Source organism: Lactuca sativa, chromosome 8 (genome assembly GCF_002870075.4).
Source record: "Lactuca sativa cultivar Salinas chromosome 8, Lsat_Salinas_v11, whole genome shotgun sequence".
Taxonomy (NCBI): domain Eukaryota; kingdom Viridiplantae; phylum Streptophyta; class Magnoliopsida; order Asterales; family Asteraceae; genus Lactuca; species Lactuca sativa.
In genome coordinates, this window is record NC_056630.2 from 104,477,480 (window position 1) to 104,549,568 (window position 72,089).

Below are 72,089 nucleotides of genomic sequence, written 5' to 3' on the forward strand. Positions count from 1 at the left end.
ATCATTTTAGGATTTTATTTGTAGCCTATAAATAGATTGCTAGTGGTAAACCGTAGATTTGTCAATCCCCTCACAAAATTTGTCCATACCCTGCCTTTTTCTCTCCTTGACTGAATTTAAAACCTCTCTCCTAAGTGTTGGTGATTTTCGTAAAAACCCTAGTATGGGTTTAATCCTTTTGCTTTTGGTGTTGTGGGTCAGATTCCATTAGAGGGGTGCTATGTTGGATCATTTATCATTACAACGAGTTTGCATGTACGAAATCACAAACAAGCATACCAGAGGTTATTAGTTCATTCTTTTGGTGATTTTTAAAGTATATTGTTATAACTAGTAAAACCTAGATTCTAGGATGCATGTACACTTAGGTAAATCTTTTGATTATTTCCACTACCTTTAGATAGTGTACTTGATGCTAATAATCCCCAACAGTATCAACAATGGGGAAAACGTGGATTTAATTTATAAATCAATTGTGGGTGAGTATTTCTAAGCTCGTGATGGTTAAAACGAAAACACATAAATGCTTTGTTGTCTTTTTATTTTCTAAAGGAAACCCAAAATCAATAAAATTGTTGCAATAGCTTCAAATAGTGTCATGTTAAATTTGATTTTCTTAGTAATTTCATATTTTTGTGAATTATAGCATCCTAGTTTTGTTTTTTTCTATTATAGCATGTTACTATAAATATTATGTTGCTTTTCTTTTTGAGTGAAACCCAAATGTTATAGGATATTAGATTTGTTTGTTTGGGAATGTTTGTTTATCTAATTAAGTCGTTAAAATTCCTGGCTTATCTAATTAAGTCACAAAACACATCATATCATAATATCAAATAATAACCCAAACACATCATAGCATCAGGCATATCATAGCACAAATGCATTAAGTCTTTCACTATTAAGTCATAACAAAAAAAAACACTTTAGGGCTTATCTCATTAATCCATTACAATATAATTAACTCAATACAATCCCTAAATGCATCATATCATAATAGCATCAAACACATCGCAGCATAAATACATTAATTCCTTAATAATTGAGTCATAACCAATGCCTAGACATATCATATGAGTAGCATATACACAAAATCAATAGCACACACAAGAAATAAGTCAAAATCAGTCAAACAACGAAATTAGGGTTCTATAATTGCAAAATAAAGAGGCAAAATCTATTGAAAAAGTAGAACAATGAAGAGAGTACCTGATTGGGTGGAGAAGAAGGCTGGTGGATGTGGTGTTTTCCGGCAGAAAACAACATAAACACAGAGAGGAAAAGCGTCGTTTGATGAACAAACAAAAATGACACATTTTTTTTCGTGGTTAATTCTTATAGAAATTAAAGCCATGCATTAAAATTTTGTTTGGCAGATCGATTATGCTATTGTTACAAAACCTATGTACGAAAAATGCAAACCTAATATGTTAAAGATGAGACCATTAAGGATGAGAGGATTGTGTAAAGAATTATTGTTTTATACTTTTATCATCAGTTTTGGGCCTCATCGTCGTTGAACAATCGTTGGTGGTGGTGGATTCTGGTTGTCGCTGTGATATGTTGGCAAAATTGGGCCCAAAGCACTCAAATGGGCCCACTTTTTCTTCCAAAACCATACATGTAAAAAGTATGTCTACCTTTATCACAACTACAAAGGAGAAACGACACTAGTAACTATCAAATATCAAGTCATCAACAAGTTGCTAAGAAATTATAACCATTATGGTTTTACCCTGGTGAAAATTACTAGATTAAATAACTTCCACTCGTTTTTAACCGGAAATAAATACAAATGGAACAAGAAAATATTTATATAGCTAAAATTCACCCCATTAGACTATCTTTATCTTGGCCATTGCTAAGCTAAAAACATCGTAATAATCATCAAAAGATTACATGCCCCCCTACTTGCATCAAACTAAAAGAATCATGATCGGATCACTGTAAATTTGGACATTTGATCCGATATAACCAATGAAAGTTCCCATCATGTGATGTTATGTTTTCACACAAAATGGTCCCCAAAATACCCTTGCACAAAACCTATCATGCAAAAAAAAAAATGAAACTAAAAAAATATAAGTATGTTTCTATTTTGGGTTAAAAATAAATTGCATTGCTTCTATTGGTAAAAGGATTTAAAGTACATTGCTATTTCCTGCAGTTTGCGCGTTAGACAAATAATCACAAGAAATTTCATTGCGTCACGTAACTCTTTTTGTTAATTAATATTATAGAGAAAATTTGTCAAAAAGAAGATCATTGTTTATGGCAAATGGCTAATAACTTTATGGTCTTTTTGTAATCATTATATACTAAAGTTACAAGAGAAAAACAAGTGTGCAACAGCTTACCTAGTAAACAAAGTTAAACACTTTGTGTTTTGCTTGGCATATCTTTAGCTTTTGTGTCACCTTTCTCCTGAGGTTGATAACGTTCCACAAGAATCAAATATCAATAATGAGAAATAATAATAATAATGTACTTTTTTTTTATAACGAAAGATGGCACATTATTTTTGGCGTAAAGATAAGGTTATTTGCATGCAATGGTGGACCCACCCCACCAACATTAAATAAGAAAGGCACACTTATGAGTGATTCATAAATTTGGCATAAAAAGTAGAAATTTGTACAAGAAAAAGAAAAAGAAAATTAAAAATGGAAAAATAAACATACCATGTTCTCGTTTTCATAATAATCATCCAAAGCCCACTGATATTTTGATTGATTTAGCCCAAACCAATGTGCAAGATAGTCATCCATACTTGTATGAACTGTAACAGAAAGGATTAACATGAACAACCATTGACGTATCACCTGGATTTACATAATTGATCTTCATATCAAAAGATTTCATCACACTAGCAGACAATAATACAAAATTTTCGCATTAATCTTATCTTCCTTTTATGGTATGGAATTGAAGTTGTGGAACCCACTAGGCACTAGATGTTTCCGATCTAAATGTGTTTAATAGAGATGGTTTCAGAGATTGGATTAATAAATGTTGTTAGCAAGTACTTGATCTTAAACTTTGTTATCCCTCATTTGTTCTAAGAGGATGAAATTAGATGCGAGAAAAAGTTACTCATAGAAAAGACAAAAAGCAACAAAAGTTCATCAATGATTAGGTATCAAACAATAAAGAAGAAGAAGAAGAGGAAGAAGAAGAAGAAAGTTAAGCAACTAAACAACAAATCTGAGCTATATTTTGGTAAACGACAAGATATCCGCAACAATTTCGATGTTCAGTTTCACTCTAAATCTGATAATATCAAATCGAAAGATATAAGAACGATACCATTCTGTAGTTTGGCGATGGCGTCCCAGAAGAAACCGAAGTTTGCGCCGTATGACGAAGCTGTCTTCTCGTAGTGAACCGGCGGCGGCTGAACGGGAGAAAAGCTCGTTTTCTTCTGAGAGTTGGAATCCGGTTCAGATGAGGATTTAGGAGTAGGAGTAACGAATACGGTGTAATAGCCTATCTTTCCGATCACCGGCGGAGGAATTGGTTGTTCTTTTTCCATCGGCATTATCTTTAAGTTCAAGAAGAAAGGGGGGATTTTTGGGAAAGTTTGATTGAACTTTTGAGATGAAAGAGTGGGAAAAGGGGGTCGATTTCTTTGTGTATTGGATTCAATTTGATATCGAGAATATTTGATCTGTAAGCAAGGGGAGCTCAAAACTCAAACGATCGTTGGTGTGCTGCAAGAGCTTCACACAGATGCTTTGAGTATCACTATGGATAGATATACAAGAATGTTTCATTCAAGTTGTAACTTATTTTTCTCTCTTTTAGGTTAATAATACAAATAAACGTTAAGATTGTTTTATAATTCTCTTTTACTGATTTGTGGAGAAATATTCTTTTATCTATTTGGTAATAACCATTTTTTTGTGAGTTTTTTTAAAGATATAACCTATTTTTCTTTTTCAAAATAACCACATTCTTCGGAATGGGTTGTTCCGTAATGTATTTTGAACTTGTTTTCGGGTGCACCGGCCCATTTCTTTCTTTCCGGAATGCCCATTTCGTTCTTTCCGAAATGCCCATTTCGGAGTTTCCATATGTTTTCTAGGTAAGATCTTTGAATTTCAAAATCTGGAATATATTTTGAAAACATCCGGACCCTCGACTTCATTCTAGATCTTGCTCCGACTTTCCGACACACGATTATGATTCTAATTCCGATATCCGACACATAACTCTCACATGGAAGATGACCACTACGACTTGATTATTTACGGGTACGTTCTTCACTCCCAACCCTAGTTTGCTTCTTTGTATAACGTGATTATTTGTAACGCGCGTAGATCACGGCTAGTCAATTTAGAGACGATAAACATCAAAAATGACTTTTTGATGGAAGATTATTTAGAATGATTAATCTTAACCAAGTTGTAGTATATTTCACAAGGTTTCTGTGCATATAAAGAACGTCAAAATCCGAGTTATAACGAAGAATTTATGACTTGTCGAAGTTCGCGACAGAACCGCACGACCCAGCGCGACGTAAATAGTGAATTTAAGGTAGATAGATATCTATCCTTAGTGATCTAAACGAGAGTCGAAGATGTCTTCGATAGTAGTCCAACGATAAAAAGACAGACGAAAACGAACGTCAGACGAAGGAGTTATGAGTTTATAATGGAGTTTTCCTGTCACGACCTACTAAAAATAATATATAAGTAATATAATTATAATATATTAAAAATAAAGTCAAAATTAGCCAATGGAGTCTAAACGAGAGTTGTAGAGCATATTAAAAATAAAGTCAAAATTAGCCAATGGAGTTCGTATGCGAAAGTTATGAATTTTTGAAGTTCGGGGCGCGAAACCCCAAAACTGTCAGATACCACGACGTGGCAAGCAGTGCCACGACGTGGAAAGTCTTCTGACACCTCCGGGAGTCCCCCAGATGCAACTTGCGATGACGCATGCAGTGACGACCAAGCCCACGACGTGGAAAAAGGTGTCACGACGTGGCAAGGGCCAATTTTGCCCTATAAATAGATTTGAAGGGCCAGCCGAGTTTGGTTGCTCATTCTCTCATCTCTCACCCATATTACCTTGATTTACGTGCAAAGAAGTACCCCCTAAGCCCCGGTATCAACCCCGAGACCCGAAGCAAGTCCTGAAGCCCAAAGATCCCGAGAAGAAAAGAGTTTCCGAGTCGAAGCTCTGCCCGCGAGAAGCCCGGTGTGCGAAGTGATCCCGGTTTCACCAAAGAGTACTACTCTTAGAGCTGTAGTGTTGTCCGAGCATCGTCTAACCAAGTGAGTGTGTGGTTACTTTCTTCTAACGCATAAATACGAAGTATTTTATAAGAAATATGTGTTATGTGTATATTTTGTTGTTATATGTGTGAATGTATATTCAATTTCTTCTACCGCATAGATATGAAGTATTTGCTATGAAGTACGTGCTAGGTGTTTATACATTGTTTGTTTACTTGAGATAGATGTTGAAATAATGTTTTATACATGTTTTAAAAGATTTAAACTATATATGTGTTTGCATCTACAAATATGTTGGGTAGAACATGGGTAGATGAAATAGTTGATGTGAGACGAAATAATAAGTATTTTTGAACTCAATGTGTTCATTAGGTATTTTTGAACTCTATGTGTTCACTTGGTGTTTGAACTCAATGTGTTCATTAGGTATTTTTGAACTCTATGTGTTCACTTGGTGTTTGAACTCAATGTGTTCATTAGGTATTTCCGAACTCTATGTGTTCACTTGGTATTTTTGGACTCAATGTGTTCATTAAGTATTTTTGAACTAGATGTGTTCACTTGGTGTTGTTGAACTGAGTGTGTTCACTAAGTGTTTTAGAACTAAGTATTCACCAGATGTTTTGAATTAATTGTTCACTAGGAGTGTTAGAACTAGGTGTTTGTTAAGTATGTTGAACTAAGTGTTTACCAGTCGTAATTTGTGGACCTTGGCAATGGTGGACTTTGTGTCAATTCCTTAGGTCAATCCTTAGGAATAAATGGATAAAGGATAGTTGATTCTTAGGGTAAATCCTTAAGAAATAAAGGATATAATGGGAATGGGTATTTGGGTTGATTGTTTGATAATTGAATATAATAAATGTATTATTGTGGGACGAAAACCCTATATGCTCACTAGACTCCCAAGCCTGACCCACTCAGTTTTCTTTGCATTACAGGTAATGACACAAGAGTATAAATTGGTGGACTTGACGAGAGATTTTGGATTATAGATTAGTAGTTACAAATAACTGTTGTAAGGTCTATTTTATATTGTTTATTCTTTTTGTCTGTATCGGAAGATGACATCCCGAGGTTTTATTATTTAATGAAAATACGTTCTTTTTTAGAAACGTTTTGATAAATTTTATCATATTTTGTTTTGAGAACAAATTCCGCAACTCTTTTAATCAAAAGGATTTACTCTGATTTTATAAAACAAAGCATAAACAAATCGGTCTTTTCTGGCCGTGAAATTGGGGATGTCACATTATTCACCGAGAACTACTGTTCCGGAATGTGTAGAACACCTCCAGAATGAACTGAAAACATTCTGAAGCTTTTAATTAAAGATGCAATTGCAGTAGGACCAACCTAAAAGTGGTATAGATGTTTAGGTATTGTTAGTTTACATCGAAATATAGTGTTTCGGAACATAGAATTTCATTCTAGAACACTCCATAATGCAAAAAAATTGGTCCGGAACACGACGAATTGGTCAGAAACACGAGGAATTGGTCTAGGATAGTGGCCAATTTCCGTTCTGAAGTTAGGTTATAACAACTTTTTTATTTGTGCAACACGACAAGGTTTTGGATGCATCCATTACACTGTTCTGTAAACCCAAAATTAGTGTGACAATTCTTGTGGCATTGAGAGACATACCAACATACGAGACTATGTTTCATAATACATGTTTTGGAAGATGGTTAGACAATCATAATGTAGATGGAAATTCTTTGCTTCTATATTATGTTTATTGCCACGAAGTTATCACGGCCCCCGACGCGAAGCAGAGGAAATTGTTTTTGAGAGTGGGGATTATGAGCTATCTTTTTGGGAAGAAAGAATTTTGTCTTTTTACCAGCTTCCGTTTTGGAGATTATTTTCATGTGTCTGGTTCCGACGCCGCCTTTCGTTCCCGTGCGTTTCCTATGGTCGCAAGGAATGTCACCGTCAAATTAGAGGATGTGAAGAATGTGTTTGAGCATTCGCTTAATAACTTATCGGACGAGGGTGTGGTCGGTGTATGTCTCTTATATCTATTAGAGAAAGGGTTCAATGGGTGGTTGGCTAAACAACATGAGTATTTGGCTTTGGTATCCGACTTTGATGAATTCAAAATGTTTCTTGTAGTTAATTTATTACAGATTATAATTAATGTTAATTAATTATCATTAGTAATATTTTTTAGAAATTTAATTGAAAGTTTTTTTATGTCACAAATATCCATAGGAGAGGGTAATTTGGGATCAACTGTACTCACAACTAATTAGTATATTCAATAAGGTTGAGAAGCATATACATCTAATGGAATCGAAAGAGAAACAACCTCAAAAAAAACGATCTACACCCTAATGGGTTTATATGCTTTCAAGGTAATTACATGATTAACAATTTATTAGTTTTTTTGTTTGCTAACATTCTAATAAATGATTTTTTTTTCATATATGGATTCTTGAAACTTTTCCTGTGAGCAGTTTGTTTGGTACCCGACAAGAGAATGTGATCCCTACGATTGTTGCATGACGAGGCCTTCACAAAAGACTCGATGTAACCAGTTTGTAACAATTGATAACATATGGTAACTTATATATTTTAAGATTTTCTTTTATATCTATAATTTATTTTTTATTTATAGTTTTATAATTTTGTTAACAGGATAACAGACTTGTACAGAAGTTGTAGCCGACAGAAGCTGATGGTCATGTTGAATGGTGGATAGTTAGCTCAGCATGGATTGATCGCCATGATATTCTCAACATAGAAGTTCACATGACACCTTCCCTAACACCATCACCCAAAGGCTACCCTACCATTAGCCTCGACTAAAAAGGGCACATATAGATATTCAATCTCACCCGCTACCACCACCACCGCAGGTCTCTGAACAATCAATTGATATGGACCGAACTATTACTAACTTGCAAAATGAGGTTCATCAATTGCAAAATGAACTCAGTGAATGTGGTAAGCATATGATGTCACATGATAAGCGTTTAGCGGAGCATGACGCTACTTTAACCATGCTTCTAAACTTATCAATAAGACTCCCGAAGACGATGTTGGTACCTTGAAGGGGATGGAGGTATATTGTTAATTATTTCACTCACATATCGTTTTTATTTAACTTTATGGTCCTTATGTTTTTGTATGTTTTTAATTAAAAACTATGGAACCGCATAGGCACTTATCATGCAACATGTTGGCACTACATAGTACAATGACATGTGGGAGCATGATTATGGGTCAGACACACTCAAACAACCACTGAATAACGTCCTTGAGCAGTCGTCTCCACATATTCAATCGTCTGATGTTTTATGCGCCAAAACGTTATGTCCATATGGTATAATTATCTCACGGATACAAATAAAGAGGAAATGTGTTGCACGACAACAACCAGCACCATTAGATAATATTTTAGAACATGTCGTACATAGTCTATATAAAAAATGGGATACTTTGTTGTTGTTTGCTCACCGTTATTTGATAGGTATTCCGACGATTGAGTTTTGGACGCGGTTATATGCAGATAGTCACGCAAGCTAGTTAGAATGTGATGTAAGTTATATAATTGTGTGCTCATTACGTACTACGCTTCTAATAACAATACTTATTTTACTACACATTTTTTGCTTGGCAACATATCATTTTGTGGATCTCATTATTGATAGAGCGTAGACGGAATGATGCTTGGTGGACGATTGTGCCATCAACTTTCAACACTGATGTATTTAATTGAAGTGGTATGGTTGATGGATTCGTTTACCTAGCATGGACAGATTGTGATACGATATAATTGTGTTTGGATTACATTACCTACGTAACAGTAATTTATAAAATAATGTTATTTGTTGATTAATTATTTCTAACATTTTATGTAGCTTTACATCCTAATCAATATACCAATTGCTCGCTGGTTTTTAGGTGCTTTGGATTTGAAGACATTAAAAATTATTATATACGATAGTCATTTGAGGAGCGACTACTTTTCAAAAGAAGAGGAATGGATTATAGATATGAGAGTCTGCATCCACAAACTACTAGTGGGTATCAACTACTATGGTACCGAACCAACCGATGCAATCCCACTTGAGAGTTTCAACACGACCCTCGAAATATCCCCAGATATAGCACAACAGATTGACAATAGAGGGGATTTTTGGGGTGTTTCGTGTTGGTTCCTAGAGATGTTGATCATCGGGAAATCATATTTTATAGAGGGTAAAAATGGTCCATGGAAAATGTCATATAGTAAACGACTGGCTGATATTTTTTGGGATACAAGGATAAAGACCATTCGAACATTGTAATATTACTTTAAACAAATCCTTTAAATTTATGTATTTATTAGTTTTTTTTGTTGATTTTTAAGATTACATTTGCAATGTAGATATTATAAGAACAAAACTTATATAAACATGACCAAACACATTTTATACACACACACACACGACAAAAAAAAAAAAAAAAAAAAAAAAAAAAACCTTATTCCGGAACGACTGTTCGAAATACTACTTCATTGTTCCGAAGACCTTTCCTGAAATTTATTGGTCATTTTTTGCAAATAGTTCATTTATAAGGGTTAGATTACTTAATTTTCCTGAAATTTATCTACGATAAACTTAAGAGATTTACAATTTTAAAAAAATAACTATGTTGTTTAATTTGCTAAAATAAATTTTAAAAAAAATCATATAATGTTATTTAAATTGCTATCTAGGAGGATGATCAATTAAACCCTATGAGGATAATGAAATCGTCCAGTATAAATGGAGGAAGAGAATTGATGAGTTTGTCAAGTCAAGATGCAAGGAATTATGAGATCCCTAGAGTTCAATTTATAGTCTTATTTATATTTCTTAGTTTCATCTCTTATCTCATGTGGGATGGAGATGACATCGAAATTACTATCATTTTAAGGATTCTGGAATATTTCAGTTAGTTAATATTTAACTAATTAATATTCAACCATTTTAATAATTAAAACTATTTAATTAATTCCCAAAATAATTTTCAAAATAGTTTTTAATTAATTATTACACCATAATAACTAATAAAGTAAATTCTCATTTATTTAGTCTGCTCAATTTGGGTCATTATGGCAATTCAATAGGACACTGCTATTATTAAAAATATTACCAATAGTTGATTGCTTTGGACACTCTTCACACAATATTTTATTCAAATATTCGAATAAGCTATGAAGTATTGTTACTATATTAGTTTCATAGATTTCATAACTTTCTTCTAAACATGTTAAACATTTAAATAGTCAGAACAATCTCACGAAACATTGTATAAACACTTTGAATTATAAGACCATAGACTAAACATTTGGGGATAAAGAGTTGGCTTATGATCCTATGAATAGTAACAATGGCTCATTATTCATGATCAAATTATCTTCTCCATGTTTTAGTCTTCTTACTTCATTTCAGTCACTACACATTCTTGAAAATGCTAGTATTCATGATCAAATTATGAATTCATGTATCTGATTTAAGACTAAACATTTGGGAGAAACGAGTTGTCTTTTTGATCCTATAGATGGTAGCATGGGATCGTCAAGATCAAAGTATCTTTTCCATGTTTCAGTCTTTTACTTTAGATTCATATTGCGCATGTATGCTTTCCTGATCCTTTTTTTGTAATGAAAACAAAAACATATTTGAACATGCCTCAGAATAAGTAATTCTTTGTCCTTGGTATTCGGGGCCAGGCATACCAACACTAACCGTATTTTAACCCATGGGTAACTGAATTTGCTCTTCTTGACACTTCCATTCATGATAGTGAATATGGGAGCATTTAAAGTTGGAGTTTTTATGATTGCTCATGTTAGTTCCAAAAGGTCCCTCAACATGACACTCAACTCCTTCATGGAAATTTCAAAGTTGTTCATACTAAAAATTAGAATGAACCGATTATATGTACATGTTAGCTAGTTAATTGTGATAACCACAACCAATTCCTAACTTAATGAAATTCCATTTTACTTCAATATGTCAATATACAACACACAGTTGACGACTGCCTTTAGAATGTAGTGGTTGGAGGAACCTCAAAAAGAGCTTTGTCTAAGGCATGATCTTTCTTTTGCGTTTATGAGAAGTGCTCCCAAACTACGAATTTAACAAAATTGATCATCTTATCATCTTATCATTTAAGTGGTTTTATAGCAGTAAATTTTAGTGGATAAAAAATATAGATTTAATATTAATATTCATTCTAGTTTGTTTTATTAATCCTTAGAAAATAGTTATCCAATTCAAAATTATTTAACAAGGTTGGGATCCATATTTGGCTCTATGATGTGTAAAGGGATGTCGTAAACACACTGCAAAATTATTTAGGTAGGAAAAACCCTTTGCCAATTTCATTATCTATGAAATTTTTAGATCTTTGAGATTCATTGACTACCAATGACATGTTAATCTCAGATTATACTCATCTTAATTCTATGACTAGGATGTCATGGATCATAGAACAAATGATGAATTAACCATGCAAAACCTTGTGGTCCTCGACTCAAATTACTCTCACATTGACGTGCCGATTAACCACGCACACTTCGTCAACAAAGTTAATTTTTTAGAGTACCACATCAGTTTCAACTTATACTCTCACATTGACATATCGGTTAACCACACATGCTTCATTAACAAAATATAAAGAAAATGTGCATTTTCATGGGTAACATACGATTCACGTTTTGATTATATAAAATAGGATTTTCTTTTAATACTTTTAACTTGAACATTTTCCTATCAAACGCTTTCAGTAACTCCACTCTCAAAATGCAAAGAAGCGGTGAGGGTGGTAATCAATAAGCCTTTAGAAAACGAACTAATTAAGAATAGAAAAGACCTCCTTAAACCTCTTTTATAACATTAGAGTGGGTGAACCTAGTCATGATAAGAGTTTTATAACATTTCTTACCTAACTCAAGATTCGTACGTGTTATATACGTACTAAGAAATTCCATCCATATAACAACATCAAGATCCATTAGCATAATATGAATTACTTCATATATTTTTTCTAAATGCTCAACTCATCCATGATTTTCAAGTTACGGCTTAACCTTTCATTTTATTCTCTTTAGATCAAAATAATCGTCACCATGTTGAGTCAATCCATAATGGCTTCAAACTGTCAAAGTTCCAACAAAGTGATTTCATATGGCAAAATATTGTCGAATTTCATCTTTGCAAAAGTTGAAACCACATCCATAGCAAGAGTGTTCATTGTTAGACATCAACCATGACATTATAAGCTCTAAAATATAAATAGAAACATCATCATGTTTCATGCTTTCGAAAAATTCTTTTGTTGTTTCAATTTAACTGCACTTTTAGTACATGTGTATAACTTGGAATAAAATATAATTTGATTATTTTTTCAGTTATCAAAAAATGTATCCATTTGCTTGTTCAAGAGCTCCAATGAGCTCATGCAATGAAGATTAATAAAAATGTAAACTTATGTGACTATATGTTTGAACTCAACGTTTTTTGAACAACCTAAATGCCTTTTGAAAGCATTTGTTTCTAATAAAATATCATATCATTGAGTTCAAGGATATTAAATTACGTGTGGGCATTTTACAGAACATTTTCTTGTCAATATCGATATCTCTTTTAACACCCGATTCAAGGTACTTTCATTTTTTACCCTTGGTGTGTATATTGGTTGCAGATTTGGTCCCAAGGGGGCATTATTTCCATTTTCGGAAAAGTTGTGGTACGTTGGGTGTACTCCTCGTACGCTGGGTGTACGTACCCAGGAGACAAACCCTAATTTTTAGGGTTTGGACCATATTTAAGCAACATTATAACCCATGATCCCCTCATTTCTGAGGCTTCATTACCCTTTGAGCCTCATTTCGAAACCTTAGCCCCTTTAGAGAAGAATTAACCCTATTTGTGTGTGTTTTAGTGTGTTTTGGTGAGATTTGATGAAGAAGAGCATTGAAGAATGAGCTTTGATAAAGGGAGAGCTTGTAGATCTAGATTCCACTCATCATTTCCAGCTTCATTGACGTATAAAGCTTAGAACTTGCTCATTGTATGTTTAGATCTAATCTTTTTGGAGTTTTGGTAACTTTCGGTCCCATGAATGAGATCTAGTGGGAATTCCTCCACTACAGAAGTTGGGAGTTGTTTCTCTTGTTGTTTCCAAGGTCCTTAGTCCATAAAGTTAACATCTTGATGGTTGTGGATCAACCATGCATGTGTTTATGTCCATTTGGTGAAAATAGAATGCTAAATATGGGGTTTGAGTTCGTTTGAGTTCATTTGAGCCATGCAAAGGCTCCAAGTTAATGAGTTTATGAATTAAGACATTCCACAAGGCTTAGATCTGAAGTTTAGACGTCTGGTTACAAGCATTAAGTGCTTAATAGGCGTGTACACAAGCGTATGTTGCACGTACACGTTCGAGTCATCGATCAAGCAAGCGACCTAGTACGTCGTACCAGGCCTGGTCTTGGGCTTTGTCGTTTTGGGCCATATTTAGACTATTAGGGTTATAAGCCTTGTTGGGCCACTAGCCTTTCTGACTTTGGGCCATTGTTAGGCTTTGGTCCTTTGAGATTTGGGCTCATATTAGGCTCTGGGCAACCTTTAGGAAATTAGGCCACTTTTGGGATTTTAGTTCCATTGAGTTTGGGCCTCGAATATTAGGTCAGGTGAGGAAAGTGTAAAATGGTCTTTTACCCTAGGTGTTGGACCAATAATCTAGATTTCTGGTTATGGATTATGACCCAATTATTAGTTGGGATTTTATTTGATTGGCTAGAGCGGGGATTCTCCGGTTCAGCAACCCGAGCATCTATTGACTAACGGCAGACTGAGGTGAGTTTGCTCACTATATTGTAGGACACTAAGGATTATATGTGCTTATAGTCTTTGTAACTCATGTCGTATGTGTTGTATGCATGTGTGCCTGTTTGCTATATGTATGTGGGGTGAAATAGACTCGGTACAACTTAGTGCTAACATATGAGTTGAAAAAGACTCATGGGTGAAATAGACCAGGGGGTGAAATAGACCCGATATGGCTTTGGGCCGACTCATGAGTGGAAATAGACTCGGGGGTGAAATAGACCCGGCACAGCCTTGAGCTGACATATATGTATGGTATACAGTATTTTAGGGAACTCACTAAGCTTCGTGCTTACGGTTTCTAGTTTATGTTTTAGGCACTTCCGAATTGAAGGGGAAGAGCTCGGGGTGCTCGCATCACACACACCATGATTTTTCACTTATTTGACTCTGATGTGTTTTTGATGATTATTAAAACATTATGATTGCTCTCTTGGTTTTATTAAACATGTTTGGTTGATGTTTTAATTAATATGAAAATAATTGGTTTTGAATTTTGGGATGTTATATCTCCCATCTTCATAATGTTTTGTTTCTTGAAAATCAGTATATTATAATCTTTCTAATCAATTCAAACAAAATTTTGTCTACCACATAAGAGATTGAAATACTTACTTGATGGATAATCAATCTTAGAATGGTTGTTTCATCATGACATCTAAAATGATGGAAGAATTCATAAGGAAGTGATTAGCGTTCTTGCGGGTTCCTCTTCTGGAAACAATGTGAGGGATAAAGAAATCCCGCTTCCTTTTTTTGTGCGTACATATTGATGTCTAAAATAAAAACATATTACCCTTTTATATATATATATATATATATATATATATATATATATATATATATATATATATATAATACATGTACTTCCATCAAGTAAAGTTATGAAAGTTGGGGTATCAGTTAACTTATGTTATAATGGCATAGTTACTATGACATTTAGTAAATATAGTAACAGAAAAATAATTATTACAAAAATGGTCCTAAGGCCACATGAATCGAAATATTCCAAACACATAAAACTTGCAATGAAAGAATCAAAAGAAACCACATGTCCACATTCAACATGTAATAAAGTGTTGTATTAGGTGTCTAAGTCAATAACTGAATTAGCGTTTACTTGAATTATTAACAAAGTCCTTTTGGGTTGCCCTCAAATCTAGTAATTGAATAAGATGACTTTTAGAGAGAGATACTGATTTATTGATTTATTATATGATCAATAAATAGCAATAAATGAATTTATTAATATGTTATGGAAATAATATATTAATTAGAAATAGTATTATTTAATTAATAGTTAATCAGAAATTAATTAGAATTAATTAGATTAATTAAAAGTACAGGGTCTAACTGTGATTATTCAGTAGTTGAACAAGAGGTTCCAGAACCTTCCTCCTTTAGGTGGACGGTTTCTGGAGGGAATATTATAGGGTTTCAAGAATATTCCTTATAGATAATTAGGGAGTAGATAATTACCTAATTTGAAGTATTAATATAATATTCAAATTAGGGTTATCTAGGATTTCCTGTTTTAACTATAAATAGACCCTAAGAGCTACAATTTTCGGCCACTTGTTTATTCCAAGAGATCGTCGAAATTCCTCCATCCCCTCTCCCCTCTTTTTAAGCCTCCTTGTTGATAGGGTTGGATGTGAACCATCAGAGGCACGAGAATTCTAGTGCTAGCTTCCAAGTGACTACAAGAAGGATTACGATTGATTATCTGCTAGTACAAATCAATGCCAAAGATTAATTTTTTTTCCAAAGACTGAAATTACAAATATTGTCTATTTATATTAAAAGTTTTACACAGACGTAGTGGGTAAATGAACAACAAGTTATGTTGTAACTCCTTTTTGAATGATAAAACTTATTCTTTTAAAAACAACATAAATCTTAGGGTCATAACATTACTATGTATGACCCATTGGACTCTATTGAACTTCTGACGTAAGGAAACCGATAGTATCAAATGAAAAATGTTTAAATCTGTGTTGATTTTTCATGCATGATTTCTTATGTTATACCACTTTGCATGATGCAATTTTTAAAACAGTTTGTCCCACAGTAAAAATCCCACTCTCCAAGTCCAAAAGAAGGGAAACCCCATTTAGATTCATACATATATGTTTCCCTCCAACCCATCTAAAAACTTAAACATGTTGGCTTAAGTGTTGATCTTCTTTCCAATGGATAAGTCATTCAACCCATATAAAAACTAAACAATCAGTTGATCTAAGTGTTGATCTTCTTTCCAATAGATAAGTCATAAAGTTCACATATGCCTCCTTCCAAAACGTCAATTTGGTTGTTAAAAAATGTAATTTCCATCTAGAACTCATGTACCCAAATGCAATGTTTGTACCCAGGCCAGCTTCATAGTCTAAGTTCATTCATCATAAAGAGGCATTTTGGTCTATAGGTTTCTACATGACACGAGTACTGTTAGTGTCATTTTGAAAAATAGGACTGAAACCGCAAATATTACTAAATCACAGTTTTCATTTCTGTAATTCAGTCTTCATAGAACCATGTGCGAACAATAAGTATATATTATCTGATTAAAAGTATGATTTTGATATGTTAACCCATCGTTAAAATATACAGATTTATTTAGATAGTGCAGACTGCACAGGCTTGACTTTTGTGAAAGAACACAAATTAATGTCGGGCCAAGATGACCAAAGACCTCAAAGACTTTGAACCATTTCACACTCAAAAACTGAAACCATAAACATATATAAACAATGTGGGCAGAAAGGTTCACATTTTATCATTAAGCATCCAAAAAAAAAATCACATTATTATAACGTTATAATCGCAATAAAATGTAGAAATAGGCGTCAAGTACAAACCTAACATATTTCTGACTTCTTATTATATACACCAATTACAACAACCTTTTATTTCATTGTTACATTTTTTATTCTTTTTCATGATTTAAATACACGACAAAATGTTATATTACATGGTCAAACCTACTGTTACCCTAAAAGATGCAGTGATGATCCAAAATAGGTACCACAGAACACTCCTGCACAAATCATCTGACAAAAATTGTACCTTATTTGAATTTCCACTCATTCCACCTTCATTTTTCTTTTTTCTTTTTTGTATTTTTTTTAAATAACATAACTCGCTAATGACAACTCTTGAAGCTCACTCAACATCCACTCTTCACCCGTTTGTCCTCCAAGAACAATCGCACGTGTCCCTCCAACAACACATGTACTATGCCCCCAAGCAAACCTAGGCGGCCGACCCGGTACATTCAAAATCCGCCATGTCGGCTTCTCTTCTGTCGGGTCAAGTATATACAACCGTGAAGCCGAATGAAGCCCCGCAACCGACCCACCAAAAACAAGTATCCGCCCACCGGGCAGACTGACCGCCACATGGTCAAGCCGGGGCGGGGGAGCTACCCCGCCCGGATTCCCCGCCCCGGGCATCCCACTACCCGTAACACATCTCCAACACGGCTCGTCTTCACTCAAATCCATAGTAAACACATCACTTGATCGAAACCTAAGGGGCCCACTTTTCGCCAGCCCACCAAACATCAAAATCTTCCTCCCACCATACACGGATAACGTATGCCCGAGTCGACTCGGTGGGGTCCACGACACCGGAATTTCCCTCCAAATCGGTTTTTCAAGCGACAGATCGAGAAGAAACGTATCGCTTAAAAGAACACCGGAATCCGCACATCCACCCGACACAATTAATTTAGTTCCATCGAGGGTACACGAACTATGCCACGACCTCGGAATCGGAGGGGCTAAACCGGAAATTTCGCGCCATGTTGGATGTTTAGCGTCCAAATCCAACAAAAAAACATCATTCAACAACCCTTGTCGACCACATCCGCCAAACAAAACAAGATTCGAACCATTGACACACGAAAGCGTGTGGCCCCAACGTCCAGGTGGCGGGGACCCCACTTTTATATGTTGCCACTCGGGTTTACTTGAGTTTAAGTCAAGGACAAAAGTGTCATTCATTGGTTGCATGTTGACACCTTCACCACCGAATAGAACCACCCGGTTTCCAACCGCACACGAGCTGAAGTTGCAGCGGGAGGGTTCGACCGCACCGCCGACGGTTAGCTTCCGCCATGCAGCCGCTTCGAGGGTGGTTAGCTCTCGGGCTAACCGGCCCCACCCTAAGCGTTTAGCCCCGGGGACGGTTTCTAGAACCCTAGTGGTTTCACTCCCCCACGCGTTCTGACACACCATTCTCCATAAATCTTCGTTTTTTGTGATTTCATAAAACCGGGAGCAAACCGATCCAAAGGACGCGATGTCTCGTGGGGTTAACAGTGAGAGAATCTTGAGGGAGATTACTTCGTCGGTCAATTGGAGAATCCCGGGAGTGGAATTGCGGGTTGTAGAGGCGGAATTGGAAAGAAGAGCGGAACGGAATAGGTTGTAGGGTTGTAGGGTGGATTTTGTTGTGGACCCCGGGAGTGGGCCCAGGTCGATGTTGGTTTCTGTGAAGAATTGGATTCCGATGATGTGGGTTATTTCATCGTCATCGCCGTATATGGAGGTCATTCGGAGTCTGTTCATAATTGGGGTGCCATCTTTTCTGAAATTTAGGAGTTCTCCTTGGAATTCAATTCCGTTGTTGATGCATCTTCTGATTTCTGAAACTACTGAAGAGTCTACTAATGGATGCCTTCTTTTTGCGTATGGACCTCTGCATTGTAAGAATCGGCTGCAAATATAGATGAAGTGGTATTATAGTAAATAGCAATAATACAATGTATATATTATGAAAGAAAGATGCATCAAGCAATTTTTGGTAATAATGTATTTATTATGCTCTTAATACTCCTAATGGCATTCACCATACTATGCTAGATGCTTAAAAAACACAAACAGGTCTTTTGTGCTCATCATCAAAGATAACATGACCTGAATAATACAATAATTCCATGTGATCTATCAGGATGATTAATGCTTCCCATGTACAATCCAAAAGAAGTTTATTGGTAAGCACATGCATGTCAACATATTATCTAATTAGAATCCTTGACCCCTAAATGACAACATTAGTGCAGAGGGTATATCATGATCTTGTTAAGCTTTATTAACTGTTCAGAATAATTATACCAAGCATATCGAGTAATAATTATTGTACATTGATTATTCTGGATTTCTCATTACTATTAAAACAATTATTAGGTTTGTTTATCCATGCTTGGTGTTATGAAACAAACTCACGGGAATTCAGGGGATTATTTAGATTTACATTATCTTATGTGCAACGCAATTCCTGGTGTTTTTTTTGAAGGTTATTGATGTACTAAAGTGCTAGATTTGAAGGTTATCTATGGTGCATATGTTTCAAAAGAACAAAATTAAGCAAAAACCTACGATATCAAGAACGAGAATATTTCAAAACCCCAAAACACAGTAACCCTAAACAACAAGATCATTTTATAAAAACGAATGGCTCAATTGAGCTAATTTCAATTAGGTGGATTAAAACAGTACTCACCAATTATGACCAAGGACTTCTTCAGCGCGATACCCAGTAACCATCTCGAAAACCGAATTGACGTAGATAATCGGTTGATCAGGCTCTAACGCATCCGTAACCACAAAACCACACGGCGCCGGTTGAAGCAGGCTATCGACGGGGTACGGCAAGGGGCCGCCATCGTTCAATAAAAACCCTTCTTCCTCGTCACCACTCAGATCAGAACTGCTACTGTCCCACTCCATAAAAAGCAAAGCAAATATCGAATAACTGGCGCTTCACCCCATAAGATACACCTCAAATTGAAACAGAAAAAAAAAAAAAAAAAAAAAAAAAAAAAAAAAAAAAACAAATAGAGTGGTAGACAGATGAGTCACTGAAGAAGAAGAAGAAGTAAAAACCCTAATAGAAACAACTATTCCTAGTAAAATCTAGACGAACCTCTGATGAAATAGGGTTTTGTGTGGCTTAATTTCGAGTTATTGGGTTGTGTAAATGAGTGGTGCGTATGAATTTTGCAAATGAGCTCGTACAGAGAGAGAGAGCAACACAGAAGGGGGATGAAGAGGTGATATCGAAATATCTCCACGGCTCTCCTGACTCCACAAAGAATTTGGAAATTTGTATGTTTCCACTCCCCAAAACTGTTTTATCTTTTTTAGTAATAGTGGCCCTTGACTTCTTTCATTTTTTGTTAATTGACTTAATTAATTATGTGAAAAACTAAATATATTAAAGTTACTCATATAAGTGTGGTGTGTATTATACGACTATTTTTTCGAAATTTAAAAAATATCGTAAGAATTTCTTTTATGGATATGTTTTTTTGTTGATAAATATTAGTAACCCTTGAAATAGCAACTTATATCATTCACTAGGTATTAATATTATCGGTCAACCATTAATTATGTCATCTTAAAAACCTTCCATTTAGGCTCACGGATTGTATTTTGTATTCATGGTAGATTAATATTATTATATTCCTCATCCAGCTATTATGAATTTCATATTAAAAGAAATTTTTATAGACTTGTGGCATGCACATGTTATTTGCGAGGATCAAACAAGCCTCTATTTAAGAGAAGTGCAATGATAATAAACATGTTATAACTAACTAAAAATGGTGAATAAGTTTGCGACAACTAAGATTCCTACTAATGTGGGTATAAGTTCATTAGTGATTCAAGTAATTTAATGGCTAGGAAATTATGTATAATCGTGTACATAAATCATCACATGAAATAAGAAACCAAATAACATGAAATAAGCAACCAAAAGCAAAAAAATGACATAAAAGGGATGACCGAAAAAATTAGTGGAAATTATGAAGTGCAAGCAACACATAAGCGTGAATTCCACAAGGATCACACTAAATAATGGCCTATTATATATACACAACTTTTAAAAACATATAATTTTCCAATCTTGGGTTGACTTAACAAAAAAAGTGGACGTGAATTATTATTTATTTAAAAAAAATAAAATAAATTAAATTAAAGGTAATCAGAGGGATAGGGCTCGTGTTTGTGGTAGTTAAGGGGTTATCAGAGCAAGGTTCTAAAAGTTTCGGACTGTGGAATAAATGCACAGATGGAGAAGGGTACCTAAGTAATATAAAATAAAGTGTAAATATAAAATATAAATATATTAATTTCTTTTTCATTTTATACATGCCAAAGTTTCATATTTAAATAAAACTCCCTCTTCTTACTTCTCTCTCTGTTGGTTCATATTGCTTATCATGGCGTTCTTTAGAATTTTGATCCAGATCGAGTGTTGTGTATGTCTACTAAATTCATTTGATGATTGTAAGTATTTCCTTTTGTTTATCAATCGAAAACATATAGTATAATATAGTTTCATATGGTTAAAAACATCCGAAACTATATTTTAATTCCTCTCTGCGATTAGATTTATACATTTTTATCATGCTTATATATAATTAATACAATCATAGCAAAAAATTGGATAGATCATAGATGTAATTCAATTGCTTTGTTCTGTATTCAGATCTAAGCCTCAAACTCCATATGTTTATAACGAGACTATATACATCCTCTAACAGCCATTTGGATTTCAATCTCCAACAACAATCTTTGGGCTACTTCGTTGAAATCACAAGGTAACCAATTTAAACAGAGCACGTCTAGTGTATGGAATTTGTCAAGAATTGTCTCCATAGAAATTATGTTTACCAAGTTTATGAATAAAGATGAAGAATAAAAAGGAGTAATGATGAGGTTTGTAACAATGGAAATGGAAAGGAGCAAAAGATGGAAGATAAAGCTGGCCTAATTGTTACGATGCTTCACTCAGAAGAGTTGGGAGCTTGTAAAGATGAGAAGGAGGTTAAAGCGTCAAGAATTGAAAACCTCGATTGGGGCGAGTAATGACTAATTAAACGGACATTGTTTGTTATTTCATGATTAAACGGTGCACTTTTACCATTCCTACAGGTGTACAAAAAGTTAAATATATGGTGTCCCTTATAAGCATTTACTTAGAGTATTTTGGATTTAGATTATTTCAAAAAGGATGGGTTGTAATCTTCTCTTAAGATCCTATATGTGAAAAACAATCTCAAAAACACTAAGACCTCTATTTAGATTCTTAAGATCTCAACTAGGATAGCTTATATCGATCTAATCTTACATCATTAGTTTTTATTATGTCTTTAAGTCTTTAGTTTTCTAAACCCAAGGGAATTCATCATTTCTATTAACCTAAAAAAATGTCTATTCAGTCTGAAGTAAAGTTTTAAAAATCCGTTCATTCAAATTGAAATCGAGCATCACATATCACGGACAACCTCATAGAACATCACATGATAAAATGGTTTGTTTCTTTGTGTTTTTAGTTGTACACAGTGTTCTAAAAGGCGCGCCATGGCGTGAGGCGGGCCGTCGCTGTTACGAAAAGTTTCATAACGTTGCTGTTAGGCGTGGCGCGTGGTAAGGCGTGTCATGGCGCGTTATTGCGTGTTATGGCGCGTGTTTTTTCGTTTGAGACATTTTTTTTGCTCTTTTTTATACATTTTCTAATCGGACATACAAGTATTGTGTTTTTTATTAACTTTCTGTTATTAGTTGTTGATATAACACTTCTAAAAACTAGGTATATTTCATATAAATTTATATTTATGCGGTAATATAATTATAAATTAATACAAAATCGCCGCCTTACATCACGCCGTGAAAAACGTCATGGCTCGCCATAACTCGTTAAGCTTGAGGTTTGGTCTTGCCGCCACGCCACGCCTCACGCCTTTTAGAACCTTGGTTGTACATGATTACAATGATTTTGTTTCTTTAAATACGTAGGAGATTCTCTTCCGTTTGTATTTACAAGAATTATGGGTACTACATAAGAAGTTGAAGTTTCTTTTGGTAGGATCTGCATTTCTCGAAACACTCTTGACAACCAGGTCTTTAGGATTATTTGTGTTTTGAGTTGATTATAAAATTTATACAGACATTGATAAATTCCTAAAGAACAACTATTGTTCTTGAGTGTGTCACTCTATTCACAAAATCGTGGTTATAAAAACGGTACAACAAAACTAATATGTTTGGAAGGTACACCCATTAATTCGTTGTTGGGGTGACATTAATTAGAGTAAACTGTAAAATTGGTCTAGTTAACAAAAAAAATTGTTTGTGATTAAAAAAAAAAAAAAAAAAAAAAAAAACTTTTCAACTTTTATAGGGTTCAATAGTTAAAACCTTTGATCCACTAAAAACTTGAAATGATTGTTTGGTTTAAAGCATCCACAATGGTGAGTTCAATAGGAGAGTTGAATGAGGTGGCAAGTCCATGTGTCATTCAATGAATGAAATTCTACCATTGTGAGATACCACCTTGGCAATCAATGTATTTGGAGTTCAATGGCCATTAAGGAAAGTTTTAATTCTTAAATATGTACTATAAATTACATTTTATAACATTCTATTAAACTTTGTAGAGTTTAATGCATTGTAGAGAAAAATATAATAGAGTTGTATGGATTGTAGAACGATGATGTGGCAATCTAGTGAACTCTATGAAGTTCAATGCATTGTGGATGCCTTTAGTGGGCCCACACACTTACTATATCAAACCGATTGATTACCTACCATTTTAGGCTTTTATAGTTCAAAAAAGTAAATAAATAAATATGAACCCATTGACTATTGAGTAATTTGACGGAATCGGTATGTTTGGATAGGATATAAATGCGATTTATAGCAAATTTGTCATGTATTATTAATTAGGTGTGACATTTATGTATTGCATGAGTTTATTTAAAAAAAAAATTAAAAATGAAATTTTAACAATTTGAAAAGTTTGAATTTATAAGAAAATGAGAAAAAATTTGAATTATTAAAATTAATGAGGTTTTAATGTATTGAATATACATTACATATATAAACTCTTTCTAATAAATACTTACATATATATTACCTTACATATTAAATGTGAAATTTTAATTTAATAAAATGAAAAATACAATAAAATGACAAGTGGAAAATAGAAAATTAAAAAATTCTAGAAAAATATCATGTGTCCAATTGAAGGAGAAAATGACATGTGGCAAAAAAATCTTTATTTATTAGGGAGGGCTAGCGAATACTCATGTGTTCTACATAATACAAGACTATATATGAGATCTTTATAAGTGTATATTTTTTAAATATATCAATTGCGTGGTTGTTAGCTCTTAGATAATAAATCTTATAATAAGTTGATATGAACATTCTTTGTTTTTGATTTATATGATAATGTAGACATCTTTTAAAACTATATAATCTCAATTGTCTTAATGGCCTCTACCTACGGGTTACTCATGAATAAAATTAAATATAATATATGGTTTAATGATATTTATAGTTATTGTTATGATTAATTAATTTTAAAAAGTTTATTTGCTTAAGATTTTAATTTCTATCATTGTAATTATTTAAAACATTAAACATTATTTTTGCTTTTAAAGGTAACAATATAATTTTTGTATATAATGTAACTTTTAACTATTGTTATTATAAGTTATTTAAAATAAAGCATTTGGAAACTCTTAATTATTTTAATTTTGTTTCAAAAATTTAACTTCTTTAAAATTTATTTGATGAATATTGTTAGTTTATTTGATTGTAATTATTTAAAACAACAAACATTGTTTTTGTTTTTAAAGATAACATTATAATTTTTATATAATATTAATTTTAACTATTCATATTGTAAGTTATTTTTAAGCTGCTTATCTGAAAATTCTTAATGATTATAAAAAATAGTTTCATGGTTTTTTTTTTGTTAATTTATGTTTAACACTATAATTTATAAATTTAACTATTTATAAAATAGTGTTTCGATTTTTTTCAAGTTTACCTGAATTTTTGATTTAAGTTAACCGTTTAACATTATATTGAAATTAATAATTTAACTATTTTGCATAAAATCATAAGTTATATAAAAGTTGTGACTTTAAAATGATAATTGCTCAAATACAACAACATATCTAAACTAATAAGTTAACTATAATATGTTAAAAAGTTAAAGTCATAATTTTATAAATAAAAGCAAAACATTATATCTTAATATTGTGGTTTAGTTAATTTATGATTAAAATTTAGTTTTTTGCATTAACTTAACATTATTAACCAACTTATAATAATTATTAGAAAGAAATTGAAAAATCATGAAGATTTCAAATGCATATGGTGCAAATAAAAATATCTCTTTTATAAATATATATAGATTCGTTATAACATAATATCATTTAAGTAAATAAGATAATATTATTCAATTATATAAAATAGTTAGCATAGTTTATATAAAACTTCTAATAAATAATTTAATTGAAAGTTTGTTAGCTAAAGTTAATGGGCTTGAATCAAAGTTGAACAAAAGTATTAAGTATTAACCATGATTTTAAATAACGTAAGGTGTAACTTGGCACCAGTGTCAAGCCTCAAGCTTTTTCGAGTCGTGACGAGCCACGTCGTTTATAAAGCGTGACTTTAGGCGACAATTTTGTATATAATTAGTTATTTTTTATATATTTTCTACTATTATTCATTGTTATATACACATGTAACTTAAGGCGTCATTTTATCAAAGCTTGACGTCAAATACAAACCTTGGAGTCATGGCAGAGCCATGACAAGCGTTTTTAAACATTGGTATTAATTATCAAGAAATCCCTAGGAGGCTAGACTAATTTCGAACCAAAACCCTATTAAGTGTTAACAATTACTGTACTAGGTCACGACCCTACTTTGTTAAAGTTCTCTACGAAAATTATGTACGATTGATTTTGTTTATATGTCTTTTTACTATATATGGGAATATTCAGAGCAATGAGAAATTTCCAATAAAGCTTTAAAATTTTGGTCCAATTTAAGTTTTAGTCATAAATTAATTTTTGTTTACGAAAAAGTCCTAAAAACCGGCAAAAACTTGCATTTTGATCCTTTTGACCGGTTGAAACCATTAACAAATTAATATGAGACTATTTTGTAAACCGAACTTGAGACTTTTCTTCAAACAAAAACCTTATAATAATAATAATAATAATAATAATAATAATAATAATAATAATAATATAATAATAATAATAATAATAATAATAATAATAATAAGATTTTTGTATGCAGAAAAGTCTTAATATATTGGTTCAATTTACGAAATAGTACCAACTTAATTTGTTATCGGTCGCAACCGGTTAAAAAGAGTCAAAATACAAACTTTTGCTGGTTTTTAAGACTTTTTCATAAACAAAATTTAAATTAGGACTAAAATGTAAATTATGCCAAAATTTTAGAACTTTATTAGTGATTTCTCTTAGAGCAATTATTGAAAACAATAAAATTGCAAATTTGTTAATTAATCCAAAAAGTGTTAGCAAAAACAATCATTTAAGAATTGAGATTACATCACTAATGTTTAACCAAAAAGAACTAAAGAAGTACTAAATATTATTCCAAAAGAGTTCTTAAACACTTAAAAAACTATATAAAAAATGTTAGAAAAAAATAATACTAGAGATATTATAAAATCAAATGTTCCAAAAATCACAAACTCATTACATATGATTGGATATGTTGCTGCTTCATGTTGCATGCATAGGATATTATTTGTAACATATATCTTAAAGTCATGGCTTTGTTTGTTTTAAATTATTTATTTTGAAGATACATAAGTTGTTTATAACTTTATATAGCTGCTAAAATGGGCAGATAGAACAAATTGAGTTATGACCCATCTATCATTTTTATCTTTCTTTTAGTTTTATAGATAATTAATAATTTAACGAAAACAAACTTATCATTAAGCACTCAAAAACTATAATTGTCCTGGATATAATAACGATAAAGACCTTTTTTTTATTCGTCCTGACTTTTAAGGATATTTATTTTTTTAGGACCTGGCTGGATATAAGGGTCGCAACATTACTATGTATAACCTTTTAGACTCTATTAAGGAGCTCCACGTTATCTCGCATGTAAAGTAACCAAAAGTATCATATACCAAATGTATAAATATATGTTGTTTTTCATGCACGATTCATGTCTTCCCAAAACTAAGAAAAGGAAAACCTTGTAAGATGCATTCCTTAAAATAACATTCATAATTTCATATCTCCCCATGGCCTCCGAAATGGACTTTCATATTGCAAAATGGACCCCCATATCATATATGATTTTTTTTTTGTTTTTCTGTAAAATTTCTCAATCTAATATTTATATTTAGTAATATAAAGCTCTATTTTCCTAGAAAAATGATGTTATAAAATCTATATCATAAAAAAAAATTGAAAAAAATATTCTTTTACAAGAAATCATGATATTCACAAAAAATGTGAATTTTTTTAGGTTATGTTTGGCGTACTACAACTAGCTAATAAGCTATCTTATTTTTCAAGCTTTTTTAAATTGTTAAGTTTAGCAAGCTAAAAAGTAACTTATAAACTAGTTTTTTTATGAGTTTTTCTTAAAAATTTTCAAATATAACCCTTAATTAATTATATAAACACATTTTTTAAATGCCATTTTATGTCTTTCCGTTAGTTTACCAAACATCATTTTTTATCAGCTAACTTTCAGTTATTAACTACTTTTTTTATTTATCAACTAGTTTTTTCAGCTAGTATGTTAAACATAGTCTTACATCCCGTTCCCGAGTTCAACTTAACGGGAGAAAAGAAAGGAAATAGATGGAAATGAGAAGAAAATAAAAGAAATTGGTATTCCTGAGTTTCATTAAAAGAGGGAAGTGGAAGGAAGTGGAGGGAAATGGGAGGATCACTTTCCCTCCTAACTTTCCTTCCGATTTAGGAGGATTTGGAAAGAAAGAACAAAATGATTCATTTTCCTTCTACTTCTCTCGAACTCGGGAACACAAGAAAATTTTGTTTTCGTTTCCTTTCTCTTCTTTTCTCTCATAACTTTCTTTTCTTTTCTCTTATCTTCTTTTGTTAAACTCGGAAACAACGTGTTAGTGTGCAAAGTGAATTTTGAAGTACTATTTTTCTATTTCTTAGTGAATAGTAGTATTTTTTGGTATGTTTTTTCCAATAAAAAAATTGAAATGATATAGGTTTAGGTATTTCATACTAGTTCATAACCCGTGGGAACCACGGTTAGAAAATTAATTAAACTTTCTAAGTAAAAACTCAAAACTATTAATTAATAATTTTAAATTAAGAGATATTATGTTAGTTATATATAAAATTATAATCGTTGATTCAAATAAATACGTAAAATATATTATCTTATAATTTGTATAAATTTTATTTTTTATAGTTTGTTTAATTTTATTTTATTTTTATTCTAATGTTATTAATTTAATGTAATTAAAATGAGATTTAAATTTTGAAATTTGAAATTTGAAATGGATAATCAATAGATTGACAAGTATCATGATATTAATTACAATGTCTAATATGGTGACACTTGACAAAAGAACTACTCTTTTATTAGTATATGGAGATTTGTCCATTTCTATTTCGAAGTGGATACTAAAGAAACGACGATTGTACATGGAAATTTCTTATTTATGTTAATTTTTTGAAAAAGGTTAACAATTTATTGATTTAATCTATTATTGTCTTTTAAAAAACCAAAACAAAATATTGCACTAATAAGTATGTTTTAAGATATATTTACATCCTATTTGATCCTTTTTGGGATAGATTAGTTGTTTGCTTCTTTATTTTTTGTATTTTACTATCAGATAAATATTTATTGGCCACATATTACTATTTTAAACTTAAATAAAACAATAATAATGATGCAATGTATATAGTCTACCACTGCAAATGATATCTAGTCTAACTGGGTTGATGCATCGGGTTTTATATTTATATGGAGCTTGAGGTTAGGACATTGATTCTCTTAAACTACCTCATGTGGTGCCACATGTAAGGAATTTTTCCCTGGAAATCCGTATGGGGGTTGGGTTTGTCGTGTAAAGGAGCTTGAATCCGGGGTGTTCACCGAAATATTGTGAGTAGGCTTCCACTTAATTCGTTTGTCATTTCCAAAAAAACAGTTTGTCTCTTTTTCACCAACTCAATGTGTCTCCAACATATCGTCTCTGATGAGCGAGAAGCTCTATGCAAATGTTTGGAAAAAATCAAATCGGGTGAGGGTGAAGTGGTGGTCATTGGATGTAAAACAATGGTCGCCTAGATGGAGTTTAAATAAAGTAGGTTCAATGGAATAAATGTTAACAGCGGTCTAAGGTGGTGGTTTATGGTTTTTTTTAGTTTCCCCCATTAGAGAACACAAAGATGAAGAGAAATAAGTCAACTAAAGAAGAGTGATGTGAGTGGGTGAGGTTTTAAGCAAGGACATTTTAATTCTAATAAACTATAAATAATAAACAATAAATAAGTTAATTAAAAAAATTATTAAGGATATAATAGTCTTTCTATGTCTGATAGAGACCAACGACGCAATAAAAATATATTTTAATGACTATCCAACTTAAAAATAGACAAAACTGCATAAATGGTCCATGTGGTTAGCTGAAAATCGTCACTTTGGTCCAAAAAAGTTTGGACTAGCACCAGAGGTCCAAACTTTTCATTTTGTTGCGATTTTGGTCCAACTTTTATTGATCTTTTTTATAATGACGATTTTGCCCTTACCTTTTTCTTTTTCAGTTTAGTGATTTGCTAAAAATACTTTTCCAATTAAAAAAAAGAAAGAAATTCTCCTCTCTCTCTCTCTCTCTCGTCTTCTTCCTAAAAAAACACACACAATTGAAAATCGGTTTTGTAACTCAAGAACTCAAGACCAAAAGCATCAGATGCACACCTATATTTCGTTTTTGAAATCGATTTTGTATTTCATTTATGAAACTGATTTTGTATTTCCTTTGTTGGGTTTCTGGAACTTGCTTTCAAAAATTAAAACACACACGCACAAACAGATATGTTCCCTTTCCTCTGTTCCTCACCAAAAAAACCAATCGATGGTCTCTAATTTCAATTGACAAAGGTGATAAAGAAAGCTTCAAGCAAAACGGGACTAAAATCAATTTTGGATAACAAACGATTCAAATTGAATAATTGATTTTGATCTGGTTTGACTTTCGGATAGTCAAAAATTGATATCTGATTATTGAAGGTTTGATTTAGAAGTGGATTGAATAATGAAGGAGATGAAACAACGAAGGTGTTTCCCCTTGCTCATCCACGAACCAGCAGCCCCGAAATCACAGCCGCTCGCTGCTTCTTCCCACCTGCGTCGCTTAACTCTCATCGACCCGGAGATTTCTCCCTCCTCACGATCTGCAATCGTTGATACCTCCCTCGGTCCCCTTTCTGGCCTGCGACGAGCAAGGAACCAAGGATCGAACCCTCCAAAATCGAACTTGGTGTTCGATTTCTCTTCTACTTGCAATGACGCTTCCTGTTTTCTTGTTGTACGGCGATGAACGAAGGAAGGGAATGGTGTTGAGTTGGGTTTGATCGGTGAAGGCAGCGAGCCAACGAGTGGTGGCAGCGGTGATGTTGTGGTGGAGCAAGGTGGTCCTCGGTGGTGTTAGGGTAATGGTGGCTGCTGCCTTCTTTTGGGTCTTAAAAAAACACGAATGGTCATTTATAGGGGGGGAGAGAGTGAGAGAGAGAGAGAGAGTGTGTGTGTGTGTGTGTGTGAGAGAGAGAGAGAGAGAATTATTTTCTTTTTATTTTTTTAATTATGAAAATATTTAAGTAAATAAAAAAACTGAAAAAAACAAGAAAGAAGGGTGAAATCATCATCACAAATTTTTTTAAAGTAAGTTGGACCAAACTCGCAACGAAATGAAAACTTTGGACCTGTGGTGCTAGTTCAAAACTTTTTGGACCAAAGTGACAATTTTCAGCAAACCACAGGGACCATTTTTGCAGTTTTTTCTTAAAAATAATAGAAACCAAACACACAAATTACCCAAATAATAAAGACTAATATATATATATATATATATATATATATATATATATATATATATATATATATATATACACACACACACACACACACACACACACACACTAACTAGACGTGTGTCGGCGCAAAGCGGCGACGGCAAATAGTGTTCGGACAGTGATTAATTTATTTCGGTGGATAGTTTCATTACGGCTATCATATCAAACCATAAAAACCTTTAAGTATAACCAAGTTACAATATTGATAATTTTTTTCGTTTTTACAATCCTCAAACATTAAAAAATCCATTTATATGTCACTTCTTTGTAAATTGCAAATAATCACTCATTCATAATGTTAACTTCTAATTACCGTAACACTTAACTTGTTTCACAACTTTGACCGGTTTGCTAGGTTGTAAATTCAATCCGTTTTTTTTCAATCTATTTTAAGTTGTTTTTTGTAGTCCAAAAACCATTTTAATTTATAAATTTAACACAAATGTTTATCTATTTATTTGTTTATTATAGCATTTTACTTTTATTTTTTAACAATGTATTTTTCAAATTTTTTTTATCATTACCTCTCCAGAAAATCCTATGGTGTGAAAAAGAACCATCGGAACGTATCTCACCCGTATTTAAGATTTCCAACCTACTAAATATACAAACACCATGATATAATGGTTATACATTTGATACCAATTAAGATTTTCAACCTACAAAATATACAAATGTAATATAAATATACAAATGTAATATGTGTATTGAATGGTAAGCATAAGTTGATTGTACATGATGCAATAGGTTTGGTACCTTTTAAATTTCAAGAAACGTCTAAAATATTTTATATAATAGTTAATATATATATATATATATATATATATATATATATATATATATATATATATATATATACACACACACACACACACACACACTAGCCGTTTATCCGCGCCAAACGACGGGTGCGAATATTTTCTTTCGACATTTAGTTTCTTTTCTGCGGAAAATGATTATTTTTAATTCAGCAATTAGTTTGTTTTAGGAAACATGTCATCTTAAAACAAAGACACAATGTATTGGCAAGTATGAATAAGCATTCGTTTCGATTCAATGATTCGTTTTGCCTTGTACCATCTCTATACCATTATTTCTCCTTCGAGTCATTTCCTTATAACGTGGTTTCATTGAATTGTCGATGGTATCTAAAATGGCATCTCTTTTGCTCATTCTTCATCCAATGACACTCACTGTTTAAGCTACCACAATGACCAACTTGTGTCATTGTTTTGTCCAACTTAAATGTGTTATCGCCTTACATTCTTAATTGTATCAAAGTTAATAGTCAAGCTTAGAAATTACAAAACTTGCATTAATTTATTTCGATGAATAATTTTTTTTGGAGGTTAGTTTCCTTACGGAAATATATGATATTTAAAAAATATAATGAGTGGACAAACATCATGAACCATTAAAAATATATCTAAAATTTAGTTTGTTGTTTATGAAAAAAATAAAAGTCTAACGTTATATGTGTTTAAAAGAAATACCGTTGTTTTATGAGTTAAAATTAAAAGTATATTTCGTTAGAGTAAAAAAAATAAAAATAAAAATAATTTGTTCTTTTGATAAAAAAAAAGTAAAATATTTTATTTTGACTTGAAAATAAATTTTACCATTTTGTTTTGGGTCAAAGTTGAAACTACATTGTTAAAGAACAAAGTTTACTCACTATTAAACATAAAATTGTCTCTTAAGAACAATAATTTTGAAATTAATTTTACAAAATATATCTTCCTAAATATAAGAATATTAGAAAGGAAACCATCATATTTTATTAATAATTCTAAACACAATATTACTACTTGATACACAACGGTTTAATAAAAAAAATATAATATAGAACAAAATTTCAAATTCAAATTCAATATTTAGTATTGTTTCAAATTTATTCATTGTCCAGGTTTAGTTTCGATTTTAGTAACTACTTCATTTACTATGACTTTTTTACGTTTATATTACATATTTTTTGTATTTTTTATATTATATAATATTGAATCGGATTGACCTTACCCCTTTAACCCCCACCACAAATCTGTTTAAAAAAAAGATAATTTCATTGAAAAAAACTTTGTCGCTCTTTCCATCTTTCCAACAATCAATCAAAGCCGTAATACAATTCTCATTCCCACTATTATAATAAATCTCAACATATGCTTTGGAAATCATTTTTCAAGTAATTATAGAATAAAATGTATATAAAAATGAAAATAAGATAACATATAACATCGGTTAGAGGTTATATGTTACATACTTTACTTAGATAAAAAATGAAAAGGTTTGTGGTAACCAGAACTATTTTTACTCTATAATCAACTCATCGCCCCCATTGAATAGTCAAACGCTTGAATGATGGTCCATGTTTACACACCCTTTTAAGCAAAATATGAACACATGTACACCCTGTAGGAAAAAAGTTGTCATATACATTATTCAAACTTTTTTTTTCAATCAAAATGAAGTGTAAAGATGTTGGATGAAGGGGAAGACACATAGAGTTAAGTATGAAGTTTTTCTTTGTGATTCCTTTTAAAGACTCTGATAGCTTGTAAACTTGTTCTTTCCAGTTTGGTACTAATAAGAACACACATAGAACCATAAGCTTCAAACTATTATAATCCATTACAAATTCATTTAGCATCAAGGTTTCTTCTAGTAAAACTAAAGCAATAAGTGGTCAAAAAACTACAACAAATGATAATAAAAACAAAGCAATAGCAGGTCAATAAAATCGTTTTTTTGGATTTGTCTTAAAAAACTGAAAGGAAAAACCCCAAAAGTGGACATGGTGACATTTTTATGAAGAAAAATGGCATACCTTATATCCGTGATGCATAAACTTGGTTAACAGATGTGGAGAACAAATAATTAGCAGTCTTGACTTCTAATTAAGCTTCGATTCTAGAACATAAAATTTGTAGAGATGCTTGCAGGAATAATCACAGGTGTTGCATCAGCCAACCTTGCCAATTCAGGGTAACTTACCTAAAATGTAGGTGGAATTATTATTCGAAAATCAAGAAACATTTTGAAATAATCCCACAAATCTATTTACAAAAATCATAAACACACACACACACACACACACACACACATATATATATATATATATATATATATATATATATATATATATATATATATATTTGAAAATTAAGGTTACCTTTATTGATTCATAAACACTCTCAAAGATCGAGAACTCAATAGCAACTATGCCAATCTGGTTAAACTTTCTGCAAATCAAGAAATACAACAATTACCAACTCATTAAATAGCCTTTCCTGAGACTCAAGGATATAATTGTAATTTTTTTGGGGGACCATCACTAAAATATTTCACACAATTTCCGAGAACTCAATAGCAACTCCACACATTTTCAACAATTTCATCCTGCCAAGAATGAAACTTTAAAAAAATAAAATTCAGATAATTTGTGACAAAAGGATTAGTCATGTTAAAGGTTGACCTATTGCAGTTGAATTTAATGGATTCTAGTATAAAGCATGGATATATTCAAAGAATTACATTAACCACAATTGAATATTCAGAATTTCCTCCAGGGCTGCCCTTTATGCACCTCAACTAAATACATGTCAACTGGTAAGGTTTTCAACCTTTTATGACCAAAAAAGGAAATGGTACTTGAGTTTATAGTTTAAAGATAAATGGTCACATGTAAACTTTGATATCATGGTCAGATCATAACTCAGAGGAATAAGTTACCGGATTTTGATCTGATACTATCTTTTATTCATGATTTCTTCTAAGAAGCCACATTTACTGTCAAGTAAATGTTATACATCATAATAGTAGTGCTTAAGACCCACTCAAGAATGTATTTTGACCTTATCTTCATGGTAGATGCCCAAAGATCCCTACATATGCCTTAACCGCATAAAAGTCATAAATTTAAATAGAGCCCTTAATGAAACCACATATTCCATTGATCTTAAGAAACATACCTCTAAATCCTAACATTATTATTGTGACAAAAGAACCAGTTGTGTAAATGTGAAGAAGGAATCATCTGAAAAGTAAGTGCTTTTCAACAATAAGTTAATTCGACAAAAATATATAGTCAACCGATCAAAAATAAGAAGATATTTGTATATAATATATGGAACTGAAAAAGAAACCATAAATACAGCCAATTAATACGAACATCTTAGAAAGTGAATGCTCATCTACTGTCTAATTCAGGACATGTAAACACGGACACATATAAATGTTAGGGCTTTTCTTAGATAATAAGAGAGAAGGGCATTGCTCGTTGTGGTTGATGAGGGGTACTACATACCTGAAATCAAACAGATGTAGAATGAAATTTGCAAAATCGAAAGAAATATGTTAGACCGCTTTTGGAGAGAGTGTGATATATAGGGTTTCGATAGAATTTCAAAAACACGGAATTCAAATTTTGAAATACGATTGAATGGTGGGTAGTGGATAGTGGCCGTCGTTAGGTTAAATTTGGGGAGTTTTGGCGGTAGCGATGATTAGCTAAGGTTAAGGGTCATTCCAGTGGTGTTCTTCTGAATATGTAGCTTGAAACTTAAAGTTGCCGAGGCTTTAATTGTGTTGGACGTTGTGGATGAAGGCACAAAGATGCAGAAAGCATGGAGTATCAAATAAGAAGATTGAAACTGTGAGGTGGTGATTAAATGATGGTGCTGACAACGACGATATAAATAAGTAGTTAGAAAAATCAGAAACAATAATTAATTTTTTGTCACGTTTCCTATAAAATAGGTTTATTATTTAAATATGTAAGTTTGACTTATTCAAACAATAATAGATAAACTCATTCAAACGATTAGAGAGAGACTTTTTCTGCATTCATAAATTAATTGTATATATTGCATAAGGTCGTGTATCTCTTAAAATTCAGCAAAACATGGTAAATGCTTTATATATATATATATATATATATATATATATATATATATATATATATATATATATAATTAAAGGATAACCAATGTAGTTTGATTTGATATGATTTCTGCCACATGTGTTTAACATATTGATAGTTTTGATCCTTCGTCTTTATAGTTGAGATTTTCGCAGATTTATTCTTTTTTGTGGTTTCAAACTTTAGTCATAAGTCATAACAGTTTTTTATATTTGCATCCTAAAGTTTTTTTTAGTTTCAAACTTTGGCTATAACATTTGTTTATATTTGCAGTTTTTATCCATATACTTTTACGATTCACACTTGGCCGCAAGTTTGGTCCCCGTGAAGCAGGCCAGTAACTTACTAGTTTACTCTACTTTCTACTATATATATATATATATATATATATATATATATATATATATATATATATATATATATATATATATATATATATATATATATATATATATATATATATATATATATATATATATATTTTGAGAGAATCAAATGAAAACATCTAAATCTAAAAGATTGAAAACGCAAGAACAGAACCAATCAATATATAAAGACATATTAATAATTATATAATTTTACTAATTAATAATAAATGAAGCACAATTATTTTTTACCTATAATCATGGGATCTTATTATCTAGTTTCCATAATTATCGAACTTTGGTCATAAGTCATACAAGTTTTTTATATTTGCCACCAAAAGGTTTTTTTAGTTTCAAACTTTGGCTATAACATTTTTTTATAAAACGTTCACTCTGTTTCTTAATAGCTTTTTTCAAAATGGCTTCTGCTTCCTCGGTGAATATATATATATATATATATATATATATATATATATATATATATATATATATATATATATATATATTTCTTTTTTTTTTTTGAGAGAATCAAATGAAAACATTTAAATCTAAAAGATTGAAAACACAAGAAAAGTTCTGAACCAATCAATATATAAGGGCATATTAATAATTATATAATTTAACTAATTAATAATAACTGAAGCACAATTATTTTTTGCCAATAATCATGAGATCTTATCATCTAGTTTCCATAATTATAGAAATCGAATTAAAACAAATCAGCTCATATCTCTTACGTTTGAATTGTTTGGTATATCTTCTTAATTAATTATTTATTCCAAAAAGTAAGATGCTCTCTTTCCTTTTCATTCTGCTTGATCGAATTCAAAAATCATATTTTTTGATTTTCTCCCAAAAAAATAGGATTTAAACTATCATCTATTTCTATTTATTAAAATATAAAAAATAAAAGATATTTTTCACTAATTACAATAAAATCATTGAAAACATGTATAAATTATGATGGTTATAAGAGTATTTATATTATTCGTTTCATAAAAGTTCATTTGTTGTTTTTTTGGGACAATATATATGTTTGTATATATGTTTATCTATATTCTATTTTATAAGAATAAAATTTATTTCATATAATTATATTTATAAATGACTCAGGACGTTAAATTTTTCCTAAACATTTAATGAAGATTGGATTTTTCATTCAATATAATACAATCTGTATCTATTCACCTATGATTACAATTAAAAATTTCCTTAATTCTCATGTATATAATTACAACAACGATTACATGGATCGAAATAATACACAGACCATCATTCATGTTCTGCTATCATCATCAATTACCATCTTCAATTTCTACAAAATGAATAGAACATGACAATACAATAGAATGGTTAACATAATTGTTCAAAAAATATTTAGCACAACAATATTTATACAATGCAATATTCATTGACGGATATAACATCAACGAAATTTCTTTGACAAAATTGTTTTTGAGACCAATAATAAGGAACTATTCATATATGCATTCATACACTTTTATTCGTAAATGAATACAACTTTAAAATAATATCCGTTCATATATTTATATCCATAAAATCATATTACTAATGAATAAAACTAAATTTATAAATTATTGATGCAATTTCATGCAAAGATGATTAATGGGTTCAAAATCTTATTCATGAATGAACAAAGCTAGATTTATAAATTGAGTATACAATTTTATTCGTAGATGATTAATGAGTTATTCATTGATTAATAAATTTTTTAGCCCACTACAATAGTATAATTATTATTCATTGATTAATAAATTTTTTAGCCCACTACAATAGTATAATTATTATTCACTGTGAGCTAATATTCATAGAAACAACAATAAAGATACGTCTTGTTTGAAATATATACAATATGTATTTAGTGGAAAAAATTATAAAAACAATAGATAAATAAATAATTTATTATTGGGTTTGGATTAAAGTCAGATAGGTATGAGAGAAAACCAATCATCAGTGATGAAACCTTCATTATCATGCCTGACATCTCCTTTTTTTTCTTTGTTTTACTTTGATCACTCACAATTGTGATCCTTCTCCGGTTACATCGATACCGTAAGATATTCAAAGCAAATATAAGAAAAAAATAAGGATAAATTGTTAGGCTTAAAGTGTTAGATAATGATTACCGAATCGTTCTTTTTCTTTTTGAGTTGATGCATGTCTGGCTCTAAAATGAAGAATAGATGTTATTGTCTATAATCATCGATAAAAACATGGAATTTAAAATTTTGATGCATATGCTAATCTATCAGGAGATCTATAATCATCGATTAAATAAACGGTGATCATGCGATGGTCGACGATGATTGCAAATGTTTGTATTAAGCAATCGGTGATGGAGGTTGGCGGAAGACAATGAAGGCAAAAGGTGGTGATACGTGATGAAGAAGAGAAGATAACGTGAAGAAGGTCGGGGTATGCGGCCGTGTTCTAAAAAAAATAAGATTAGGGTTTTGTGGTTAAGTAGAAAGAGAGAGAGAGAGAGAAATGAAGAATAAAACTATCATACCTAAATTATAGGAATTTCTTTTTAATTAAATTATATAGAATTCCTATTGTACCCTTCTAGCAATTTCAAAGTTACATATCTAACACATCAGTATTATAATACACATAAATGGTCTGGTTAATAATAGCTCCAGATCTAATTATTTAAGGTTGTGATATGTTCTCACGTTCTCAATTTTTTAGGTGTTCTATATATATATATATATATATATATATATATATATATATATATATATATATATATATATATATATAGAGAGAGAGAGAGAGAGAGAGAGAGAGAGAGTTAGGTTCATATGTTTTCACTATCTATTGTGTGCATGTATGATTGATTCTGGACCAATCATTTTAGTTATTTTAAGAAAGTAATTAATGCATATTAAATGCTGAAGATGTAATTAATACCCATTATATCTTCAATATGTAATATGCATTAATTACTTTCTTAAAATAACTAAAATGATTGGTCCAGAATCAATCATACTTGCACACAATAGATAGTGAAAACAAAATAACCTAACCCTATATATATATATATATATATATATATATATATATATATATATATATATATATATATATATATATATATATATATATATATATATATATATATATATATATATATATATATATATATATCACATGTCACTTGTGTACTATCATTTGACTTTGCTACTCCATCATCTTTTTTTTTATCAAAGCATCATAAACAACACTTGTAAGGTGGTGTAGTCTATCTATCTCATCATTCTGATCCGTATGTCACATAGGCGTTACATAAATATTTCTTTCTATTATCACTTCCAACCCTCCCACCCGTAAACAATTAAAAATCTATCTCTTTCAATCCACACACTTTGGTACAAATATACAAGCACGAGTCACAAATAAGCAATAGATAAAATTTGAGGGTTGGGCGTTACGCCATAGAACCAATATATTCGTACGGTACCACAAGAGAGAATGATGTTCCTTTAAGTACTAATATCACAAGGCATCCAACACCATCTTTTAGGACTCTGTGTGCCCTAACCAATTTTCTTTTTTAATTAGGATGTAAAGATAGATTTTTATGTTCCAAATATTTCGATGAAACTAAGTCCCGATCTATTTGACTTCAAAACAACATGCATAAGAATATATGATTTGACTTACTTGTATTTTAACATAAAATTGTGATTGTGGTATTGGTGGGTTCTTTTAATTGATATATTTTGATGATACTAATTTGGTCGAAATTGACCTCGATATGGTTATAGACGAAGGTATTATCATCACATAATTTCAGTCCAAAAATAAAAATGGACAAGTGGTGCTATGTTGAGCTATCTTTTTGGAGGATTTTGATATCCTATATTATATTCGGCAATATCTTTTTCACAACGCTACTAAATTTGCTCTCGACTGAGTTTGGCACAATCGAAAAATGATTGCCAAGTTGTTGTCAATCTCCACTACCACAAACACATATTTAACTTATTTATCTTAACACAACACGATTATATAATTACCATATAGAAAAAACAGAACTTCCAATATATTTTTTTAGAGAATTTTTTTTTGAATAGCGTCTAAAAAACTATATATATATATATATATATATATATATATATATATATATATATATATATATATATATATATATATATATATATATATATATATATATAGTTAGGTTCATGTGAGACGACCTAATTTTGTGAGACCGTGAGACGTATTTTTTTATTTTTTTATTATTTTAATTTTTTTTAATTTTTTTTAGTTAATTCAAGTTCCGAAAATAATATTTAAAAGAAGAATTTTTGGATTTTTCCATTTGTTTTGCATTTTAAAATTATTTTTTAGAATATGTACAGTGTAGTATTCTATTAGAATATTTCACATATTTTTCAAAAAAAAAATGGAATTTATTTTTATTTTTTTTTAGTTAATTCAAGTTCCGAAAATAATATTTAAAAAAAGAATTTTTAGATTTTTCCATTTATTCTGCATTCTAAAATTATTTTTTAGAATATGTCAGTGTAATATTCTATGAGAATATTTCACGTATTTTTCAAAAAAAAACGGAATTTTTTTTTATTTATTTTATTTTATTTTTTATTTTTTTTAGTTAATTCAAGTTCCGAAAATAATATTTAAAAAAAGAATTTTTGGATTTTTCCATTTATTTTGCATTTTAAAATTATTTTTAGATTTGGTCTCACGGTCTCACAAATTTAGAATGGTCTCAAATGAACCTGAACCTATATATATATATATATATATATATATATATATATATATATATATATATATATATATATATATATATATATATATATATATATATATATATAGAGAGAGAGAGAGAGAGAGAGATGATCATTTGAGAACTCAAAGTTTTCCGAGAACCCGAGAACTAAAAGTTGACCGTTAGATTGAAAAATTAAATGGCTAAGATGCTTAGTCGTATGTTTGTAAATAAATAAAAAATTAAGGATGCGGGGTATCTTAATCATATTAGTAAAAGGGTATTTTAGGAATCAAAATTATAATTATAATTTCTTAAATTAATGATCAGATAAATAATATGTAAAAAAGTAAAAGCCCTCTATGTTTTCTCTCTCAATCTACGAAACCCATGAATGCTCTCTCTCACCTTCCTTCGTCATCATCGTTGCCCAAAATCTCAGGTGGTGTCTCTGTCGGCCAAGAAAAAAATCAACGAAGACCTGATAGAGAAGGAAACCGGCTTACCTTCCCCATTCCGTTTACTGACTCGATTTCTCCCTTTCTTCCATCGGTCCGAATCAGAGAAGAAATCAACATCCAACTCTGCCTCTTCTCACTATCACTGACAGTCGATCTATGTCTAATCTCTCTCACATCTCTCAATGTCACCGATGATTGTTCTATGCCTTATCTTCGTCGATCGATTTGTATTTCCACCTTATCTCTAGTTCGATTTTTGTACAATGTTTAGATCTGGAATTGTATTTTATCACCAGAGCTAGATATATGAACATTAAAGGTATAACTTCTTTAGCTTTTTGATATTGATTTTTGTAGCAATCTCGAACAATCTACAATTGATTCGGAATCAACGCTTTTTTTCTTATATAAGTTTTCTAATAATGATGAAGGCAGAAAATACCGATCTCTCGATCTCAATCTCGATCGATTCCACAATATGCTCAAATCCATAACTCACATACTGGAGATTGACAATTGGCCACAACGGATTTTGCAACTGATGTTTCATTCTCTGTTTATCATTTGGAGTGAAAAGATTTGTGATCCTAATTTGAAATCGGAGAAATGGAACACAGCAATTGTTCATGTCTGAGTTGAGCATCGAAAGAGGTGCGTTGCTAATACATCAGTTTTGATGATTGATTTATCAGATTATGTTTTTTTTTGCATCTATGAATATTTGATTTGGTGATCTTTGAATTTATTGTTTTCTATGGCGAAAATCTACCCCAATGGTTAATAATTTGTTGAACGTCGATTCCACTTGTATTTTCGCCGATCAGGTTGATCTGAAACAAAACTAGCGACTTTAATCGACCTTAGAAGGCCGATTTCCTTGGCAGATGGTGAATAGAGCTTCAAAAGTCAAATCTGTTATCTTCGGTTGTGAATCCCACAGCTACTCCAGCCAGCGAATCTACTCCAGGCGACTTCACTCACAGGTTTGATTCCACTTCCGGCAATTCCACTCATAGGTTCGATTCCAACGCCTTGGTTTAATTTAATGAGATTTATTCTTAAAAAAGTGTATGTTTGAATTGATAAGCCTGCTCAATGAAGTTTCATTTTAACTTGGTTTACTAATATTATTATCAACATATTTATTTATTCATCTTATTTGTAATTTACATGTATAGATGTTTGTTGTTGTGGTACAACAAGTTTACACACTGAAGCATGAGGCAAGGTTGAATGGTGGATTTTATGTCAACCTTGAAACAAACTGTTGTTCATTATTATTTGTATTTGTAGGGTATGTTTTGTAGCCATTTTTTATTCTATGAGATATTGTGAAGAACTTAGATTTGTTAAAGTTCTAACTCTTTTTAGATTGAATCTGAATAACTCGAAATAACTAGTGTTTTTATCTGATGTGTTTTCTAGGGCAATGTTGGAAGATTCACCTAGAATGAGTGTATTACCACAAACTGGATACATTGCAAATCATGAACCTAAAAATTGGATACACCAAATCAGGCTTGTAAAGTAAGCTTTTCCCTAGTTTCAATATAAATTCACAAAATTACCTAGTTTTAATCATGTGATTCACATATAAATCACATGTAATTCACATATGAATTATATGTATTTCACATATGAATTACATGTAATTCACATATGAATTACATGTAAATCACATATGAATTACATGTGATTCACATATAAATTACATGTAATTCACATGTAAATCACATATGAATTACATGTGATTCATATGTAATTCACATATGAATTACATGCGATTCATATGTAATTCGCATATGAATTACATGTGATTCACATGTAATTCACATATAAATTACATGTAATTCACATGTAAATCACACGTAAAGCACATATGAATTACATGTGATTCATATGTAATTCACATATGAATCACATATGAATTACATGTGATTCACATATTTTCACATATGAATTACATGTGATTCACATGTAAATCACATGTAATTCACATATGAATTACATGAGATTCACATGTAATTCACATATACATCATATGTAATTCATACGTGAATCGCCTGTGATTCATATGTTAATCACATATGTATTTTTGTGAATGTTTTTGCATCAATCATTTTTTTAATTCTCTTGTAGATTTGGAAGAAATTATGGTGAATATTGAAGAGATGAAGATGATAAATTGAAGAAAAATATGAAAATATTGACACGAATACATAAAAATGCTTTGAAATTTTGTACATTTTTTTTTAATATTTTTATTATATTGTGTTTATAGATTGGCAAATAAATGAGTTTTTTTTATGATATACTTATGAATATTAGAGTATAAAAAAATATAAATATATGTATCTGGAAAAATATGCATATGTGCACCTAAAATTTTATTTTAATTTTTTAAAATGCATTGGTTTTTAAACAAAATTGAAGTTGTTTTTGAAAAAAGTTGCAGTTTTTTTTTTTTTTTTTTTTTTTAAATGCAGTTTTCTTTAAGAAAATTGTAGTTTTTTTTTGAAAAAAAAATATAGTTTTTTATAAAAAATATTTTTTTTTCAAAAATATATGTTTTCTATAAAAAAAAATCTGCATTTAAAAAAAATGAAAAAAAATACTATTTTTAAAAATATCTGAAAATTTGATTTATGATGTAAATTTTTAGATATTTATATTAATATATTAATTAACACAAAAAATTAAACATTAAATGAGATTGATAAGATTACGATCATGTCCTTAACGAATTACTTTTGATCCAACGTTCCACTTTTAGTTCTCGGTAAATTTTGAGTTCTCAACCGTGTGTGTATATATATATATATATATATATATATATATATATATATATATATATATATATATATATATATATATATATATATATATATATATAATTCTCTCCACTACCATAAATACATATTTAAATTATTATCTTAACACGATTAGTTGTGAAAACCGTATATTATACGAGTTGATTAAAACAAAATGTTAAATAGAAATGATTAAATGAGAAGTTTATTTGAATTCGAAATTTGAAATAAATAAAAATTATGAGAAAAAAAAACATGCAAAAAATAAATAAATTAAAATTATTGTTTAGTTATCAGACCCATATACTAAACATGTTAATTATAACAAAATATTAAACACAAAGGTTTAACTGTAAATTTATTTGAAATTGAAATTGAAATTTAAAATTTAAAATTTGAAATTAATATCATTATGGTAAGTTTAATTTATGGAAACTAATTGATAATATATTAGAAATGGAAAATGAAATAAATGACAAGTGGAAAATAAATATATCTCTAAATTATGACAAAATGACATGTGACAAATTGAATGAGAGAAGGACATGTGGCAAAATCATTCTTATTTATTATGATAGATTGTACAATTACCATACAGAAAAAAATCACAATACTTCCAATAATTTTCTTAGAGAAAGTTTTTTTGTCATTGTACCATTAATAACCTATCACTAAACATCATTTTCATAAATTTTAATCAAATTACTCTACAAAAATTTCGATTACAGAGATTCTTAAAATATCATGATTGCTTTTATAAATATACAAATATCATTTTAAACATACACGTAGAAATAGCGTCTAAAGAACTACATATAGATAAAAGTCTATGAGAATATGCCATATACAAGTTTTGTACTTTTAGTATGATAATGTAGCACCTATACCCTTTTATTTATTCCTAGGAATAAAGATGCAACGTATAGAGATAAAGTATGAATGATTGATATCTCATTGATTTGCTAAACTTTTTATTTTATAAACATAAATTACACGATCCTGTTGGCTTACACATAACATATGATTCATTTTGGATTACCCATATGATTTAGACCGATAGGTGTATTGAAACTACATATCGCAAGGTGATAAGGTGTCATCGTGGTGATGTTGTGAACACCACACCACCTAGTGTGCGGTGGTGCGGTGACCCTCCCTACCCACGCCACCTTCTTTCATTGCATTTTTTTCTTCCGTATTTCCTCCCCAACGGCTCGTTGGGATTTTTTATTATTCTTTTTTTCTTTTAAATTTACCACTATAAATATCACGCTATTTACTATCTATTTCTTACAAATATTACACTTTCTTCTATCAAAATGAATCCAACAATCATACCATCAATCTCACCCCAAGATCTGGCCGAAACAAATCACCTGCATATGAATTTTTTTTATTAAATTAATGAAATATTCCTCTTTTATTATTTTAAAATTTTAGAAAATTATTAAATTATAATTTTATATATTTAACTAAAAAAAGTGAAAGGTAATGAGAAGTGATAATTTCTTATCACTAGGTGAGGGGAAAATAGCATGACAACAATGAACCATTGAAAAAGTGATAGGTACACCCACCAAGCTTAAGCTTAAGATGATAAAAGACAGATTAAAAAGTGTAGTTTATTAATCCATCATAAGATATTAAGATGATAGGTTAATTAGAAACTAGTAAACTTAAAGGTTTTAAGTGTAAATAAGTGATTATTTGAATCGATGGTGATCATCCTTTGATTTAAGGGATAATTATACCAAGTTCATGAGATATTTTTTTGGAAAACACCCTAAGCCAATTCTAATACCAAGAATCAGCCATCACTTCCATCCCTATCTTTCTCCTTCTCTTTCTCTCTCTCACACATGCACACATAACATATGATTAATCCTTTTGGAACACCTATAACATATGATTTGGACTGATAGGTGTATCGGAACTGCATACCGTGAGGTGATAAGGTATCATCGTGGTGATGTTGTGAACATCACATCGCCTAGTGTGCGGTGACCCTCCCTCCCCGCGCTACTTTCTTTTGACGCATGTTTTATTCTGTATTTCCTCCCTAATGGCTAGTTAGGATTTTTTTTCCTTTTAAATTTACCACTATAAATATCACACTATTTACTACCTATTTCTTAAAGATATGGCCGAAACAAATCATGTGCACGTGATTTTTATTATCAAATTAATAAGATATTTCTCTTTTATTATTTCAAAATTTGGAAAATTATTAAATTATAATTTTATATATTTAATTTAAAAAACTGAGAGCTAATAAGAAGTGAAATTTTTTTATCGGTGAGAGGATGAGTGGAAAATGATATGACAATAATGTGACATTGAAAAAGAGAGAGGTATACGCACCATCCTTATGCTTTAGATGACAAAAGAAAGATTAGAGAGTGTAGTATGTTAATCCATCATAAGATATTAAGATGATAGGTTAATTAGAAACTAGTAAACTTAAAGGTTTTAAGTATCAATAAGTGATATTTGAATTGGTGGTGATTATCCTTTGGTTTAAGGGATAATTATACCAAGTTCATGAGATAATTATTTGGAAAACTCCGTCAATTCTAATACCAAGAATCGGCCATCACTTCCATCCCTATCTTTCTTTCTCTCTCTCTCACTCACACACACACATATACACACTCACATAACATATGATTAATCATGTTGGATTACCCATAACATATGATTTAGACCAATAGGTGTATTAGAACCTCAAATCGTGAGGTGATAAGTTGTCATCGTGGTGATAATGTGAACAACATATCGCCTGGTGTGCCATGGTGCGGTGACCCTCCCTCCCATGTGCCAACTTCTTTCACCGCATGTTTTTTTTTTTTTCCTGTATTTCCTCCCTAACGCCTATTTGGGATTTTATTTTTTTGAATTTTGTTTTCCTTTTAAATTTATCACTATAAATATGTTATCTACTATCTATTTCATACAGATACTGCACTTTCTACTATCAAAAAAATCTAAACAATCCTTCCACCAATCTCACCCCAAGATCTGGCCGAAACAAATCATGTGCATGTGATTTTTTTTATTATATTAATAAAATATTCCTCTTTTATTATTTTAAAATTTAGAAAATTATTAAATTATACTTTTATATATTTAATTAAACAAAGTGCGAGGTAATGAGAAGTGACAATTCTTATCAGCGAGGGGTGAGGGGAAAATGACGTGAAAATGATATGACAATGAAAAAGTGAGAGGTACACTGTGACATCCCCACAATCTCGGCCAGAAAAGACCGATTTCATTTATGTTTTTTAAAATAATTTCAGAGTAAATCATTTTGATTTAAAAGAGTTGCGGAATTTGTTCCAAAAACAAAATATGATAAAATAATATTTATCAAAGCATTTCATCAAGAGATGCATTTTCATTATATAATCAAAACTCGGGATGCCATGTTTCGATACAGACCATAAAGCATAAACGATAACATTACAAGTCATTCAACAAATATATACATATACAGACTTGTAAACAAAACAACTTGATGATTCATCCATCTTATGCCCTCGCGCCACTACCTGTAATACAAATAAAACTGAGTGGGTCAGGCTTGGGAGCCTGGTGAGCATATAGGGTTTTCAACCCACAATAAATAATTATATTTAATTTCACCAACCAACAATAACCCGATTACCCATTCCCGTTATCCTCACTTTATGTCCCTAAAATAACATATATCTCAAGGGACTTAATCTATGATTTTCATCGGGACGGACATTACTGCTAAGGGGTTTCCTCAACAATAGATATCCTAAAGGCAACCATGAGGGGGATAGAGTACACCGGTGAACACATTGTTCACAACACCTACAGGTTATGAACTTGCTAGCGTTCCACAGGACTGTCTAGAAAGAGTATGTGGTCGTTATCCATACTCCGCTGAATAACTAGATCAACAACAACAACATCGAGGCCTCTCATCTGGTTATCACACATCAACTATCTACCCATGTTCTACCCAACATATTAGTAGATTAAAATATATATTTTATACATAGTTTAAAACCTGTATAACATTCTCATTCAATACATATTCCACATAACAGATGAGGCACACCCACATAACATATATTTCATAGAGAATAAATCAGATCTATGAGATAGAAGAAAATGAATATGCATTCACACATATAACAACAAGATATACACATAACACGTATTTTATATAAAATACTTCATAATTATGCGTTAGAAGAAAGTAACTACACACTCACCTTATCAGAAGATGATCGGACAACACTACGACTTGCAGAAGTAGTATTCTTCGGTAGATCTAGAAGATCTTCACAAAAACCGGGCTCCTTGCGGGCAGAGCTTCGGCTTGGGAATCACACTTCTCGGGATCTTCGGCGCTTCGGGACTTGCTTCGGGGCTCGGGAATATTACCGGGGCTTCGAGGTATAATTGGCACGCAAATCGAGGCAAAAACTAGAGAGAAAGTAAGAAATTGGCAAAAGAATTAGGCTGCCCTTGCATGCCCTTTTATAGGAGGCTGAGGCCTCGCAGTACGCTGGGCGTACTCCTTTACGCGGGGCGTACTCCTCCGAAGTCGTCACTGCATGCGTCATCGGAGCACTCGAGTGCGAGGCTTCGTCATGCTTCGTTGTACGCTGGGCGTACTTCGGATAAGATCAATGACTCCTTCCGATATTATCCGAATTAAAGATTAAATAATAAATATTAATTATTTAAAAACTTCGAAAATTCATATCTTCTTCATACGAACTCCGTTTTCAATGTTCTTTATATCCACGCGTAGGTGAGACTACGCTCTACAACTTTTGTTTAGACTCCGTCGGCTAATTTTGAACTTATTTTTATTATTTATTTTTAGTAGGGCGGGACAAGAAAACTTCGTTATAAATTCATAACTTCTTTATCCGACATCCGTTCTCGCCTATCTTTTTATCGCTTTGCTACCACTAACGAGATCTTCGATTCTCATTTAGATTGTTTCGGCTAAAAACCGCTCGATCTCAAATCGAGTATTCGGGCTGCATATTGCTAAGTCGAAACTTCAGAAAATCATAACTTCCTCATACGAAGTCAGATTTGAGCGTTCTATATATATTCGGAAACCTCGTTTCGGCCACTACAACTTTATGTAAATATATCGAGTTTATTTTACACTTAAATTTTGACGCTTATTTTTTATTCTTAATTAATCAAATCACATAATTAAGCAATTAAGCACAAAACACATAATATTCAAATAATACACTTCTATTATTTCAAAACGGGTTACAAAGGTTAACCTAGACTATTATATCAACATTAATGACAAGCCCAGAAACACATGCGTTACAATTCTCTCCACCTTAGAATGATTCCGTCCCCGGAATCACACATCAACAAACAACTGCGGGTAGCGAATCATCATGTCACTCTCCGTTTCCCAGGTGAGATTCGGCCCATTCGTGTGTTTCCATCGGACAAGCACTAACTCGACCATCTTGCATCGTAACTTCTTAGTCTTTTGGTCAACGATTGCCTCTCGTTCTTCAATCAACCTTTTGCTCTCATCGATTCTCAACTCCGAAAGTGGAATCATGTCGGGAACTTCTCCCGTGAACTTCCTCAATTAACACACATGAAAAGTGTTATGAATTCCATTCAGTTCTTCTGGTAGTTCGAGCTTGTAAGCTTAGTTCCCAATCCTCTGAAGAACTTTAAACGGTCCAATAAACCTTGGACTTAATTTTCCCTTTTTACCAAATCTTATAAGTCCCTTCCATGACGAGACTTTAAGCAAAACCGAATCTCCAACTTCAAAAGTCATCGGTCTTCGCTTGTCGTCAGCATAGCTGTTTTGACGATCCTGAGCCGCTAACATTCTTTCCCTAATTATTTTCAACTTTTCAGCAGTTTGATGAACCATCTCTGGTCCCATAAACTGCTTTTCCCCAGCCTCAAGCCAACAAGACGGCGTACGACACTTTTGTCCATACAAAGCTTGATAAGGTGCCATCTTTATGCTCGAGTGGAAACTATTATTGTAGGAAAATTCTGATGGGTTTTAGCTATAAGAACACCCTATGTGCTCATACAAACCCTAATGTTTGGATCTAGGTTTCTCTATTGTACATGCAAGTTATCCAAGACTATAAACCCTAGATCTAGCATATGATAATCAATATAACATATAAATTAGGGTTTAGATCATACCTTGATTGTTATGTAGCAATAACAATCTCAAATCCTCCTTGTAATGACTTTAGAAAGCTTAGAGTCACAAATGTCACTCCTTTAATGGCTCACAAACACCAAGAGCAAGAGGATGAATAAGAGAAGAGAAGGAGGCTGCCCAAAACATATGGAAACCCTAACCAATTAGTTCACCATGTTTTTGGGGCATAAGGGTTCTTTAAATAGTGAGGCTATTAGGGTTATCTAACAAGGAAACCCTAATTTGGATGCTTAAGCCCTAAGCAACCCATGGACTCCTTTCCTTAAAGGCCTAGGACGATTTCTAATGGGTTTTCCCATAGAATTCGTCCACCCCTGTAATACGGAGTCCATTAGCTCAATATTCAACTATCATACAATTGACAGTTCTAGTCCCTTAAGTTTAATTAATCTCTTTTAGTCACAAACTTAATTACCAATTAATTCTTGACTAATATTAATTAAACAATATGATTTCTCCTTTAATATATTATTCTCACAATATATTAATAAATCATAATTATTCCTTTCTCTCCATAATTCATCCTATCAAGTTGCTTTGGTGAAGGCAACCCAAAAGGACCATGCATCATCGGGTCAAGTACATACCAAAATAGTTATGGACTTAGACACTAATCCAACAGTCTCCCAATTGGATAAGTCTAATAACTATTATGCGTATAAATTCAGATCCTGATCTGCAATCGTAGCTTTCTAAAGCCGCTGTCAACTCTGATCCTATCAGATACGCGAGTCCTTTAGATAAGGGATCATATATTCCTCCATTCTAGATATTGTATAGACTGAGACATGGATCTAAATCATTCTCTCTGTCTATGTGCTGTTTCCCGAATTCAGATTTATGACGAATGACAACATACTACAATTGAACACATCAATTTAGTCCCGGCTTGGCCAAGCACTTAGGTGCCATCACTAAATCATCGAGGGGCCCACAAATATTGCTTTCACCCTACTTTGGATAAAAGGAACGGATAAAATTTTACTCAATGCTCGCTTGCACTCACTTACCGAATTACACACGACAATATGTTTTATAACACCAAGTTACTCGTGCGTTTACATATTATCAATGTGCAACCGAATCGCAAGATACAACTCACATATCTCGGTTTCAAGAATATAATATATTATCGTCTCACTAATCACTCGTGTTAAAATCCATGAAGTGATCTAAGTGAGCGTGGGTTTAATCCAATGCTCAAATCATATTCATAAGCACTCATGAACGTTGCAGCAAACATTTTCTTATGTCTAATACACTTTAGACAATCCACACACCAATTCACGACAATCTTCATTCATACCTACTTCCAACATATGAACGACTGTGGCCCGTTCGAATAATTTGACTGTTCTTAACCAATTAAATTATTCAGGAAGTCAAAACACGCAAAGTGAAACACAAGAATAATACAAATCCCATATGGCCTCAAACCTTTGAGTATAAATAAAACACATTTTATTTATCACCATATCGATTACTCATTATTTGTTGTTTCGGGTAATCAACTTCTTACTTGAATTTTTACTACACTTGTCCCATGCTCTTAGCATGCACACAATGTGAATTTTTTTACTACACTTGTCCTATGCTCTTAGCATGCACACAATGTTTACCTATGATCCTTACTTTGTGAAATATATCAAATGAACACATTTCCAATCATACTCATTTCACAACTCCTAATCCTTTTCACAAGTGAATGAATATCAAATTCTTGCCACTTATGGAATATGTTAGATTCTAACATTTTATGCAATGATCCTTTCATAATGTCACTACACTAAAGCCACAATGACTATTGCTAATGAAATTACAAAGTCCTCTATCGGAGATTGTTACAAGACAATTCCATAGATGTGATGTCTCTTACTCAAAGTACATTCCTTTGAACATCCTTTTGCATAAAAGTTTCTAATCTAGACATAGATTCTCAATATCCAACTCCCAATATGGAAACCTTTCCATATTTTCCGTATGACAACTCATTCTTAATAGAGTCTTATCTATTCGTAATAATGTCGATATGGTCCATCCAATATCATACTTCCAACTACTCACAAGCGACCAATCATTGGTGAACTTTGGATTGTCCTTTGATAGTTGTTTAATTATCTTAGTCAAAACCTATTCTTGTCCCTTTCCCTCTAAATACGCTAGACATTTGGAAAATTTTAGAGTGGTCAAACATTATAGCATTTGCAATCGATCCTATACCCGAAGCGTATGGGACACGATGCATAATGTCTTACATAAAGATTTGATACTTTATCAATCTTCTGTCATAATATTTTATGAGCTATGTTCTCACAATTCGAACTATGAAGAGGAATGCCGTAATCATAATCGGAATTTAAGAACACACTATGTATCATTGACTAATTTATTAACATCCCACAACCTAAGCCTTTAGATTTGAAATGAAGCATAATATTCTCTCCCTTAATTATAGCAAAACAACTATTCAACCCTTACAACTTTGCAAAGTATGACTCTTGTTTTTCTATAATTAATATTACTAACTTGCAATACTTGCCTTAATAATCATACAATCATAACATTTATGCTCCCACTATCATGATGATTATTATAAACATAACACTTATGCTCCCACTAGCTTTGACATGTATTCAGAAACCAGCTTAACTTCGAGAAAAACAATACTTATTGAATCTCTTAAGTTCATGTTTCTAATACTTAATGCTTTGATAATCTTTTATCAAGGCTTCTTTATACACCTTTGTCTTAGATAGCTCGTATGTGTGTCCAAACAATTCAGACTAATTGCCAAATCTCACAATTCGAATCATGGAAAGGGATACCGTAACCATAATCGAATTCGAGATTCCAATTTTCACAATCACTATCTTCTTAAAATCTCTCTTAGTGAAAGCATTTCCTCACAGTCACTTTCATGAAGGAGGGAATCTTATGACACTTAGATTTTAACAGTGTATGTGTTCCTATCCATGTGAATTTGTCAAAACCAAAGTTTACGACAAATTCAAACTCATATGGACTGAACTCTTAATCTTGATTTCTTGCCTTATGGTAACACAGCTGCGCACCATGTCTTCCAAGTAGTTAAGCAGCTCACCCTTTCCTATCAATGTACTTTCAATCGATCAAGGTCCTTGCCTTTTATGCATTCAAATGAGAACTCATAGGCTCACATGCATAATTAACTCAATTGGAACGGCACAGAAACAAGGTAATGTCAACACGATATGTTGTAAACCTCTACTCGTGTGCTAGTGATGATCGATAAGGTTTATTCTTGATTTGTTCTTGAAACCTTTCAAGACCATTAAGACTCCCACTGACTATTGAAATATAAGATTCTCTTGTCAGTAAACATTTTTTGACAAACAAATATTCAAGAGTTTGTGTAGCCTTTACTAAGACAAAACAATTCACAAAATTGGTCCTAGTTGGTCTTTGTCTTATCCAAGACATCACAACTTACCAATTTTAAATGTGCAAGAATAATGAAAACCTTTTCTAAATTCTACATTTGTTGAATGTTATAAACCTTATTTATACTTGTCACTCAAGGTCATAATCTTAACTTTAAGATTTGTTTTTGGAACGAAGTGTAATTGACTTTCTGATTTAACCATTTCTTCAATTCTTGATTCCTCTTCTTAGTCATACAATTGTACTAAGACTCACTTAGAGGATCAATCGAGATATGTTTCTTAATCATTAAGACATATCATTAAGCATAAAAGTACTCTCCCTTCTTCTTAGAATAGAGAAACTTTTATCTTTCTGCCTACTTGATTCTTCTTATTCGTTCTGCTATTGATTTAAACCTTTTCAATCAATTCAGAATTACACTTAATCTTGTAAGTATAATCACATTTACTAAACCTGTAGTAAATCATGACGGATATCTTTGTTACTCTTGTGATGGACTTAATCAACACACAACTTTGTGTACTCGATCTCTTAGTCCTTCACTTGACACTTGGTCAATGAATTAGTCTAATTTACAAATATGAAATTTCTCATTCATCGTGCAACCAAGTTGCATGATCCCAAGTTTCTGTCCACTTGAAACTTGGGTGATGAGAAACTCTCCCTATTTGGTAAATTCTCGACATTTCCACAAACAACATAATTAAGAATCACATCCACTCGTTGTAGAAATATATGAACATCAATTTTTCATAACGATTTCATTGCAAGGAAATAAATAAATAAATAAATGAGTCAAACCAAAATTTATTTTATTCATAAAAGCAGCGGAAAACATTTGTCCTTACAATGCAAAATCAACTGAAAATTATGTAGTCAAAAAGTAAAATTTCTAACAACTCTATCATAACTTTCTAAGCTCAAAATCTAATCTTCAAATCCATGCGATCGCAATCAATTTCTTCGTGATTAGACTCATTTTGCTCTTCCATCAAGCTTCCTCTCTTTTCACTGATCCTGCAAAACATTCAAATGCAATTTTATCACATTATGTATTAAGAATCAATGAATAGGAACTTAATGGAGTTAGATAGTGGATTTTACCTGAAGCACAACCATACTCTTTGACTCTCCCATCTTCTGGGCTCTTCAGGCTCTTATGGCAGACTTGTATCCAACACCCTTTTGTCTTGGCAGCAAACGCAAGTCGGTTCTCCTAGAACGTCCTCAGAAGCATGGTTGGCTGACTTTCCCAACAAATATGCTCCATTGCTTTGCCAAATCATTTCTGATTCAGCAACAATAAGCATGTAAGTTAGGTCAATGAGGTTATCGTCATGATCCATCATATAATACTTTCTTTTGAACTCATTATATGATTCAGGAAGTGACTGCAGAACCTAGTTCACAACCAACTTATCAGGGAATGACGCACCCAACATTATCAACCTATCAATGTGTGATTTCATTCCTAGAATGTGGGCACACACGGGTTTACCATCTTCATGTTTCATTTCCAATAGGGTTTTAGTGACTTTGAACCTTTCAATTCTTCGATCTTGTGGGTTAGGGAGAATAATTGGAGGAGGTGGAGGAAGTGAAGCATGATTTCTTGTTCCTCGGTCGAATCGTGGAATATCATCTTCACGTGGAATGCTTGTTCCACGGGATTTGGAAAGACCATAGTTTTCGTACTTTGACATCTACAAAACGGGAGAAAAATAAATTCAAGTTAGTTGATTGATTGAGTCCTTATTAAATCACCCAAATGAGATATTAAGGCTAGGACCCAACACAATACACTACAACCAAGAAAAGGGATGCCGTAATCTAGTTGCAGAGTATTTGAAGGTAAGTGAATGACGATTCACTAATTTCCACCATGAAAAACGAAAAAGAAATTTAAGTTTTAATTTTATGAAAACTCCTAGATCCTATGAGATTCATTGAACATTTCAATGGCATGTTTAAATCTTGATATGCCCCTCTAGTTTGTGACTGGGATGCCGAGGATCACAAAGCGGGTGTGAATAACCATGCAAACTTACATGGTGCCCCCACATGTTACAGTCACCTATTCGATGTGCCGGTAAACCACACACGCTCCACCGAACTATGACAAACATTGAGTCACCCTTTGCTACCTTTGCTTAGAACCATTTAGTGTGCCGGTAAACCACACACGCTCCACTAACTTCTTCGCAAGGGCACAAAGTGTAATTTCATGGAATTGCATCAATTCACTTTTGCCTAAGTAACTAAGATTGGGAATTTAAAAAACATTTAGTTACTTTTGTACTTCATTATACTTATAATGGAAGGTTTCTGTCCTATCCTACCCGTTCGGCTAACGACCCTCCATTAGTCAAGAGTGCGGTGGGTAAGAGTGGATACCCATTCAATCGCCATTTTATAGGCAATTTCCTTAAACACCCCTTATAGATCAGCTTCGTGAATGAGGCCTACTAACGGTAAGACTGACTTTTACTCATACATATATATAATGTTAGACTTTTAATGTTATATATAGTATAGGGTGTATTTTACACTTTTAAAATATTATGTGGTGAAATTTAACAATTATACTTTTAATTCAATTAAATTGTAAATCAAAACTTTATGGATTTATTAAACCTCTTTTAATTATACACCTTAATTAATTAATAAAACCATAAGGGTGTGATATGAACTTTTCAAAATAATATTAGGGTTTTAGAATTTAACATTCCTTAATTAAACTTTTAATCAACTTTTATATTCCAAAACTTGAGGGCAGATTTGAAACATTTCAAAACATTAGGGTTTAGAATTTAAATATACATCAAAATTAATCTTTTAATCAAAATTTAAATTCCAACACTTGAGGGCAAGTTTTGAAACATCTCAAAACAATAGGGTTTCAACTATTTAAATTTCAAAACAAAACTTTTGAGTTCAAATTTAAACTATAAAACCTAAAGGGGAAAATTGAAACTTTTCATAACACAAGGATCAAATAACAAATAATATAAATTAAACAATTAATTTCATCATTATCTATATTTGACCTAATTTCAATTTCTTGCAAAATAAGTTACCCAATTAATACAAATAATCAAACTTTATCATATAAGGAAGTTATTATCTAATCAATTGGTAATTATCTTTTGTTTAATCAAGGATATACTCATAAATATGTATAAAATCAGATTTTAATGATCTAAAACAGATAAGGCAAGTTTCCATGAGTAAAACAACAAGAAATCCCGAAATCCCCTCTTTCTGACGCTCGAACTCGCCGAGTACCACACTGGACTTGCCGAGTTGAGGCCTACTCGCCAAGTACACCGTGGTACTCACCGAGTTCATCAGGTAGATGGCCAAAAAAATCGATTTTGCAACTTGAACAAACATACAAAGCATCAATACAATAGAAACCAATCAAGGCTCTGATACCATTGATGGGTTTTAGCTATAAGAACACCCTATGTGCTCATATAAACCCTAGTGCTTGGATCTAGGTTTCTCTATTGTACATTCAAGTTATCCAAGACTATAAACCCTAGATCTAGCATATGATAATCAATATAACATATAAATTAGGGTTTAGATCATACCTTGATTGTTATGTAGCAATAACAATCTCAAATCCTCCTTGTAATGACTTTAGAAAGCTTAGAGTCACAAATGTCACTCCTCTAATGGCTCACAAACACCAAGAGCAAGAGGATGAATAAGAGAAGAGAAGGAGGCTGCCCAAAATGTGTGGAAACCCTAACCAATTAGTTCACCACGTTTTTGGGGCATAAGGGTTCTTTAAATAGTGAGGCCATTAGGGTTATCTAACAAGGAAACCCTAATTTGGATGCTTAAGCCCTAAGCAACCCATGGACTCCTTTCCTTAAAGGCCTAGGATGATTTCTAATGGGTTTTCCCATAGAATTCGTCCACCCCTTTAATATGGAGTCGATTAGCTCAATATTCAACTATCATACAATTGACAGATCTAGTCCCTTAAGTTTAATTAATCTCTTTTAGTCACAAACTTAATTAATTAATTATTGACTAATATTAATTAAACAATATGATTTCTCCTTTACTCATAATATATTAATAAATCATAATTATTCCTTTCTCTCCATAATTCATCCTATCAAGTTGCTTTGGTGAAGGCAACTCAAAAGGATCATGCACCATCGGGTCAAGTACATACCAAAATAGTTATGGACTTAGACACTAATCCAACAAATTCTACCAAAGGTAAATGTTCATCCCAGTTACCTTGGAATTCCAGGGTACATGCTCTCAGCATATCTTCAAATGTTTGTATCATCCTTTCGCTCTGACCATCAGTCTGCGGATGGTAAGCTGTACTTAAACACAACTTGGTACCCATTTCCTCTTGTAGACTTTTCCAAAACCTCGAGGTGAAACGACTATCATGATCCGATACAATCGTTAATGGAACACCGTGAAGCCTCACAATTTCCTTCACGTAAGAATTCGCAAGCTTTTCCATAGACCATTTCTCCTTGGCTGCTATGAAATGCACACTCTTAGTGAATCGATCAACGACCACCCAAATCATGTCGTGACCACTTTTCGTTATGGGCAGTTTAGTGACAAAATCCATAGCAACGTCTTCCCCACTTACCCATAGGCATAGGAAATGGTTCTAAACTCCCGTACGGTTTCTGATGTTGTGTCTTTACTCTCGCACAAGTCACACACTCGACCACATACTTTGCAACATCAAGCTTCATCGTCGGCCACCAGTAGTAGGGTTTCAGGTCCCTATACATTTTAGTGCTATCGGGATGAATCGAGTACATGGTCTTATGAGCTTCTTCCATCAGAAGATCTCTGACTCCTCTTGTCTTAGGTATCCAAATCCGATCTTGGAACACCTTCAGTCCATGTTTGTTTATACCGAACACCAACGTTTTGCCCAAACGTTCTTCCTTTCGGTCATTCTTCTCAGAAGCTTCCTCTTGAGCTTTCTTTATACCTTCCACAATGGTCGAGACAACTTCAATTCTCAACGCTCTTGGCCTTTTCCTTTCAAGATTGACTTTCCGACTGAGAGCATCAGCAACAACATTTGCTTTACCGGGGTGGTAAAGTATCTCACAGCCGTAGTCCTTAAGTAACTCTAGCCAGCGTCGTTGCCTTATATTCAATTCTTTCTGATTAAAGAGATATTGGAGACTCTTATGATTAGTGAAAAGTTTGCACTTCGTGCCATAGAGGCAATGCCTCCATATCTTCAGAGCGAAAACTACCGTGCCAATTCCAAATCATGAGTCGGGTAGTTCTTTTCATGCTCTTTCAATTGTCGAGACGCATATGCAATCACCTTATCTCTTTGGGTCAAAACACAACCCAATCCAACCCCAGACGCATCGCTATAAACAACGAAGTCTTCAACCCCATCGGGTAGAGAAAGTATCGGTGCCTCACATAGTTTCTTCTTTAGCTTCTCGAATGCTTCTTTATGCTTATCACTCCAAGCATACGTAGCTCCTTTGTGGGTCAAAGCTGTCAATGGACTAGCAATCGAAGAAAAGCCTTGGATAAACCTTCAGTAATATCCGGCTAATCCCAAAAAGCTTTGGATTTCCATGGGACTCTTCGGTTGTTCCCACTTCATCACAACTTCGATCTTTGCTGGATCAACCATTATCCCTTCTTGGTTGACCACGTGACCCAAGAATTGGACTTCTCGAATCCAAAAATCACATTTGGAGAACTTTGCATATAGCTTCTCCTTCTTTAGTACTTCTAACACTTCTCGCAAGTGTCTGCCATGCTCCTCTTGGCTTTTCGAATAAATCAAAATGTCATCTATGAACACTATCACAAATTTATCTAGGAACGGATTACAAACCCTGTTCATTAAATCCATGAATGTTGCTGGAGCATTGGTTAGTCCAAACGACATAACCAAAAACTCGTAGTGTCCATATCGCGTTCTGAATGCAGTCTTCTCTATATCCCGCTCTCTTACTTTCAGCTGATGATATCCTGACCTAAGATCGATCTTCGAGAAATAGCTCGAACCTTGAAGTTGATCGAACAATTTATCAATCCTTGGCAAAAAATATCTATTCTTTATTGTTACTTTATTCAACTCTCTATAATCGATGCACATTCTCATACTTCCATCTTTCTTCTTCACGAATAACACCGGAGCTCCCCAAGGCGATGAACTAGGTCTAATGAAACCTTTGTCCAATAACTCATGAAGTTGCATCATCAGCTCCTTCATCTCCGTCGGTGCTAATCGGTAAGGTGCTTTTGCTATTCGCGTCGTCCCTGGTAACAATTCTATTCTAAACTCCACTTGTCTATCAGGCGGTAATCCGGGAAGATCTTCGGGAAATACTTCCGGATAATCACATACGACAGGAATGCTCTGCATCGCCTTTTTCTCCTTCTTATCATCCATCACAAATGCTAGATACGACATACATCCTTTGGCCAAACACTTTCTGGCTTTCATCAATGAAATGATTCCAGAATTTACTCTGCATTTATCTCCATACACCATAAACGATTCTTTCCCTGGCGGGTTTACTTTGACTATCTTTTTCTTGCACAATATCATGACGTCATTGGCGCTAAGCCAATCCATTCCCAACACGATGTCGAAACCATTAAGTTCTATAGGCAATAATTCCTCGTGGAACTTATTCCCATTTAAGTCAATTAAGATGTTTTTCATACGATGGCTAACAGGTACAAACTTGCCACTAGAAACTTCGACTAATAAGGCATTATCTAGTCTATCAACAGGAAAAGCCAGTTTCCTACCAAATTCACGCGAAATAAAGGAGTAGTTGGCTCCAGAATCAAATAAAATTTGGGCAGACAATTCGTTAACGAGAAAGGTACCTTAAGCGACATCAGCTTCATCTTTAGCAGCTTCTAGTGTCATCTGGAATGCTCTTGCCTTCGGCTTTGGCGGAATGTTGGGTCTTGCTGCCTCCTTCTTTTTCGGGCAGTCCCTCGACATGTGTCCCTCCTCACCACAACCATAGAAAACTTTCTTAGTGAGGGTGCATTAATTGGCATAGTGCCCTGGCTTTCCACATTTGAAACATGTGGCCACCACTTCACATTTTCCGTGATGCTTCTTCTTACATTTTTCGCACCATTTCGCTTCACCTCCTCCTCCTCTAGAACTAGACTTCAAGAATTTACTTTTCTTGTTGGACCCTAAAGGTCCATCGATTTTCCTCTTTTCACCAACCTCTGACCTCTCCAGACCCTTTTCCTTCTACTGGGCCTCCACATTCTTAGTTGCTCGAACAGTTGTTTTCAGAGTGGTTGCCATCTTGACTGTCGGGCCAAAGTTGGCAGACAGTCCATTAGCGAACCTCTCAATCTTGGAGACTTCCGTAGGCACTAGGTATGGAAATAACTTCATTTTCTCAGTGAATGAAGTAGCATAGGCATATATGCTCATCCTCCCCTTCTTCAAGTTTTGGAACTCATTGTTCAGATCAATCAGATCTATCTCTGAACAATATTGCACCCTTAGTTGTTCCAAGAACTCCTCCCATGACATTTTCAGGGCTTCTCCTCGTGGCATAGTATCTGCCAACAACTTCCACCAACTCAAGACTCCAGTCTTCAATTTTCTAACTGCAAAGACAATATTTTGTTTGTTGCTACAGTCGCAACTTTCAAATACCATCTCCATTTCGGAGATCCAATCCATAATCTCAACAGGCTTTGGGCTTCCAGAAAGACTTGGCGGCTTGGCGCCCAAGAAATTCTTGTACATTCGCCATCCTAGTTGTTTCTCCTTTCCGGATCGTTCCTTCGTTCACCTTGAGTCCAAACTTGACTCACCATGCGACTATTGTTCCCTTACTCCGATTGCTCGGGAATCAATTCGGGTTCCTAAATAGGTATGATAGGTTCGTCCCTATTATCATGCAACATCTGACGCATTTCATCCCTTTGTTCGGCAAACACAACCCGAATCATGGCTTGCACCCCAGCCATTGTTATTGGTTCTGGTGCTGCTGCTACAACAGGTGCTTGCTTAATCAATGGTGGTTGATTCCTGTTTTCATCTGCGTTTCCAACGCCACTCCTTGTTCTCACCATTTTTTATCTACACACTAAATAAGGTGAAATTAGATCCTCATTCACGATAGATATTCAAATCATCCTTATTACTCCGAAACGTTTACATGTTAGTTCTAATACCGTAGACGTACGCTTAAAATCCTACACACATATGGTTTCCCGATCCGGTCGGCAACATACCATAGATCCGAACAAATAATATCATATATGGCAACATATAACATATAGCACATAAAAGCATTTTAGGCAGCTTCCTAAAATATACTAGTGCTCGTGTCTATAATATATCAGACACACATCTCACAATCTCCACTTAGCATTCTAAGTTTAAGTCTAGAAATCCTACAAATTCCTAGTTCGCTTAAACTAATGCTCTGATACCAACTGTGACATCCCCAAAATCTCGGCCAGAAAAGACCAATTTCATTTATGTTTTTTAAAATAATTTCAGAGTAAATCCTTTTGATTTAAAAGAGTTGTGGAATTTGTTCCCAAAACAAAATATGATAAAATAATATTTATCAAAGTATTTCATCAAGAGATGCATTTTCATTATATAATCAAAACTCGGGATGTCATGTTCCGATACAGACCATAAAGCATAAACGATAACATTACAAGTCATTCAACAAATATATACATATACAGACTTGTAAACAAAACAACTTGATGATTCATCCATCTTATGCCCTCGCGCCACTACCTGTAATACAAATAAAACTGAGTTGGTCAGGCTTGGGAGCCTGGTGAGCATATAGGGTTTTCAACCCATAATAAATAATTATATTTAATTTCACCAACCAACAATAACCCGATTACCCATTCCGGTTATCCTCGCTTTATGTCCCTAAAACAACATATATCTCAAGGGACTTAATCTAGGATTTTCATCGGGACGAACATTACTGCTAAGGGGTTTCCTCAACAATAGATATCCTAAAGGCAACCATGAGGGGGATAGAGTACACCGGTGAACACATTGTTCACAACACATACAGGTTATGAACTTGCTAGCGTTCCACAGGACTGTCTAGAAAGAGTATGTGGTCGTTATCCATACTCCACTGAATAACTAGATCAACAACAACAACATCGAGGCCTCTCATCTGTTTATCACACATCAACTATCTACCCATGTTCTACCCAACATATTAGTAGATTAAAATATATATTTTTATACATAGTTTAAAACCTGTATAACATTCTCATTCAATACATATTCCACATAACAGATGAGGCACACCCACATAACACGTATTTCATAGAGAATAAATCAGATCTATGAGATAGAAGAAAATGAATATGCATTCACACATATAACAACAAGATATACACATAACACGTATTTTATATAAAATACTTCATAATTATGCGTTAGAAGAAAGTAACTACACACTCACCTTATCAGAAGATGATCGGACAACACTACGACTTGCAGAAGTAGTATTCTTCGGTAGATCTAGAATATCTTCACAAAAACCGGGCTCCTTGCGGGCAGAGCTTCAGCTTGGGAATCGCACTTCTCAGGTTCTTCGGGGCTTCGGGACTTGCTTCGGGGCTCGGGAATATTACCGGGGCTTCGGGGTATAATTGGCACGCAAATCGAGGCAAAAACTAGAGAGAAAGTAAGAAATTGGCAAAAGAATTAGGCTGCCCTCGCATGCCCTTTTATAGGAGGCTGAGGCCTCGCAGTACGTTGGGCGTACTCCTTTACGAGGGGCGTACTCCTCCAAAGTTGTCACTGCATGCGTCATTGGAGCACTCGAGTGCGAGGCTTCGTCATGCTTCGCTATATGCTGGGCGTACTTCGGATAAGATCAATGACTCCTTCCGATATTATCCGAATTAAAGATTAAATAATAAATATTAATCATTTAAAAACTTCGGAAATTTATATCTTCTTCATACGAACTCCGTTTTCAACGTTCTTTATATCCACACTTAGGTGAGACTACGCTCTACAACTTTCATTTAGACTCCGTCGGCTAATTATGAATTTATTTTTATTATTTATTTTTAGTAGGCCGGGACAAGAAAACTTCGTTATAAATTCATAACTTCTTTATCCGACATCCGTTCTCGCCTATCTTTTTATCGCTTCGCTACCACTAACGAGATCTTCGATTCTTGTTTAGATTGTTTCGGCTAAAAACCGCTCGATCTCAAATCGAGTATTCGGGCTGCATATTGCTAAGTCGAAACTTCAGAAAATCATAACTTCCTCATACGAAGTCAGATTTGGGCGTTCTATATATATATATATATATATATATATATATATATATATATATATATTCGGAAACCTCGTTTCGGCCACTACAACTTTATGTAAAGATATCGAGTTTATTTTACACTTAAATTTTGATGCTTATTTTTTATTCTTAATTAATCAAATCACATAATCAAGTAATTAAGTACAAAACACATAATATTCAAATAATACACTTCTATTATTTCAAAACGGGTTACAAAGGTGAACCTAGACTATTATATCAACATTAATGACAAGCCCAGAAACACAGGTGTTACATACACCCACTAACCTTAAGCTTAAGATAACAAAAGAAAGATTAGAGGGTGTGGTTTGTTAATCCATCATAAGATATTAAGATGATAGGTTAATTAGAAACTAGTAAACTTAAAGGTTTTAAGTGTAAATAAGTGATTATTTGAATTGGTGGTAATTATCCTTTGGTTTAAGGGATAATTATACCAAGTTCATGGGATAATTATTTGGAAAACACCATACTCCATTTCTAATACCAAGAACCGACCATCACTTCTGTAACACTCATAAAATTTACGCCAATTTAAAACATTTTAATCCATTAAAAACCATTAAGTTATTATATCTTGTTTTCAAAATAGTTTAAACATCAGAGTACCCCATAACCAAATCACAAAATCATGAAATATGAGGAGCGGTACGATCACGCATTTTTCCTTGCCACGATCTCCTGATGTACTTGAAACCATGGTTCTAAAAATCGCGCCATGGTGCGCCTCAAGGCGTGCCATGGCGTGAGGCATGGTGTAGCCATTACGAAAACGTCCAAGGCGGGTTTGTTAAGCGTGGCGCCCAAATAACGTGTCAAGGCGCGCCTTATCGCGATATGGCGCGAGTTTTTTTCAAGGCGCATATTTTTTTTGTTTTTTTTATCGGGACTAAAATAATTGAGTTTTTGTTAACTTTTTATATTAAATACTAATATAACACTTCTAAAAACTTTATATACTAGATAGAAATCAATAATTATATGATTTATCTCTTGTAATATATAGAAAATAGTCACGCCTTGAAAAACGCCATGACTCGCCAAAGCTTGTCATAGCTTAACTTTTACCTTGCCGCCAAGCCACGTCTCACGTTATTTAGAACCTTGCCTGAAACAATAAACTGAAACTGTAAGCCCGAAAGCTTAGTGAGTTCCCCCAAAATACCAACCTCATAATACCATAACCATATCATATATCAAATACAGAACAACCATGCATATCGAGTCTACAGTGTGACTGGACTGCCCTCACCAGACCTTTAGTCTATCTGGATCACTCACCGAGCCTCGGCGCGTCTGGACTGCCCTCTCGGGCCTTCAGCCTATCCGGACTGCTCGCTGGCCTTCGGCCTGACTATGTACCCTTCCGGGTCTGCAGTCTATCCGGTCCTCCCTGGGTATGTTGGCCTACAACACGAAGCAGGACCCGCCTCAACCCAACCCCATAACAACAATCATGTGCACATAAACAGATAATCACATAACAGTCCATATATAAACAAACCGATCTAGCAGATTATATAGCATAACGACATCCTAACCAGGATACTGACCTAACCAGGTCACTAAACATAACATCATCCTATATACCAGGATACCGACCTAAACCAGGTCACTAAACATAACATCATCCTATATACCAGGATACCAACTTAAACCATGTCACTAAACATATCAAACCAATACCAACATACAATATGAGAAAGGGCCGACCTTGGTGCCTTAGACCCTGTTGATATAGTGAGGATAACTCACCTAGAAACTGTCGAATTGTACCACAAAATTACACTCCCGAAGCACTGCACGAGACTCCAACACCTATAACCATCAAAGATCCATTGACATAAATATCAGAATTACCAAAATGCCCCTCAGAAGTCAAACTCAGTCAACCTCGGTCAAGGTCACGGTCAATGGTCAAGGTCAACAGTCCATGTTGAACTCAACTCATCGAGTACCCTCAGCTACTCGCCGAGTTTCTTGCATAACTCATCAACTCGCCGAGTCACTAGAGTGACTCGTCGAGTTCTTAATGTCAGTGGCTGCCACTCCTTGGCCAACCCGTCGAGTTTTCCCCTTTACCACTCGTTGTGTTCTTAGGTGACCATAGGTTGGGAAACCTCAGTCGACTCGCCGAGCTCATGGCAATCTTCATCGAACTCGCCGAGTTGTTCATCCAACTCGTCGAGTTCATGTCCATCTTCATATGACTCGCCGAGTCGACCATGCGACTCGCCAAGTCCCTTTAGTCCTTTATCCATACATAGGCTTTTTAAGCCATGCTAAGGCTCCAAATTGTAGATCCAGCTTCCCAATACATGTTTATCACATAAAGTTGCAAGCTTTATGTGCGTGCAAGGCTCTAGAGTGTCTAAATGACAAATCCAAGCTTGTTATGGGGTTTAACTCCTTAAGAAGGGTTCATTCTATGCAAAGGCTCAGACTTTATGAACTTGCAACCTAAGAAGGGTCCAGATCTAAAGTTGCAACCTCAGATCTAGCTTATACACAAAGAAATAGCTCCATAATTAATGTAAAAACTCTAACTTCACTCAAGAGAGATCTAGAAGGAAAAATAGAGCTAGGATCATGAATTGATACCTCAAAATGAAGCTATAGGAGGCAAGTTTATAGATCCACACTCCTCCAACCCCATACAACCCCGAATCCACTCGTCGAGTCTAGAAATAACTTGACGGGTTCTCTTTTAACCACTCAATCGGTACCAACTTCATCCGACTCGCCGAGTTCATCCTTGAACTCGTCGAGTTCATCATCTACATATGAATGTGTCTAGTCTATGACTTGTTGAGTTGTATGAAGAACTTGTCGAGTTCATCATCCACATATGAATGTGTCTTGTCTGTGACTCGCCGAGTTGTATGAACAACTCGTCGAGTCCATCCTCATAACTAAGGAGATGGCCTTAGACTCGCCGAGTTCTTCCTTGAACTCGTTGAGCATGATGAACTTCATGACCATTATGGACTCAGACTAGCTGAGTCCTTTTCCAATGTAACAACGTAAATTTCCAAAAAAACAAAATTCATTTTAAAAATCGCATACTTTTCATAACATATTGTATAAAAATCTTCTTTATTCAATTTCCAAAACACAACTCCATTAATAACCAGGATCCTCAAAACATAACTCTTTCTCTGGTGTGTACAATCAAGCAGGTGCCATCTCGTGATCCTGAGAAACCTGAAACACATAACACATAACACGGTAAGCACAAAGCTTAGTGAGTTCCCTAAAATACCACGCACAAGTAATTACCCACTCGAGGCTATAGCTCTGTAAGACCTTCCGGTCAATATGTCTCAGTGGAACCCTCTAGTCCCATAGCTTGTTGGACCCTCTGGTTCGGTCATAGTTCGTTGGACCCACTGGTCCGGTCATATCTCATTGGACCCACTGTTCTGGTCTGATCGAGGACCCTCTAGCCTCATGAGTCATTGGACCCTCTGGTTCGGTCTATATAACACATAGCATACATATAACACAATGCACAAAAATCTCAAACATACATATACACATACACATAAGACCCTCCGGTCTGCACATAGATACCACTCTAGGTAATGTATAGTGAGAAGACTTACCTGACAAGCACCAAGTAAAGATCTTACTCCCGAATCTCGATCTAGCCTCCGCCTAACACAAGGAATGAATATCTCTAAGTGATACTCTAATCACAACTTTAATGACCGAAGGCTATTATTTCTCTCAGTAACTCTTTTGAAGTGGATAAAAGTCTATTTTACCCCTCCATGGTCTCTACTACTCATGTTGACCAAAACCCTAAAGTTAACAGAAGTCAAACTTGAGTCAACAATCCATGTTTGTCCCGACTCGCCGAGTGCACCCCTGCGACTCGTCTAGTCCACTTATTTTCCTCAGAAGTCTCGTGACAGTCCGACTCAACTCGTCGAGCTATCGCATGATTCAGCTCTTCGGGACAAACCCTAACCAACTCGTCGAGTCGACTCATTGACTCGGCGAGTTCATTCGGACCAAATGTTCATTCAGACGATCTCAGTCAGATTTATCACTCCAAACACTAGATCTATCATCCCAAGGCCCAATAATCACGTAAAGCTTCAATCTTTATGTTCATACATGAGGCTATTGCTCCAAAATGCTAATACATGCCTTTCATGAATGATTAAGCCCAAAAACCCTCTTAAAGATGAATAAAGTTGGGACATCTATACTCTAAGGAACTCACAAGATCCAGATCTGAGGTCTAGACTTCTTTATAACACATGCTACTCAAGAACCCAACCAAAATGAGAAAAAGCCCTAAATCTCCATAGATATGAGATCCAACTAAAAAGATGAGAAAGGTGTAGGCTTTTTACCTTCCAGAGAAGCTCTTAGAGAAGAAATTCTAGATCCTACAGTCTCATCCCACTCCTTGCTTGAAGCTCACTCCTCTTCTTCCAAAAATATCCATCAGAACACTTGATACAAGCTCAAGGACTCTCTTTTAGCTTCCATGATCGCCTAGGGTTTCACACAGGAGAGTTGAACAAAAGATGAGCCGCAAATGAGGCTATAAATGCCTTTAAATAGGTCGCAGGCCCGAAAGTTTAGGGTTTCCTTCGCCAGCGCTGACTCGGCGATTTGAAACACAGACTCGTCGAGCCAGCTCATTAAACCTCGTCACCCAACGCGACCCTACTCGACGAGTTGAGGAATCAACTCGTCGAGCCGCCCATGAAGCTCATTATAACTATATAAATGATATACCCCAGAACCAGGACGTTACAATTCTTCCCCACTTAATTTGATTTCGCCCTCGAAATCGCTCTTCATCCACACATAGCTCTAACGTATAACTCGTAAAGCACCACTGAAAAGGGCCTCATACCCCACCGATCACTTCTATGGACACCTGAAACGAAACAGGAACTCCCAAATCCGGAATAAAACCGACCCCTCTGATTTTCTCCAAACATAAGCCAACAATCGGCTACCGATCACTCATACCAAACATAGTAATGATTTGAATCGCGCCCCAAGAAATGGAAAGGTTCACATCCTACCAGGGCTCATCCACTGAATCTGCTATCAGAACCCATCCGAACAATGAATTCTCAACACTCTACCCTCAGACACAAGAGAATAATCATGCTCGCTCATAAGTGTCCTCATACATCTAAATATCATAAGTCTCAGCTCTATTTCTCATATCCCTTTTTAATACTGTGCACCAGGTCTGATCTCGACCCAACAGATGAACCTCCAAGGTTATCCATTGCATTATCCCAACCGTCTTAATGGTTTCCTTCTCACAATAACTACATCGGCCCGTTGTGACACACAAGTCATGAAGTTCGCCTTACCCCAAGCGAATGCTACACTCCCAACTGAAGATCAACTCAACCCCGGCCTCTATCGTCTACTGCTTATAGTTCCATGCATCTCGTGGTACCTCCCGAACCCGAGTACTGACCTACACCAGTCTAAGACATCAGATGATAAACAATTTCCCCATCATGGAATCCACCTTGGAATCTAGAATCTCATCTCGCTTACCCAACACACCACCAGAGCCAAACTCGAACTCGAGAGTTTGGTCCAACCTAGAGTTGGAACCACTCGTCCCAATGAAGCACTCAACTCATGACCCATGATTCACGACCCGCGCATATACCACTTCTCCAATTCCCTTGGGATGTGACAACCACAACTCCAATCCAAGTATAACAATTCTCGAAAGACATGGAGACCCCGGTCTCGCCCCTGGTTCGACCACCAGGCCCCCAAAAACTCAACTATTAGTGCTACCCAAGCCTAAAACTCATTTGCGTCTTACTCTGACCAGAGAGTACTCATCTCAACACTCTGTTGCTGGCTATTGTGTACTACGGCTCCCCGCAACATCACAACAACCTCTCACTGACTAGTGAGTACTACGGCTCCTCGTAGCATCACAACAACCTCTCACTGACTAGTGAGTACTACGGCTCCCCACAGCATCGCAACAACCTTTCACTGACTAGTGAGTACTACGGCTCCCCGCAGCATCACAATAACCTCTCAATGACTAGTGAGTACTACGACTCCCCGTAGCGTCACAACAACCTCTCACTGACTAGTGAGTACTACGGCTTCCCGCAACATCTCCACAACTTCCCACTGACTAGTGAGTACTATGGCTCCCCGCAGCATCACAACAACCTTTCACTGACTAGTGAGTACAACGGCTCCCCGCAGCATCACAACAACCTCTCACTGAATAGTGAGTACTATGGCTCCCCACAGCATGACAACAACCTCAGAGTATTCCATCTCCCAATTTGAAACATCGAGGCATCGTCAATGGCTCAGAACATGTTGTCAAAAACCCAAAACTCCCCCTCTACTGGTCACTACTCATATCGACCATGAGATTGGTTGACGAATCAACTGATGCCCTCCCAGAGGTATAGATTACAATCTATACCTTCACTTGCAAATCTCAGCTATTGCATCTGCAATCCAGCGACCCGATCGCACTCGAACTCGACATATGTTAACCCCGGAAAGCACAGGCCACAAGGGATCTTCCAATTCACTCATCCTTTCTCAGACACATACCACATGCGTTATCTTGCTCTGCACCTCTCCTCGATCACCAATAACCATGGACTCATGAATCCACACTATAGGTCTCTATGTCCAGATCTTTAACCGTTCTCGAACAAATCTCTGATCTCTTCAATAAAATACCCGGTTCTTCGCCACTTAGGGTTAGAACCATCACCAAATGGGCGCACCAATAGTCTATCCGACAGACTGTTTCCACTAGTAACATCGCTCCTACTCTTGGATGGTGCTACGCAGCGCTCGATGATCTCTCCGACGGAGATCAAGCAACTCCCAATACCCCGAATCTTAGATGAAATCCTCAGAACTTCCTATCATGACTGCCTCTAGTCATTTAGAATCTCACACCATTCCATCACCGGACTTCCCAACTGTCCAGTATCAACCCTGACTCTTAGTCTGGGAATAATGAACTATCATTCTCCTAATTCTCGACTCCTCAACCAACGCTCCATCACGACACTTATGATAAGAGAAAAAACCACATTACCACTCTCGATACTCATCAAAGATAATAAGAGCCACCATCCTGATATTCTCCTCTCGATCGACCGACGATGCAGCTAATACATGCCCTACTATACTCAAGTAGGGTGCATCCTGGTCCTGGACCATCTCAGTCCCCACTGACGACCTGATTAGGCTATATCTTTACCTTGCGGCAGACCCACTGCCATATACTCTGATTGAAGATCACTATCAGTGCAATCCTATAGGGCTCACTCCCAAACTCAGAAACCGAAATCTCAGCACCTCTTACGTCTCCCACAGGAAATAGAATTTGCACCACTTAGGTCACATAAAGTGACATCTCCCCTATCGGCCGGTCGCCCAGCCCAAAATGTATTCTTCCATAATGCACCATCCCTACTCATCCCTAAGTCTTGCGACTCTAACTGGCATCTCACCAACAATCCCTCAGAGCTAACTTGATTTCCCTTCAAGGGATACTTCACTAAAACTCGTTCATCATGGCCTTCTGACCCCATACTCTTTCATATATGTTCTCGGTCTAGACAATCACCACAGAATAACTGGTAAAACAAAAAGTACTAATCGCCACCTATCACGGTAATCAAACCATGTGGCCACCTCTCGATCTGCTATGAATCATGGTATCCATACCATG

The 72,089-nt window shown here is 33.7% G+C and overlaps 2 protein-coding genes and 2 long non-coding RNA genes across 4 annotated transcripts; 1 reads left to right on the top strand and 3 right to left on the bottom strand.

Moving 5' to 3' along the window:
- Positions 1-1,703: 1,703 nt before the first annotated feature.
- LOC111909592 (uncharacterized) lies at positions 1,704-3,793 on the bottom strand. Its single transcript, XM_023905378.3, has 4 exons — positions 3,307-3,793; positions 2,682-2,779; positions 2,358-2,424; positions 1,704-2,046 (listed from the first exon to the last, which is right to left on the bottom strand). The coding sequence occupies exons 1-3, from the start codon at positions 3,536-3,538 to the stop codon at positions 2,371-2,373; spliced, it is 384 nt and encodes a 127-aa protein (XP_023761146.1). The 5' UTR covers positions 3,539-3,793; the 3' UTR covers positions 1,704-2,046; positions 2,358-2,370.
- A 13,174-nt stretch (positions 3,794-16,967) lies between these two features.
- Positions 16,968-20,211, bottom strand: LOC111909590 (adagio protein 1). Its single transcript, XM_023905377.3, has 2 exons — positions 19,622-20,211; positions 16,968-18,835 (listed from the first exon to the last, which is right to left on the bottom strand). The coding sequence occupies exons 1-2, from the start codon at positions 19,846-19,848 to the stop codon at positions 17,242-17,244; spliced, it is 1,821 nt and encodes a 606-aa protein (XP_023761145.1). The 5' UTR covers positions 19,849-20,211; the 3' UTR covers positions 16,968-17,241.
- Positions 20,212-21,194: 983 nt separating this feature from the next.
- On the top strand, positions 21,195-22,212 carry LOC111909591 (uncharacterized). The gene is made up of 2 exons (XR_002856247.3): positions 21,195-21,411; positions 21,614-22,212. It is a non-coding gene; the product is annotated as an uncharacterized LOC111909591 (long non-coding RNA).
- A 10,870-nt stretch (positions 22,213-33,082) lies between these two features.
- On the bottom strand, positions 33,083-35,762 carry LOC111909564 (uncharacterized). The gene is made up of 4 exons (XR_006185897.2): positions 35,353-35,762; positions 34,219-34,288; positions 33,874-34,040; positions 33,083-33,458 (listed from the first exon to the last, which is right to left on the bottom strand). It is a non-coding gene; the product is annotated as an uncharacterized LOC111909564 (long non-coding RNA).
- Positions 35,763-72,089: the final 36,327 nt, after the last annotated feature.

Excerpts from the sequence above, each read along its gene's own strand:
- LOC111909592 (XM_023905378.3), bottom strand. The coding sequence starts at position 3,538 with ATGCCGATGGAAAAAGAACAACCAATTCCTCCGCCGGTGATCGGAAAG. Across the intron at positions 2,780-3,306 it reads CATCGCCAAACTACAGAATG|TTCATACAAGTATGGATGAC; the intron begins GTATCGTTCTTA and ends TTTCTGTTACAG. Across the intron at positions 2,425-2,681 it reads ATTATGAAAACGAGAACATG|GAGAAAGGTGACACAAAAGC; the intron begins GTATGTTTATTT and ends TATCAACCTCAG.
- LOC111909590 (XM_023905377.3), bottom strand. The coding sequence starts at position 19,848 with ATGGAGTGGGACAGTAGCAGTTCTGATCTGAGTGGTGACGAGGAAGAA. Across the intron at positions 18,836-19,621 it reads GAAGTCCTTGGTCATAATTG|CCGATTCTTACAATGCAGAG; the intron begins GTGAGTACTGTT and ends CTATATTTGCAG.